At 38.6% G+C, this 61870-nt stretch overlaps 5 protein-coding genes across 5 annotated transcripts in view; all 5 read left to right on the top strand.

The window, feature by feature from the left end:
* The first annotated feature begins 17903 nt into the window (after window positions 1-17903).
* Window positions 17904-18830, top strand: LOC110133361 (olfactory receptor 12D1-like). Its single transcript, XM_020887231.2, has one exon. It carries the CDS (start codon window positions 17904-17906, stop codon window positions 18828-18830), a length of 927 nt encoding a protein of 308 aa, XP_020742890.2.
* A 10038-nt stretch (window positions 18831-28868) lies between these two features.
* Window positions 28869-29786, top strand: LOC110133358 (olfactory receptor 1f45-like). The gene has a single exon (XM_020887215.2). The coding sequence runs from the start codon at window positions 28869-28871 to the stop codon at window positions 29784-29786; it is 918 nt and encodes a 305-aa protein (XP_020742874.2).
* Window positions 29787-42356: 12570 nt separating this feature from the next.
* On the top strand, window positions 42357-43289 carry LOC110133353 (olfactory receptor 12D1-like). The gene has a single exon (XM_020887201.2). It carries the CDS (start codon window positions 42357-42359, stop codon window positions 43287-43289), a length of 933 nt encoding a protein of 310 aa, XP_020742860.2.
* Window positions 43290-55274: 11985 nt separating this feature from the next.
* Window positions 55275-56204, top strand: LOC110133247 (olfactory receptor 1M1-like). Its single transcript, XM_020887044.2, has one exon. The coding sequence runs from the start codon at window positions 55275-55277 to the stop codon at window positions 56202-56204; it is 930 nt and encodes a 309-aa protein (XP_020742703.2).
* A 4798-nt stretch (window positions 56205-61002) lies between these two features.
* The window catches only part of LOC139031547 (olfactory receptor 12D1-like), a 927-nt gene continuing 59 nt past the window's right edge, over window positions 61003-61870 (top strand). Inside the window, exon 1 of the mRNA XM_070456948.1 lies at window positions 61003-61870. This exon is cut by the window's right edge and continues 59 nt beyond it. Within this exon, the coding sequence (XP_070313049.1) occupies window positions 61003-61870 (868 nt within the window).

Raw genomic sequence — 61870 nt, 5'->3', positions numbered from 1 at the left:
GGAATTTTTAAGAGGTAGTCATGATTTCTTGTTATCCAAGCAAAGAAGCGAAATAATAATTAAAGAAAATGACATCGTAATCATGAGTTACAATGAAGCTGAAATTCCAATACTTTGGCTACCTGATGCCAAAAGCTGACTCATTTGAAAAGACCCTGATGCTGGGAAAGTGTGAAGGTGGGAAGAGAAAGGGATGACAGACAATGAGATGATTGGATGGTATCACCGACTCAATGGACATGAGTTTGGGTAAACTCCAGGAGTTGGTGATGGACAGGGAGGCCTGGTGTGCTGCAGTCCATGGGGTTGCAAAGAGTTGGACATGACAGAGTGACTGAACTGAACTGAATCAGGAATTAACAGAAAACAAACAATGGTTCATCTAAGGAGTTTGGGAACCACTATTTTCAGAGATTTTCAGAAGGCATTGGCCAAACAGTCAAGGATTATTGTGAAATATTATTAAAAAAGGAGGCAGGTTGAAAAAGCATCTCAAGAATATCTTTTCCTTATTTGTGGCTTATTTTTTCCCTCAACTTCTGGTCATGGAAAATGTTGACTTACAGAATTTTTCCCCTTTTTTTGTTTTGTTTTCCTACTCTATTTCAACAAACTGTAATGCAATATAATATAATGTAATACAGGAAAAATAGTAAGAATAAACAAAATTAGTTTTCTTTCCCTTGTACTCATGTTCAGTCATAACTCTTCGCTACTCCGTGGACTGTAGGCCACCAGGCTCCTCTGTCCATGGGATTTTCCAGGCAAAATACTAGAGTGGGTTTCCATTCCTCCTCCTTCTTCCCCTTACTTGGCAACAACTTTATACCAAGTAAATGCAATGAGGCCATAATTTCTGAGATGTTTCTGCAGCTAATAGTAAAGACGCAGTATGTTCCTTGGTGTCTCAGTACCTAGGAGTGGCTGTTGGCCCAACGATAGGGTATCAGCAATTATAACTATTTAGATACACACACGGGGCCTCCCAGTTCAGTGGGTAAACAACCTGCCTGCAATGCAGGAGATGCCAGAGACGTGGATTCAATTCCTGGGTCAGGAAGATGCCCCTGGAGGAGGGCACAGCAACCCACTCCAGTATTACCGCCTGGAGAATCCCATGGACAGAGGAGCTTGGCAGGCTATAGTCCATAGGTTGCAAAGAGTCATACAGGACTGAAGTGATTGAGCATAGATATACACAAAGGCAAGACTATAAACGTTATTTTAAACTGTTGGATTGACCATTCAAAGCTCCTGCTTTTACTTTTGCATACCCGAATTAACTTGGTTCTGATCTCGTGCTTGTACTACTTCTATCTTCCTGCTCAGTCTTCCTTAACCCATCAATTCAGGTCTATAGATGAGAGAAGGCATTTGTGGATAAGGTATATTCCAACTCGAACTATCTCAGACTAGCTTTTTGGTCAATTGTAATTTGTTCTATAATCCAGTCTGAATGGAGGTTATGTACTACAGAACAATAGAGCTCTGATTTTATATTGCTGCATAAAACAAGAGGAACTAAAGAGCCTCTTGATGAAAGTGAAAGAAGAGAGTGAAAAAGTTGGCTCAAAACTCAACATTCAAAAAACTAAGATCATGGCATCTAGTCCCCCCAGTGCATAGCAAATAGATGGGGAAACAATGGAAACAGTGAGACACTTTATTTTGGGGGGGCTCCAAAATCACTGCAGATGGTGACTGCACCCATGAAATTAAAAGACATTTGTTCCTTGGAAGATCAGCTATGACCAACCTAGACAGCATAATAAAAAACAGAGACATTACTCTGCCAACAAAGGTCTGTCTAGTCAAAGCTATGGTTTTTCTAGTAGTCATCTATGGATGTGAGAGTTGGACCATAAAGAAAGCTGAGTGCCAAAGGATTGATGCTTTTGAACTGTGGTGTTGGAGAAGACTCTTGAGAGTCCCTTGGACTGCAAGAGATCCAACCAGTCAGTCCTAAAGGAAATCAGTCCGAATATTCGTTGGAAGGACTGATGCTAAAGCTGAAGCTCCAATACTTTGGCCATCTGATACGAAGAACTGACTCACTGTAAAAGACCTGATGCTGGTAAAGATTGAAGGCAGGAAGAGAAGAGGCTGACAGAGGATGAGATGGTTGGATGACATCACTGACTCAATGGACATGAGTTTGAGTAGGCTCTGAGAGTTAGAGATGGACAGGGAAGCCTGGCATGTTGCAGTCCATGGGATAGCAAAGATTCAGACATGACCTAGCAACAGAACTGACTGATAACACACTAGCACTCTAAAATTTACTGGTTTAAAACCACTTGTTTCATTAAATTGCATTATTCCATGGGCCAGAAAACAGCAAGAGTTGACTCTGCTAAAGAAAGTCTGGGGCCTCTTGGTTAAGTTAACCTGAACAGTTGGTCATGGAATAGCTAGGACCTGATAAAATTTTTCCCTGTGTTTCTCCCTCCAGTTCCTCGTTGTAACAGGTGGACATGGAGTAGCTGGGAGCTGATAAAATCTTTCCCTTTTGTTTCTCTCTTCCTCCACTTGCTCCTTGTCACTACCCTGTACTTCCTCAGCAAGGATAATGCAGGGACACAGGGGGCCAACAGACTAAGGCAAAAGCTATTAGTCATAGAGAGAAAAAACCCATAACTAGAATTAAGATCACTTCTATCATATTCTATTAGTTTAAGAAGTCACAGACCAACCTCATATTTCTTCATAGAGAGAGGGAATAAATCCTACCTCTCAAGGGAAAGAGTGTCAAAGAATTGTGGCCATCAGTCCCATCTCTAACTGTTGTGGAAACCAGTACTCGAGAAACCAAGCACCACACTTGGAGAGTTGGAGAACTCAGGTTTATTTCACCGGTGGGCCCAGAGGAGTTAACACTCCAAGCTCTGAGCCCCAAACAAAGGGGTTACAGAGTTTTTTATACACTACAGGCATGATTAAGTGGGTTTGTGGGTTTGCAGGGGCTAGAGTGATTGCAAAGAGCAGGACAAGAGTGAGTGAGATAAACTCCTCTTGCTACTATTGTGAGTCCCCGCTTTCTGAGACCTATGTGACTAGACTTTGCAAGGAGCAAACTGGGTTACAGAGGCAGAAGGAGCAGGAGGCTATGTAAAATTTTAGCTTTTCCTCTTCATTCCCCCCTCTTGATGCTTCTGTCACTCGTAGAAAGCATCATCTCATGTTTTGGTAGGACATTCAGAGCTCCCCATCATTTAGGGGGCTATACTGAGAGATTACCATTTGTAACTTTATGGATTCAATCCGAGAGGTTATGAACTGGCAGTTACATTGAGAATACAAGGGCCAAACAAGAGCGCCGCAAAGAGCATGAAGAGAGGACCTGTTAAAGGGAGAAGCCACGATGCCCAGCTGCAGATATTGTTCTAACTACCCCAGGAATTAGCTAGTTTCTCTCTCCTTTTCATGATTTATTCCCTTAGCTGTTGGGCCATGTCCCTGACTATTTCTGATTGGTTTACATAAAAACAGCATTCTTCATTTCATTTAAAAAGAGACAGAGTCCTCTCTTTTCAGCTGTCAGTAGGTCTAGCCCTCTCCTGTTCTGTAAAACCACCTCAGCCAGGGAGTCTAGTTGGTCCTGTAATGAAGAGCACGGCAATAATACCGATTAAGGGTAGAGGCCAGGGTTGACAATGAAAATCCATTGATATCGATAGCTGGATCCTCAAGCATCCACCGTGCATTGACCAGCCAGCTGCTGGAGTGTGGCTGGAGCAAGGCTGAAGAATCCCTAGGCTTCTGCCTTGCATTGACTAGTCAGCTTCCAGAGTGACTAGAGCAGAGCTCAGTGTCCTTCGTGGGTGAGGGCTGTTGTCTTTGGAACTGGACCTTGAGGAGGTTTGCGGGGTCCTGGACTGCTTTCCAGGTGTCCTCATCACAGGAAGCTTCTGCCTTCTTGACTTTGGTGTGGTGGATCCAAGGGATGACACCTATAACTTTAACAGCAGTAGGGGTTGCCAGGACGACCATGTGAGGGCCTGTCCAAACTGGCTGAAGTGGTTCCTTTTTTCAACCTTTAACCCATATCTCATCTCCTGGCTGATAGGGATGAACCCAATTGTCCAAGGGAATGCTGTCCTTTCTAAGGTTTCTTGGGTGTTATGGTGGAAGACTTTTCCAGGGCCTGGAGGTATTGGGACATTTCCAGTTCAGCTAGTTGTTGATGGTCTCCCTTGAGCTTTTCTATTACTGGGGGTGGTCTCCTGTATAAGATCTCAAAGGGAGAACAGTCTGAGGACCTCGGGATGCATTTATAGAGGGAGAGGAGAGTCCACAGAATGATAAGGCAGCTTGTTCTAGCATTGTCTGGGTGTTGGTCAGGGGATATTCTTGTTGTACTACTACTTGGAGAAACAAACTTAACAAGAAAGTTAAAGATATATGGCCCAAAGATTAACAGAAGTAGGAAAGCTGTCGTGGGGCTAGCCAGGAAAACCAGGTCCAGACATTAGTGCTTCTCTAAGTATGAGAAGATGCAAGAATTTGGACTCATAAAAATCTTTACCTGAAAACATCTGACTAACTGGAGGCCTGTTTTCAGGGTTTTTCCCAGAGCACAGAGTGCCTTAATTTTTGTCTCCACCTTGAACTCCTTTTGAGGGGATGTTGAAGGTCAGAATCTTGTAGTGGCCATGATTTTAATCTTTGTAGAGGTGGCTGCCAAGGGCCAACTTCCAGTCAGCATGACCCCTTCATAGCCACATATTTGACTATGTTTTGGGGCTATTTCATGGTCATTGTGTCTCTTGGTGCTTGGAAGGCTCATTACTGGGTCTAACGAAGATTCCATTGACAGGCCACTCAATGTGTTTTCACTAGACCAGGCCTTGTAAGTAGCAAAAGTCTCTGGACCATACCTATCTTACTAGCCTCTTGGTCCAGGAAACTATTTCCTCTTGCTGCTTCTTCCCATTTCTAGAGTTACATTATTACAATTATTAATCTCATATGGAATTTCATATCAGCATTTTATCACAGGCTCAGTCACACATTTGGTAATGTAAGAAATAATATTCTGAAGCAAGCTACATAGAAAATAATATGGCTAGCAGTTATTAGTAAGGTCACCAGCAAGAAACTTAAGTGAAGAACTTTCCTTGGGTATAGCCCAGTATACCCCAGTTCATCTGACTCAGTTAAATGATTATATACAAGTGTTCATCTCCTGGTTGTACATCATGGAGCATCAGACCTTTATCCAAAGACTGGTTACTGATATAAGCTTTAGAAACAATCTTAGAGTGTCCTTTTTAATAACACAGTTAAAACTTTTAGCAATATAATGTAGCAAGGAACTATCTCAGAAGTGAGTCTTAGTAAGCACAGACTTTAATTAACAAAACTAGAACTTAATATTCAGTGAAACATAATTTTTTCTTTTTTTGGAGAACTCATCATGAAGGCATTAACACTGTAGCCAGGTAAGTCTTTAATCCATCAAAGAAAAATGAGGTCTGTCAGGGAGCTGGGAAAAGTCAAGTGGCCATCTTGGATTTCCCATAGCCCTGGCTCTTTGATTTTCAGCTGTTGTTTATCCATTTTTAATTTCCTTATTTAGGAGAAGACTATTGCCATGTTTTAAGGACACCAGGATAGCAAAAGTCTAACTGTGAGGGGTTATTTTTGTTGTTGTTGAAGCAGAATGAGCTTTGTCTACATGTACCATAATCTTAAATAATGTTTATTAACTTTATCAAAGTAACAAAAAGATTTTAAAAACAAATATAAATCACTTAAAAGCAAAGAAATTCATAATCTGTTTTCAAAAGCTGCATTCTAAGAATACTTTGTTCTCTAAATAGAGAGAAGACCAAATTCCTGTCTGGTACCAGCTTACTGTTAACAACAAAATTTTTTAATCTGCTTAATCTTAGAAAGTATTTTCTATAAATCTTGAAGAACTAGCACTATTTTTCTAAAGGCATGAGAGTAAAACCATAGAAGGCATGTTTAAAATCTGATTCTATTGCAATTGACAAAAAAAACTGGTTACAACACTTTAATATAACTAGAATTATAACTGACCATATTTTATCAGGGTATATCAGATCTATATGAACTTTACACAATTTTAGGATATCTATATTAGTAACATCAACCATCAGTATAATCTGAAAAGACTTATCACCCCTTCAACAGTACTTCCCATGTAATTTAACATGTCCAATGAACCCTGGTAGTTTAATAGCTCTTTGGGATGTCTCAGGGGCCCTCTGAAGCACCCCAAAGTTAGCTAGAAGTCAAGTTATTTAGGAAGTTTTGTCAATAAACATCAAAAGGATTTATAACACTCAGGTAGGATCATATAAGCCACTGTGAAGTAATAAGTTATTCACTTACCCAAAGTTAACAAAAGATTTTAAAGGTAAATATAGAACAGATCAATTAAGAGGTAAAGAAACTTAAATCTATTATTAAAAGCAGTTCAACATCTGGAGAAAGTATGTCCTCTTTTTTTTTTTTTTTTTTGGTTTTTTTTTTTCCATTTATTTTTATTAGTTGGAGGCTAATTACTTCACAACATTGCAGTGGGTTTTGTCATACATTGACATGAATCAGCCATGGAGTTACATGTATTCCCCATCCTGATCCCCCCTCCCACCTTTTGCACAACAAAGGAAACTATAAGTAAGGTGAAAAGGCAGCCCTCAGATTGGGAGAAAATAATAACAAATGAAGCAACAGACAAAGGATTAATCTCAAAAATATACAAGCAACTCCCGAAGCTCAATTCCAGAAAAATAAATGACCCAATCAAAAAATGGGCCAAAGAACTAAACAGACATTTCTCCAAAGAAGGCATACAGATGGCTAACAAACACATGAAAAGATGCTCAACATCACTCATTATCAGAGAAATGCAAATCAAAACCACAATGAGGTACCATTACATGCCAGTCATGATGGCTGCTATCCAAAAGTCTACAAGCAATAAATGCTGGAGAGGGTGTGGAGAAAAGGGAACCCTCTTACACTGTTGGTGGCAATGCAAACTAGTACAGCCACTATGGAGAACAGTGTGGAGATTTCTTTAAAAACCGGAAATAGAACTGCCATATGACGCAGCAATCCCACTTCTGGGCATACACACCGAGGAAACCAGATCTGAAAGAGACACATGCACCCCAATGTTCATTGCAGCACTGTTTATAATAGCCAGGACATGGAAGCAACCTAGATGCCCATCAGCAGACGAATGGATGAGGAAGCTGTGGTACATATACACCGTGGAATATTACTCAGCCATTAAAAAGAATTCACTTGAATCAGTTCTAATAAGATGGATGAAACTGGAGCCCATTATACAGAGTGAAGTAAGCCAGAAAGATAAAGAACATTACAGTATACTAACACATATATATGGAATTTAGAAAGATGGTAATGATAACCCTATATGCAAGACAGAAAAAGAGACACAGATGTACAGAAAGTATGTCCTCTTAACAGAGAGAAAGGCCAAATTCAAGTTTTGCACCAGCTTACTTTAAACTAGTTTAGGTAAACTTAATTAAATTTATTTTAAACTTAGTCAGTCCTAACCATGCACAAAAAATTTTAGGGTCCACTTTCCACAAACCATTTAATCACTTTCTGTAACAGCCACCTGTAAGTCAGACCTATTTTCTTTTCCTTTTATAAAATATAATTTTATTTTTTATATCTTCTTTATTAAAAACATACATCTTACTTTATTAGATTAGCAAACATTAACACTAGATATTTAATATTGAATATTTTCCAGTTTACATGAATCTGAAATTTATTTAAGTTGATTTTTCTTGCATTTAGAATTGTTTGATTTGTAAGCGCTTACTTTTCTTTAGGCCAATTAAATTAGAATGCATTTACAACTTCAACAATATTACCAGGGGGGGGCGGAAAAAAAGACATACATTGAAACATACATAAATCCAGACAGACAGACAGAGATCTTACAGTTTCCTGTTTGAGATTTAAAATATCTCTTTGACCTCTTTTTTTTCTTTGCTTGAAGTTCTAATTTGCCCAAGGCTGAGGTCTCAGGCAAAGTGGGCTGTGTATTTCAAGGATGTGGAAAGGGTTAACTTCAAGCTTTTCCCTAGGCAGGCCTTTCAACAAGCTAGTTTTTTTCATTTCATACACAAAAAGAATTGACTTCGCAGTTTCCAAAAAAAAAAAAAAAAATTTCTCTCACTCCGTTCAATCAGCAATCATGTATTCACAATCTTTCAGAGGCTGTCACAATGCCTCCCTTCTCCCGAGTCCCCAGTTCTCCCTATCTGATGCTCCCTTCCAGGGAGCCCAAGGAGGTGATCAGTCTCCTCTTCTACCTGTTGGGGTAGGTCCTGCCTGGGGACCAGCCCCAGAGCCTTACCTCAACCTGTGGCTGTTTCTGGTGAGTTTGTCCCTCCCTCCAATGAGTCCGGTCAGCTTGCCTGTCAGGAGAGTCAGAACACCGGTCCAAAACAGAAACCGGAATACCATCAGGTGGCGTACCTTCTTGTTCCTCTAGGGAGCCAGCGTGGTTGGAAATCTCGCTGGAGCCTCCAGATATGTAGAAACCAGAAATCAAGCACCACATTCGGAGAGATGGAGAACCCAGGTTTATTATGCCGGCGGGCCCAGAGGAGTGAACACTCCAACCTCTGAGCCCTAAACAAAGGGGTTACGGGGTTTTTTATACACAGACAAGCATGATTAAGCAGGTTTGCAGGGGCTATGGCGATTGCAAAGAGCAGGACAAGGGTGAGTGAAATAAACTCCTGTTCCTAGTATTGTGAGTCCCCACTCTCTGAGACCTGTGTGATCTAGACTTTGCAAGGAGCAAGCTGAGTTACAGAGGCAGAAGGAGCAGGAGGTTATGTAAATTTTAACTTTTCCTCTTCATAACTACAAATAACTTTCATAGTCCCCATGTACAAAGTACGCTTATGCCCTCTCCTAATTCTAAAATGTATCACATTACAACATCAGCTCAAAGTCCAGGTCTTTTCATCAAATCAAGGTACAAATGGGGCCTCTTGTGTAGATCTTTCAAGTATGATTTCTTGTAGTCTGAAGAACTTAGAATAAAGAGTCAGATTATCTGCCCAACACAAACTCAACAAATAATAATACAATAGGTATAGAATGACCAAAACAGAAAACTTTTATTGCAAAAGGGAAAAATGGGAGGCATGTAACAGCAACATAGCAGTAGTAAACTCCAACGGGGGGCATTTTTCTAAATTTGCCCCTAAAGCCCAATATGATGAAATTGAAAATGATGATGCCAATGAAATTCTTTTAAAAAATATTTTAGGGCTTACAATTATTATTAAGATATACTCAATTAGACAAATACCTTATTCACAAAGCTCTTTGATACAGATTTTTCTCTGAGTTGGGCTGAGGGTCAGGGTACTTTGGAACAATATTGTTAAGATTTCTAGGAACATTTTTGTCTGGTTGAAAAGGTGTATAAGTCATGTCCTTAAGATTCTTAGAGGTTTTTGTATCTAGCATAGAGGGTCTAGGAGACCTGACCTTAAGTCTTTTGGAATCTAATCTAGGCATCTTGTTTATTTTACTGAGGTCCCAACAAAGGATCTTACAGCTACATCCTTGAGATCTTAACCAAAGGCCACAGTTTACTCCCAGCACCTCAGAATTTGATCCTTGCCTTGACGCCATTTTTACTTTGATAACCTTCTACCATGTAGAGTATCTAGGACTTACATACAGTTAAACTTTTGAGTCTGAACTGTCCTGGCTTCTTTCATTTTCCTCTAAATTCTGCTTGAAAGCTGAACGGTTTGGTTTTTAGCTCATCTCATTCCTTATGTATTTTATAATTGTCAACTAAAAGAAATTGCTTGGAACTTTCACAATTCTTCCTGGTAGTCTCCTCAGCAAGATACATGGGCTCAGGGCGATGTCAGCATCATAGCTGAATGGCTCTCTTTGTCACTCCCCTTCCATCTAAAACCAGTAAAACGTCCATAACTCAACAAAGTGGCCTCTGCCCAACACCCCACGATGCCAGAGAATTCCACTCATCTGTGCATATAAGCGTTTGGACTGGAACATATAGAAAAGGCAGAACCAGGAGAAGAGGGAGGGTGGGGCTTATAATTCCCAATCTCCAGGAACAGCAGCTGAGCCTACGCTCCCAGAAAACACAATATCTTCAGGGGAGCCAGAACAGGACTCCAGCCTCTGAGCCTCAGCAGTCCCCATGGCCGCATGCAACCCAGTGGCAGAGACAGTGAGGCCTGGGACCCCCATCCCGCTAGTTGTGGAGACACAATTCCAGGCAGCTTGCACCCACAGCAGCAATGCCCATGAACCCAACAACCCCAGACAATACAGGGAACCTCCCAACTCTGGCTCCCCAGCCACCCCCACCCTTTTCCTGTGGTGGCCAGAGCCTGCTACACAGGAGACCCTGGGTGCAGTGAAGGTGCCGGCCTTTCCAGTGCCCTAGGTGGCAATGCCAGTGACACCGGCTGGGCAAGGCGCCAACAACCCCGGAGGCACAAGCAGTGACAACAGGGGCACTGGTGACACCTTGACAGAGGTGATAGGGGGCAGAAAGTGCCAATTCTCAAACGTAGTAGGGGCAGCTGGGGTAAGAGAAACCAAAAACTCATGCAGCAGAGCTACCTCTGGGAACCAAAAATAAGACCACTCCTTTCTAACGTTTGAGTCCTCAGAATCAAGCTAAAAATTAAGTCTTACCTACAGAAGAAAGTGAAAGTTGCACAGGTGTGTCGACTCTTTAAAGTTGCACAGTCATGTCTGAGTCTTAGCGACGCCCATGGACTATACAGTCGATGGAATTCTCTGGGTCAGAATATTGAAATGAGTAGCCTTTTCCTTCTCCAGGAGATCTCCCGACCAGGAATCAAACCCAGGTCTCACACTTTGCAGAGGATTCTTTACCAGCTGAGCCACAAAGGAAGTCCAAGAATACTGGAATGGGTAGCCTATCCCTTCTCCAGTGGATCTTCCTGACCCAGGAATCCACCCGGGGTCTCCTGCATTGCAGACAGATTCTTTACCAACTGAACTATCAGAGAAGTCCACCTACAGAAGAAAGGTGTTTGCAACTACAAATGCACTAAAAGGAACAACTCGTCAAACATCATTACGGACCACTGTAACACATTATCACAAAAGAAAATGACAGTTCTCCAGAAATCAAACTTAAAATATAATGTCCTCTAACAGGTAAAGAATTTAAAATAGCTGCCATAAAAAAAAAAAAAAAAAAACTGTAGCCAAAATCACATGCAATTAAGAACTTTAGAAATATCCTTTTAATATATGAAAGAAAAATAAAGGTTTTCCACTATTGCATCCCTGCTACTATAATAGATCTCAGCCAATGTGATTAAATAATAAAATAAATTAGAGATAAAAGAAGAGGAAGGGAAGAGAAAAAAATCTTAAATAATGCAGAGTATATTATTATTGACATTATAAAAACTGTAAATTTATCCAAAATGAGTTGAAAACTTCTCACACAAAAACCTGCACATGGATGTTTATAGCACCTTTGTTTATAACTGTTGAAATTTAGAAGTAAGCAAGATGTCCTTCAACAGGTGAATAGATACTGGTGCATCCATATACATGCATGCACGCACAGTCTCAGTTGAGTCCAACTCTTTGTGACCCCATGAACTGTAGCCCAGCAGGCTCCTCTGTCCTTGGAATTTTCCAGTCAAGGATACTGGAACAGGTTGCCATTTCCTCTTCCAGGGGATCTTCCCAACCCAGAGACTGAATCCACATCTCTTGCCTCTCTTGTGTTGGCAGGCAGATTCTTTACTAACTGTGCCACCTGGGAAGCCATATCCATACAATGGACAGGTTAAAAAAAAAAAAAGCACAGCTATCAAGCCCCCAGAAAGACATGAAGGCATCTTAAAGGCATATTTATCAGTGAAAGAAGATTCCAAGTACATGGCATTCTGGAAAAGGCAAAACTGAAGACAATAAAATGATCAGTGGTTGTCAGGAGTCTGGGAAGGGAGAGATAAAGAGATCTAACTCAGGGGATTTTTAGGGCAGGAAAACTATTCTGTGTGACACTGTAACTGTAGATACCTGACATTATCCATTTGTCCAAACCCATAGAATGTACAACACAAAAAATGAAACACGATGTAAACTGTGGGCTAGAGAAGGAAATGGTAACCCACTACAGTATACTTGTCTGGGAAATTCTATGGACAAAGGAGCCTGGTAGGCTACAGTTCATAGGGTCACAAGAGTCAGACATGACTTCACAAATAAACCACCACCATCACATGGGCTTAATCAGTAATAATGTGCCAGTGTTGATTCATTGATTGTAACAAAGGTATTACTCTGATAGAGATGTTGGTAGTGAGGAGGCTGTGTGGGAAACGAGGAGGGGTTATGTAGGAACTATGTATTTTCTGCTCAATTCTTCTGTGAAACTAAAAGTGCTCTGAAAGTCTGTTAATTTAAAACAGCAACAATTAAATCTATGTAAATAAGAAGCAAATTTAAAATGAATTTGAAGCTTAAGTAATACTGCCTAATACAAAACCAACATATATAAATCAAATATTCAGCTACAGCAATAATGATTATATAGAAAAGTTAGTAGGATATGAAATACAACTAAAAATAGAAATGAATTCACTTTTAAAAAATAAACAAAACTTGCAAAAACATTTTCTATCCAAAGATTTAAATTAAAACTGAACAAAAGTAGCAATGTATCACATTTAAATATGAGATAATTAAATACTGTAACACGTCACTTATACAAAAAAAACAAAAACAAAATGAATCCAATATACTTTAAAGAAAATTCTAGAATCAGTTCAAAGGGAATAATGAATGAGACCACACAGTTAATGAATAATGTTGCCACCCAGACCACTCACTCTAGAGTCTGAGCAGGTCAGTTCACTTCAGTTCAGTTCAGTCACTCAGTCATGTCCGACTCTTTGCAATCCCATTGGCTGCAGCATGCTAGGCCTCCCTGTCCATCACCAACTCCTGAAGTTTACTCAAACTCATGTCCATGAGTCAGTGATGCCATCCAACAATCTCATCCTCTGTCGATCCCTTCTCCTCCTGCCTTCAATCTTTCCCAGCATCAGGGTCTTTTCCAATGAGTCAGTTCTTCACATCAGGTGGCCAAAGTATTGCAATTTCAGCTTTAGCATCGGTACTTACAATGAATATTCAGAACTGATTTCCTTTAGGATGGACTGATTGGATCTCCTTGCAGTCCAAGGGACTCTTAAGAGTCTTCTCCAACACCACAGTTCATAAGCATCAATTCTTCAGCACTCAGCTTTCTTTATAGTCCATCTCTCACATCCATACAGGCTCCTGTGAAAACCATAGCTTTGACTAGACAGACCTTTGCTGGCAGAGTAATGTCTCTGTGTTTTAGTATGCTGTCTAGGTTGGTCATAACTTTTCTTCCAAGGAGCAAGTGTCTTTTAATTTCATGGTTGCAGTCACCATCTGCAGTGATTTTGGAGCCCCCCCCAAAATTAAGTCTCTCACTGTTTCCATTGTTTCCCCATCTATTTGCCATGAAGTGATGGGACCAGATTCCATGATCTTAATTTTCTGAATGTTGAGCTTTAAGTCAATTTTTTCACTCTCCTCTTTCACTTTCACCAAGAGGCTCTTTAGCTCTTCTTCACTTTCTGCCATAAGGGTGGTATCATCTGCATATCTGAGGTTATTGATATTTCTGCTGGAAATCTTGATTCCAGATTGTGCTTCATCCCGCCCAACATTTCTCATGATGTGCTCTGCATATAAGTTAAATAAGCACAGTGACAATATACAGCCTTGACATATTCCTTTCCTTACTTGGAACCAGTCTGTTGCTCCATGTCCAGTTCTAACTGTTCCTTCCTGACCTGCATACAGATTTCTCAAGAGGCAGGTCAGGTAGTCTGGTATTCCCATCTCTTTCAGAAGTTTCCACAGTTTGTTATGGTCCACACAGTCAAAGACTTTGGCATAGCCAATAATGCAGAAATAGATGTTTTTCTGGAACTCTGGCTTTTTTGATGATTCAACAGATGTTGGCAATTTGATCTCTGGTTCCTCTGCCTTTTCTAAATCCAGCTTGACCATCTGGAAGTTCATGGTTCGTGTACTGTTGAGCCTGACTTGGAGAATTTTGAGCCTTACCTTGCTAGCATGTGAGATGAGTACAATTGTGTGGTAGTTTGAGCATTCTTTGGCATTGCCTTTCTTTGGAATTGGAATGAAAACTGACCTTTTCCAGTCCTGTGTCCACTGCTGAGTTTTTCAAATTTGCTGGCATATTGAGCGCAGCACTTTCACAGCATCATCTTTTAGGATTTGAAATAGCTCAACTGGAATTCCATCACCACCACTACCTTTGTTCATAGTGACGCTTCCTAAGGCCCTCTTGACTTCACATTTCAGAATGTCTGGTTCTAGGTGAGTGATCATACTGTCGTGATTATCTGGGTCATGAAGATCTTTTTTGTATCGTTCTTCTGTGTATTCTTGCCACCTCTTCTTAGTATCTTCTGCTTCTGTTAGGTCCATACCATTTCTGTCCTTTATTGTGCCCATCTTTATATGAAATGTTCCCTTTGTACCTCTAATTTTCTTGAGGAACTCTCTAGTCCTTCCCATTCTATCGAATGGAAATATTGAATGATAAGCAGGTCAGGCTTATCAAAGGCGTGGAGCTACTGCAAAAGTGGCTAATTTGGTTGGGTCACAGAACTTCAGCTGGGCCCATCAGGGCCGCAGCCAATCTATTCACCATTAAGCCAGATAGACAGACTATGTCCACCAGCCCCAAGTACCATCTGGGAGTGGCAGAGTGGGTAACAATTACTAGTAGTGATTATATCCTTTGACAACCACCCAGAAGCATCTAGCTATCCTGGGAGAGTCAAAGATAAAGAACTGGATTAAGGAACCAGTCATAGAGATAAATGCCTCCTGCAGGAAGCCATCTAGCATTTTTGGCATCACTTTAAAGATGTAGGGGGAAAAAAAGATGTGGAGATTGTCAAGGAAGGACAGAAATACAAATATATGAACTCAGAACAATAATTTATGCAATTAAATTTACAATAATTCTGATTGATTTGTATTCTATTCAGAGCATATCCTACAAGAAATTATTTATGTGATGAATGTAATGAGTATCAGCAAAACAAGAAAAATAGACTGCAGTAGAAAGATACATAAAGTACATGACATTTATAACTGTAATTAGAAAACTTTGATAGATGTTAGATCACATACAGATACTCTTTGAATGAATCAAATAAAATATTTTTACCTAAAGGATATAGGAAGCAGTGAAGATACACATTGGAGAGACCAGCCTCATTCTCCCAGAGAGAAATGTGAGCTCGGGGAGCCCAAAGTTAAACAAAATATTTTAGTGTTAATACCAACAGTGAAGAATTAGAAGAAACAAAAGCAATACTACTTCTCCATATCCCTCTTTTTTTTTATTTTCCATAGAACCAATGTAATAAATGAGTAAAATATTTAAAAGACATTTAAATACAGATATCTTTCTGTATGGATCAATGGGATATCACTGGCCCTCATTCTTTAACTGTCCTTGCTCAATTTCCTTCCATTTCATACACAGTTTTTGAAGGAAAGTGCCCAAGATAAGATAGTGCATCCATACCTCTGGTCCCAGGAAATGAAAGGTAATTTAAGAAAACACAGTCATTGCAAATTGTCTCAAACTGTTTCCGGTTCTAAAACTAAGAAACAAACACAGTATGCAAAGAAAATAGGAACAACAACAAAAATGGAGCGCAAGAGAGGAATTCCCTAAGGAGAATTCTCTTATATTACAAGGAAAGAAAGGTAACCTGTTAATTTTTATAATAACCTTCACAAACCCAGGGGATACCCTCTCTCAGGGATGGTATGTTTAAAGATCCAAGGATCATAAAAATAGGCAGAATATCAGCAAGAAGAGGTTTCAGAAGATGAAGAGCTTACTCTGTAATCTCAATATAAACCATCACGTCACATGTTTTTCTACTCTTTATTTTTCAAGTATTTTTATACCATTTACTTTTCAGGAGTATCAACCTGATAAGCCTTCTTAGCTGTGAATTTGAACACTTAACCAGGTAGGAGAATGAACCAGGAGACAGGCTGGAGAGTTGTCCATATTCTCTGTCTTCTTGCCTGTACTAAATCTACAAGCCAAGGATTTAGACCTGTTTCTTATCTTATAATGAACCTTGTGTTTGCAGATTATGAAGGCTCTTTACTGCCTACAATTTTATTGCCATATTGCTATAAATTCTCCAAAGTAAATATGTAATCTCTAAACATTCACAATGCAATGAAATAAATCATTTAGTACAGGAATTCTCATTGCTATTTTTTTAATGTTAGGAAAAGGGTTTTTCTCCAAATAAATTTTTGGTAAGATTTTGTTTTTTGTAGAGAACCAAAAATAATATCTGGCATAACAATTATAGCTTAAGCAGGAGTGACAGAGTTTAACAATTTACAAAATACACTTGGCTATTAAGGAAAATTAATAATTAATTTCTCTGATGCTGGGAAAGATTGAAGGTGGAAGGAGAAGGGGACGACAGAAGATGAGATGGTTGGATGGTATCACCGACTCAATGGACATGAGTTTGAATAAACTCCGGGAGTTGGTGATGGACAGGGAGGCCTGGGGTGCTACAGTCCATGCACTCGCAAAGAGTCGGACATGACGGAGCGACTGAACTGAACTGATTAAGGAAAATTACTCTGAATTTCTTGAAGCCAGCCTTTCATAAAGGTGTGATAAAAATTAGATAATTTCTCAAATTTTTCTCTAGTTATGAAGCCTAGAATCCCACAGGATTCCTAGAAATGTCCCCTAATTCATTTTTTTATTCTAGCCACTTAAAATCTTTTGTCTCTCCTCTTAAGGATTTTCCCAACTCCAAATGATTTCCGTTTTATAGGGAGCACTTTAATGTTTGCATCTCTATTCAGATTCTTATAGCTCTTATGATTCTCTCATTGTCTATTTTTTTTTTAATGAAAACCCTTCAGGTGGTTTCCTGCTAAGTCAAGAGACAGCAGTGGGGAAGTGCTTAGAAGTTTACCCTCTGTTAGAGCTGACTTAGGATGACAAAAGGGAAGTTGTATCAGAATGTAGAAGCTCACAGCCAGATAAGATGGTAGGCTGGCAACATGCTCTGAATCTCTGGGTGAAGGAAAAAATAATAATGATAAATCTAATGAAGAAAAAGAGTGATTAGGTAACAGTCCATTACCAACATGTAAACTTAATATTTAAGAAGTTAATGGCCCAAATATTATACAACTTCTGGTGCTGTAAATGTTTAAAACAATTACACTCCCCCACTCCAGCACTCTTGCCTGGAGAATCCCATGGATGGAGGAGCCTGTGTGGGCTGCGGTCGGGCGGGGTCGCTAAGAGTCGGACACGACTGAGCGACTTCACTTTCACTTTTCACTTTCATGCATTGGAGAAGGAAATGGCAACCCACTCCAGTGTTCTTGCCTGGAGAATCCCAGGGACGGGGAGCCTGGTGGGCTGATGTCTGTGGGGTCGCACAGAGTCGGACACAACTGAAGTGACTTAGCAGTAGCAGCAGCTCAAAATACCGGTGTCTAGGTAGCCAAATTCTCAGCAGGAGGCCTTTGGTTCTGATGAAAGTGAAAGTGACTCAGTCTTGTCTGGCTGTATAAATTCTCCTGGCTAGAATACTGGAGTGGGTAGCTGTTCTCTTCTCCAGGGAATCTTCCCAACCCAGGGATCAAAGCCAGGTCTCCCACATTGCAGGTGGATTCTTTACCAGCTGAGCCACCAGGGAAGCCCATTGGATACAGCATTTCATTATTGTTCTGTCTTTTAAGTGATGCTGAATCAAACCTCAGTCACTGAATTTCTCCTGCTGGGAGTGACAGACACCGAAGTACTGCAGCCGGTTCTCTTCGTGGTTTTCCTTACAATTGACTTTCTCAATTTGGCTGGAAATGGAGCCATCCTGATAGTTGTCATCTGTGATCCAAGACTTCATTCCCCTATGTATTTTTTCCTGGGAAACCTGTCATGTCTAGATATCTGCTACTCCACGGTGACTCTGCCAAAGATGCTGGAGAACTTCCTCTCTGTACACAAAGCAATTTCCTTCTTGGGATGCATAAGCCAGCTTCATTTCTTCCACTTTCTGGGTAGTACAGAGGCCATGCTGGTGCCCGTGATGGCCTTTGACCGCTTTGTAGCTATCTGCAAACCACTTCGTTACACTGTTATCATGAATCATCAGGTCTGTATCCAGATGGCTGTCACTATCTGGATTATTGGTTTTTTCCATGCCCTGCTGCACTCAGTGATGACATCTCACTTAAACTTCTGTGGTTCCAACCACATCCACCACTTCTTCTGTGATGTTAAGCCATTGCTCAAGCTGGCCTGTGGGGACACTGAGCTCAACCAGTGGCTGCTCAATAATGTCACGGGGACCTTTGCCATGGGCTCATTCTTTCTAACGCTTCTCTCCTATTTCTACATTATTATTTATCTTTTCTTTAAGACCCATTCTTGCGGCATGCTTCATAAAGCACTGTCCACTTGTGCCTCTCACTTCATGGTAGTTGTTCTTTTATTTGGTCCTGTTTTTTTCATTTACATTCGTCCTGCCTCAGGTAGCTCCATGGACCAGGAACGGATCATTGCTATTATGTACAGTGTGGTCACTCCCGTACTAAATCCACTGATCTATACTTTGAGGAACAAGGAAGTGAAGGAGGCCTTGAGGAGGGTGATCAGAAGGAAGGTCTGACTTGAAGTCTATGAAATCCTCTGAAGCATAAACAGGCAATGGGACAGTTGAGATGTGAAATTATATTGCTTCTCAAATTGTTTATCAAATATATAAATACATATATATAGATAGATATAAATATATATATATATGTGTGTGTGTGTGTACATGCTAAATCACTTCTGTTATGTCTGACTCTTTGTGACTCTTTGTACTGTAGCCCTCCAGGCTCCTCTGTCCATGGGATTTTCCAGGCAAGAATCCTGGAGTGGATTGCCATTTCCTCTTCCAGTGTTCTTCCAGACCCACAAACTGAATCCATGTCTCTTACATCTCTTGCATTGCCAGGAGGGTTCTTTACCACTAGCACCACCTGGGAAGCCCATCTATACATGTGTACCTGGAAAAGGCTTGTCTAGTGTTCAACAATGCACTTAGGTAATAGAAATGAAATGTGAACAAATGAAACATCAGCCATGGAAGTCTAATGCTGAATTTGTTTTTGAGATACCAGTGATAAAACAGATTTGCTATATATCTCAACAAACTCCTCCGGATTTACTTATAGAAATTTGCCTCTACTGCCCATGTAGCATGTAGTTTTTTAAGCCTGTCTAAACGACCCCTCCAGGTTAGCACATTTTAATGTGAGAAGTAAAATTATTATGCTTTCAGATTTTGAGAATTTTAATTTAGGACATAATTACTCAGAAAATTAAATGTTAACTCACCATTTAACATATTATTTAAGGGGAATTTTTAAGAGGTATGTCATGATTTCTTGTTATCCAAGCAGGGAAGCAAAATAATAAATAAAATTATATTGTAATCACGAATGAACAGAAAATAGCTAGTAATTTCACTTCAAATAATTTCAATATTTTTAGAACTCAATGGTCAAACTCTCAATTACTATGAATTGTTATTTAAAATGGAGGCAGGTTGAAAAGACATCTCAAGAATATCTTCTATCTTATTTGCGGGTTTTTTTTTTCCCTCAACTTCTGGTCATGGAAAATGTTGATTTACAGAATTTTTTCTACTCTTGTTTTGCTTTTATATTCTACCCTTATTTCAACAAACTATAAAGCAATGTGACCTGATGTAATATAAGAGAAATATTAAGAATAAATAAATTGTTATATTCTTTCACTTCTCCATTGTTAGTCTTATACTTAGTGGCTTTAACTGGTAATATTTTCATTATCACTGCAACTACCATGGATGGCAGTCTCTATTTACCCATATATTTCTTCCTGAAACATCTCTCCTTCTTGAGCCTATGTTATATTTCTGTGACTGTACCAAGGTTCATTTGCAACTTGATTATACATAGTAGCAATATTCCCCTCTGGGAATACATATTGCAGTGCTGTGCTTTCACTCTCTGTGGTTCTGAGGAGATGGCCATGCTCACAGTGATGCCTTATGATCTCTATGTGGCCATCTGTCTGCCTCCCTCTGCACTCTGAAATCGTCGAGAATGTCAACATCTGTACTCATGAAATCTTAGCGATTTGGATCAGTGGGGTCATCTTTGAAGTTATGCGTACATCTGCTACTTTCTCCATCACTTCTATGGTGCCAATAGAATTCACAAACTCTTCTGTGATATCTCCTAGCTCCTAAAACCCACTTGTTCCAATGAGTATGTCAGTGAGCTTGGGGTTACTGGCTTCCTGTCCTTGATGGCCTTTCTTTGCTTCATTTCCATTTGATTCACACACACACACACACACACACACACACACACATCCTGTACAGTGTTGAAGATCCCATCTACTGAGGGCAGAGCAAAGGCCTTTTCCACCTGCCCCCTCCACCAGCTATCATCATATTGTTTGTCTCTACTGGTATCTTTTGAGTTTCTAAAGCCACCTACTGACTCTCAAACTGCATTAGAATTTACTTGAAAGTGAAAGTGAAAGCTGCTCAGTCCTGTCTGACTCTTTGCGACTTATGCAGTCATTGGAATTCTCTAGGCCCGAATACTGGAGCGGGTAACCTTTCCCTTCTCCAGGGGATCTTCCCAATCCAGGGATCGAACCCAGGTCTCCCATACTGCAGGTGAATTCTTAAGCAGCTGAGCCACAACTGAAACCTAAGAATATTGGAGACAGTAGCCTATCCCTTCTCCAACAGCTCTTCCTGACTCAGGAATTGAACCATTCTCCTGCATTGCAGGTGAATTCTTTACCAACTGAGCTATGAGGGAAGCCTACTATTTTTATATATATTTTTTATAATATTTTGCCTCCAACACTTAATCTGATGATCTAAAACTTGAGAAACAAAGCCATGAAGGCAGCTGTAATAAAGTTTTCAAGAAAAGAAAAGCCTACCTCTTTTGCTGAGTCACATCTATTCATTCCTCCCTGAGAAACCAATCAAAATATATTGGAAAAATATGACAGTCAATCAAGAACTTAAAGCTCAAGCACAACTCATTATAAGGAGAGTCATACCAATGGACTGTCTCTGAACAATGAAAACATCGACATAGTTATCCAAAAACTATTCTTGTAAATACAGTAGATTTAAATCTCACTGTACACTTTCACTTTTCACTTTTATGCATTGGAGAAGGAAATGGCAACCCACTCCAGCGTACTTGCCTGGAGAATCCCAGGGATGGGGTTGCACAGAGTCGGGCACGACTGAAGTGACTTAGCAGTAGCAGTAGCAGTAGTACAATGCCAAGTATGGTGAAAATATAAATATTTTTAACAGTGAAGACTCCAACTTAATTATCCTTTCTGACCCATTTCTTTTTTTAATCTCTTTTGGTTTTCCTGTTTAATTTTTTATTTTCACTTTGACTCATACTTTATCTCAGGTTATTATTGTCTCCTGTGCTTTCTTTGCTTAGTAGCTACCTGTCTTTTCTTTCACTTTTAATTTCTCCAGGTCCCTTTGCTTTAATCAAGACTCTTATTAGATAATGTACAGACAGGCTTCGGTTTTGTTTCAGTTCAAGGGTCCCTCCTCATTAATAAGGTAATTCCTTCAAAATTTATGTACCACATTTTGTCTAATTTTTATTTCATTGTTTACTGTGCTTCTAATCTCTTATTTTCTTTTTGTTGTCTTTGTCGTATGTCATTCATCTTTGTCATATTTCATCTTTGTCATATTTTTTTTCTTTGAGGACAGTGATTGTAAGGGCATCTGTACAATGCTATCTGGCTCATGTCTATCAAAGAAAAGAACAACTCATTTTTTTTTCTGAGTTACAATCAAGTTTGGAATATTATACAGTATGTAAACACATAAGAGAACCACCTGGCCCTCAATGTTTTCTGTCTGTGTAAGGGTCCAACTAATGTTCTATTAATCTTACACGGCTTCAGTTGGTAACACACATGGTCACCAGGGAAAAGTCTGATTATGTCATTTGTGTTGCATCCTTGTCTTTCATGTGAGTGAGAAGTTGAAAAAAACAAACAATAAATGACTCATAAAATGCTTATAGGAATAAATACAAACACAATTAAACTAATATGTTTTTTAAAGGCACATTTGACAAATAAGCAAAAAAATCATGTCAGTACAATATACAGTGACCAAAATGTACAAGAATGGATGATATGAGCAGCAGATAAAATGCAAGAAAAGGCAGGAGAAGGTAGCTGACAGATCCAAGTATTTCTCACAGAATGAGAAAAAAAAATTTAAAAATAAAGCATGAAAAAGAGCTTAGGTATCATAAAAGATAGGAAAAAAACTCAATATCAGTCTAATAATGGTTCCAGAAAGATCTACTTTTCATGCAATTGAGGGAATGTGTAACAGGCAGTATTCAGAGAAATAAATTTAAAGGCTTTTTTCCCAGAATTCTTAGAAATGTAGATCTTCAGGTATGAGAAGCACAACAAAAATTGGCCAGTATAAGTAAAATGAATATAAATGTAGTTATATCATTCTGAACCTATTAAATAATGAAAACAGAAATTTTTAAAATCTTAAAGCAGAAAAACTGTTTTAAAAATACCAATGTTATATCCTAGAAGCTTTATTATTTTATGTTTTCTATTTAGTTCCATAATCCATTGGAAAACAATTTTTGTAATGGCATAAAGAGGATGTCATTGTTCATTTTACTCATTGATATCCAATTAACTACAATAGTTAATTGGAAACAAACTTTTCCCCCCAAAGAATTTCAGTTGGTGCCTTTGTAATAAGTTTAGTAATTGTATATGTATGGAAGTCTCTCATCTGTTCAATTGATTTATGTATTTATGCTTATTCTATTAAATTTTATTAATTATTGTATCTATACAGTTTTTTATATTAAGTATCTAAGTTTTCTAACTCTGCTCCTTCAGATCTTATGGTCTACTCCAAGTCTTTTGCTTATCCATATGTTTCAGAAACAAGTTTTTAATTAAAAAAAAAAACTATTAAGATGTTGACTGAAGTACATTGAATCCATAGATCAAACTGAACAGTCTTCTTTAAAAGTTTGCATCTTCTAATTTTTATAAACAGGGTAATTTATGAACAGGGTACTTTTCAGTACTTTAAGTTCTTAAAAATTCTGTCAGAAATTATGTATAATTTTGAATGTAGTCATTTCAGACATCTTTTGTTTGATTTATCTCTATGTACTTGATGATATTTTAAGTTGTAATTTAAAAAATTTAATTGTCTAACTTTTGTGATCAGTATATAGAAATCCAGTAGATTTTTGTATACTAACCTTACATTCAATGATCTTCCATATGTACATATACTTTCTAATAGATCTTTATAGATTCTTTTACTTTCTATTATACATTGTTATCTGTGAATAAAGAGCTTTATTTCTTAATGTCCAAAATTGAAACCTTTCATTTATTTTCCTTGCTATTGGGCTGGCTAGGGTCAGATTAGGATCAAATTATGGTTCAGCTATTCCTAACAATGTAATCATGAGCAAATGGCTTATTTTTTCTGAAACTTTTGTTTTCTCTGCAGCACATGGATGTGATACCTACCTTGAGAAACAATTGAAATAATGTTTGTGATGTGTTGCACAGATCTTTGTGTTGCAAATGTGATGTGTTGCAAAGATCTACTATTTTGTCCCATAAATAGTAGACTCTAGTGGAAAAAATATACTCAAATTCTGAATAATATTGTTACCGTGATTAAGTCACTTTAATGCTAAAAGATAAAAGTATTTCAAATTACTATAGAAGAGTGATGTCACCAAGATGGCAACATAGATTGTTCCCAACTGTACTCCCTCTTGCAAAAAGAATAACTAACAAGTATTCATGGATAAGACATCACTGAGAGAATTATGGACCACAGAGTTGAGGTCAAAGCAGCACCGAGACCAAGACAAACTGCATTAGAGGGTAAGAGAAATGGCTGCCTGCTGACTGCATTGACCCTCCCCCAGGTCAGTGGAGAATCTCGCTGAGAGCCTAGGTTTGAGCAATGCTGAGAAAGAAGAACAAAGCTGGACATATTACTCTCCCTGATTTCAAACAGTATTACAAACCTATAGTAGTCAAAGCAATATCGTAGTGGCATAAAAATGGATTCATAGATCAATGAAACCAAGGAGAGTGTCCAGAAATAAGGGATTAAGTTCTAGACAATTAGATGTGGAAAATTTTCTCCAGGAAAATAGCATGATTACCAAAACTAATGCAGCTCCAGCAGTTGACCTTGAGGATAAAAATCAATGCTAAGGACAGAGAGCTTTAGTCTATAAGGACCCACCATATCCTCCCCAGACTACCTACTTGAACTTCACTGAGAGAAAAATGAACTTCTACTTGCTTATAACTCCATATTGATAGTCTTTAATGGCTGAATGTGATTCCTTTATGAATTCAAGAAATGATATACCACAAACCCTGTTATTAAAATGGTAAATATCAGACTAGAAATAAGGAAAAGTTAAGAGGTTGGGACAAAAGTTCTCATTTAGATAGAATTAAATTTGATATGCTTGTCAGATATCCAAGAGTAGTTGACATATGGACAGCCTGAATATTTCAATCTCTCACTATATTTATACAAAAGTCAGAAAAAGGATTGCTCAAAATGTGTGTGTGTATATATATAAATAAACATTAAGGGCTATGAAATGTTATGGTCACATGCTTACCACTCCAAAATAATCTGACTTAAGGAAGCAGAGCAGTAACCAGAGAGAAATTGTGAGTTTTAGGTACTCTTTCTGATTTTACTTCCAAGTTATTCTTAATAGCAGACCTCTGTTAATTATTGATTTTATTCCTCAATACCATTTATAGCCAACTTTTTCTATGGAAAATTCCTTAAGATTTGCCATTAATGAGTAACTCTGGGGACAGTCTCCAAGGACAAGAAAGATTCCTAATGCTAACCAACACTTTCCAATCCCAAGAGACACGAACACCAGTAATACTCAGCTCATGAGCTACATCTTTGCTAGCTATGAACATCATCTCATCAATGTAGGCAAAGGATTCTGGGATCTCTGGACTATCCCACTTGCTTAATAAGAGCACTGGATAGAATACATATATCAAAGGATAGAATACATAGATCAACTCATGGGGTAAAGATTATGAATGCTAGTAGGTAAGTATGGAAGGTAGCATTTGACAAATAGTGTAACGGGCTCAGACTTCACAGTGGAACAAAGTGGATGGAAGTTCTGTGCTTGAGGGCTACATCTGTATCTGTTTCTAAATCTGTATGTAAATCAATTGAGCTGTAAGAAATGTCTTGGACCATAAAACTTCTAACACCTTCATAAGGACATATCTAATAGGAAGTAAAATATATGTGTCTAGAGTTTAGAAAAGAAGATGGATTGGTAGATATAATTTAAAAGTTATCTGGTTATGTCAGAAATAGATTCACAAACAGAGAACAAACTTATGGTTGCTGGAGGAGAGGGATACTTAGGGAGTTTGGGATGGACATGTACACATTGCTACATTTAAAATGGATAATTAACAAGGACCTACTGTATAACACATAGTACTCTGCTCAATGTTATATGGCAACCTAGATGGGAGGTGAGTTTGGGGGAGAATGGATATATGAATATGTATGACCCTCTTCGGTTGGGCCATTACTCTTAACCTTCCGTTGAAATCACTTTCATCAATGTCAAAGTTCAATTTTCAGTCCTTAAGTTACTTGATCTCTCAACAAGACTTTTCACAGCTGACCCCTCTTACTTCAAATACTCTTTTTGCTGGCTTTCAGGACATCCTCACAGGCTCCTAGGTAGGCAGTGATCTCACTGATGGTTCCTTAGTCTCATTGTCTGGCTCCTCCTCTTTCTTATTATTCATTTTTGGACCTCTTTTTTATTTCTAGTTTCAGACTTCAAATATCTATAAACAGATAGCTTTTTAACTTTTAATTTTATTTTAGGGTATAGCCAATTAACAATGCTGTGATACTTTCAGGTGAAGAGCTTCACTGAAGAGGGTTTTTAAAAAGCATGGAAAGTAAAATAACACATTTGGAGAGTAATGGACAATGCATGATGGAGACAAGTAGCTTTTTGAAGGATCTGTCATAAAGAGTGGAGAAGTGGAGGAGTAGCTGAAGAAGGCTTAGGGGAATCAGTAGGATATTAGGGTGTTGTCCATCTGAGGTTGAGATTTTAGACAGTTGCTGCTGCTGCTGCTGCTAGGTCATTTCATTCGTGTCTGACTCTGTGCAACCCTGTAGACAGCAGCCCACCAGGCTCCGCCGTCCCTGGGATTTTCCAGGCAAGAGTACTGGAGTAGGGTGCCATCGCCTTCTCCTTTAGACAGTTAGGACCTCACAATTTTATATAGTTAGGACCTCGTATATTTTCGATGCTGAAATATGATTCTGATAATCTCAGTTTTCAACCACTCCTGATCTATCTGAGATCCAACACGAATGATTATTTTTCAGGTGAATTATCAGGAGGTGGATATAATAGCAGAAAGATTATTCAAGCAAAAGTATCAGGAAGATTCAACCTGAGAAAGGATGTAAAAATGTGAGAGATTTGGTCAGAGAGAACATGCACTCAACTTCTTGACTGTTGGTTTAAAGTAATTAAAAAAAAAATATGATTCTACTTTCAGTGTATTTATAGTATCATTGATAACAAGAAAATCTATATGTCATAAACATTAGAAAACATCTGAAGATAATATTCAATTAAGGACTAGATTATCCTGTGTATAGATCAGTGTGTGAAAGCACAAGTGAGAATATACATAGAGTTATGACATGATCAGATCAAAGAGAAAGGAGACTAAATAGTGATAAAAAGTAGAAAATCATGTTTATTGGTAAGTGGGTGCAAAGATAGAAGTTCTCGATAACCAGGCACAGATACATATAAGTGAAGCATTTTGTGTGCATGCTCATTCACTCAGTCTTGTCCTCCTCTTTGTGACCCCATGGACTGTAGCCTTCCAGGATCCTCCATCCATGGAATTTTCCAGGCAAGAATACCAGAGTGGGTTGCCATTTCCTTCTCCAGGGGACCTTTCCAACCCAGCGATGAAACTAGCATCTCCTATGTCTCTTGCATTGGCAGGTAGGTTATTTACCATTAGTACCACCTGGGAAGTGATGCATTAGAAAATAAGATATTAGAGATACTTGAGCAAGGGAGAGTCAAGCCAAAACCAAAAAGCTGTACATTTTCTGGAATCAATAAAGCCAGTAAAGCTGCTGATGAAGTAACTGGGAGCAAGTTGTTGAAAGTACAAAGACGGTAACTGTGAAAAAGTTGAGAAAAAGACAAAAATGAAGATCATTTTGTAGTTTAAAAAAAGTGTTATAGTACTAATATGGATTTTAGGGATGAAATAAAAAGATGAATCAGTGATTCCAGTCTTACTAGGAAAATATTTAGAGGAAAAAACTTTTATTCATAAAATGTTAAAATGGAAGGAAGAACATTTCAGCACTTGGGGAGGAAAACATATGACCCTCTCCTGTCCTCACTATCAATTAATTAATTTATTATTCATCTTGTGACAAATACTGCTTCATGGATGCTGACCCTGGGGACTCAAGGGAGAAGAAAACCAGATACAGTATTTGCCTTAATGCACTTTATGGCCCCATGAAAGAGTCCAACAAAACTAAATACCTTAAATAAATATTTTAACAAAATAAATATGAACAACATTGCCCATATGACAACTATAGGAATTCTATGAAGGTGCTATGTGTGGTAGCATATGAAAAGTAGGTTTGACTTAATTAAATAGACAAGGGAAAACTTTCCTAAGAAAGTCACTAATTGATCTGAGACTGTGAAAGGATGAACAGGAGCTGACTTAGAATGAAGCAAAGGAACATCGTGCACAGAAAGAAATGCAAGGCAGCCAGAGTGACTAGGGAACAGAGAATGAGGGGACTGTAGCGTAAGATGAAGCTGCTGAGACATCACGAGGTCAAGACAGATTGAGCTTTGTTAGATATGGTGGGGATTTTTGTTCCTTCACAAGCCCAGTGGTTCTCCGGACACCTGTTTTTAAGCAAGCAACAGACATGATCAGAGTTTGTTTTTTGAAAAGATCACTCTGGTGGCAGTGCGGACAATATATTGAATGAGGCAAGAGTGGGACTATTAAAGCAGTTCAGAAGTTAGCAGGACTCTAGTCATTAACAATAACTTAAACTAGACTAGTGACTGTGTAGATGGGTAGGAGTGTTCACCAAGTTCCTATGATGTGCCAAGCACTAAGCTAAGAACTGAGATGCAGTCTTTGCGTTAGTAGGCTCATGTTCTTGTAATAAAAACTGATTCATAAACAATTACTTATACCATCCAATAATACGAAGACTAAGAGAACTTTTTCACCCTTAAACTACTCCTGGTGTTCCCTTCATTCCCTCATCTTTGTGCTTCCTCACTTAGATCATCCTTCAGAAAGTGCAAATCCTGTCCCTCCCATTGCTGATTGAGTTTCTTTTCTTCATTCCTCATATTTGTGGTATAAGGAAACCAACTGATAAGAGAATCTTCGAGGTTAGCTACAATACACTTCAGTAGCTAACAGTGAATGAAACCTCTTTTTAAGGTGATTCTTTTCTTGTAACACATCAAGACCTGAAATGAACTGCAGCAAGAACCCTGACTTTGTCCTCTCGGGGCTCTCCCGTGACCCAGACAAACCGCAGCTCCTCTTTGGGCTCCTCCTGGCCCTCTACTTGCTGGGTCTCTCAGGAAATGCACTACTGCTGCTGGCTATCGGAGCTGACCTCCACCTCCACACCCCCATGTACTTCTTCCTCAGCCAGCTCTCCCTGGTCGACCTCTGCTTCACTACCACCACAGCCCCCAAGATGCTGGAGACTTTGTGGACCAGCAATGGATCGATCTCCTTCTCTGAGTGTCTGGCCCAGTTATATTTCTTTGCAGTTTTTGCTAACATGGACAACCTGCTTTTGACTGCCATGGCTATCGACCGCTACGCTGCCATCTGCCATCCTCTGCACTATCCACTCCTGATGACTCCTTGCAGATGTGGGCTGCTGGTGGGTGGGTCATGGGGAGTGGCCCACTCTGACTCTTTGATCCAAACCTTGATGCTAACCCGACTGTCATTCTATACTAATCAAGAAATTCCCCACTTTTTCTGTGATTTCGGACCACTCTTTAGACTTTCCTGCTCTGATACCCACCTCAATGAGGACCTGATGATGGTTCTGACAGGACTCTTAGGAATCAGCCCTCTCCTCTGCATCATAAGCTCTTATGTTCATATTTTCCTTGCTGTGGCTCGGGTCCCATCAGCACAGGGCAAAAAGAAAGCCCTGGTCACATGCAGCTCCCACCTCTCCATGGTCATCCTCTTCTACAGCTCGGTCTTTGCCACCTACCTGAAGTCCCCATCAGCTTCCCATGCCTCTGGGGAGCTGGGTGCTGCTATTATGTACACCCTGGTAACCCCCACTCTCAATCCTTTCATTTATAGTCTAAGAAATAAGGATGTGAAGAGATCCCTGAAAAGGATTCTGGGCATAGAATAATTCCCAGAAACAAGTGTTGGGAAAAAAATGCACCATTCACCACCACACTGACAAAGTGAGTCAGTTAACACCAAGGCTATCACATGTCACACAGCATGATATGGTATATTGAAAAGAACACTAAATAGAAATTTGGAGACCTTACTTCTAGGTTCCACTCTGGGTGCAAGCTTGTATATGTATTCCAGCTATAGGTGTGTATATATTATATATTAATCTGTATTATTATCTCAAAACATTATATCAGAAATATGTCAAAGGGAATATAATAGATATTACATTATAATATATAATTAAGTATATTATATAAATATAATATTCTTAAGAGTTGATTGGATGAGCTACTCTTTATATTGCCTTATAAAAATTATACTATTGAAACGTGATCAAACGTGATCTTTCTCTTCCCATCATTATGAACATTTTGATCACTATTGCCATTTCTATCACCAGTTTAATAATGAAGATCATCACCATCAGTTTTATTGTGGTCAACATCATCTTTCTGTCATCAGAGTCACCTTACAGATTACCATCTTCGGTTCTCTCTGCATCAGTAACACCAGTATAATCATCATGAGTAAGAGAATAGAAACTGATCCTATGCACTTTTCCCCCTTTTAATGTTTCATTTTTTCAGAATGTTCTATTAATTTGTTTAAATGACAATCCCAAGCTACCAATCTGTCCCTCCCCCTCACTTTTCCTCTCTGATAAACATAAATTCATTCTCTCTAAGTCTGTGAGTTTCTTTCTGTTTCGTAAATAAGTTCATTTATATCTTTTTTTAGACTGTATGAGATATTATATGATATTAGTCTTTTGCTGACTTACTTTGCTCAGTATGACAATCCCCAGATCCATCCATTTTGCTGCAAATGGCATTATTTAATTCTTGGCTGGGTAATATTCCACTGAATATATGTTCCACATCACCTTTATCTATTCATCAGTCAATGGACAGATGGGATTGATATGTACACACTGCTATATTTAAAAAAGATAACCAACCATGACCTACACTAAAAAGATAAAAATAAAGCAAAAAGTTAAAATGAATAAGTGAATTGCATTCAGCTTTAAATATTTTTAAAATATCCATATGCTTAGACATGGCAATCAAACCATGAAGAGTACATTAAAGTAAATTCTGGAAATAAACAATGCTTGTATAGTGAAAGAATGGAATACAACTAAAAATTCCCAGTGACGAAAGAATATTTAAGAACATTATAGTTAGCCGTACTATGAAGCCCAGAAGAATAAAGTATTCAATTGGCCACAAAGTTCACTCAGTTTTTTTAGCCAAACCCATAACCAATCCATCTACCATGAAGCCAAAGAGCCAGGCTATGCCCACCAGCCTAAGTACTGCCTGGGAGTAAGTGGCAGAGTGAGTAACAATTATTCAGTAGTGATTATATTCCTTGATAACCAATTGTCCCTGGAGAGCCAAAGATAAAGAACTGGATCAAGGAATCAGTCATAGAGATGAATGCCTTCTGCAGGAAGTCCTCTAACACTTTTGGCATCAATTTAACCATGTAGAGATTGTCAAAAAAGGATAAAAATACAAACAGTTAGGCTCAGAAACATAACTTACATGTTGGCGATTGCTCCACAGCCATGTCCAGGATCTGGGATCTCTTGTCACTGATATTTATCTCCGTTGCTGGACCATTGTCTAAAGGTGAAAATGCCCACATGGCTGGTATTGACTCTGAGGTGCTGAAATCGAGTAAGAATATTACTGACGAGAGTTTCTGCAAAGAAGGTCTGCATCTTGAGCACAAATTTTGTTGTCAGTCTTGTCCTTCTGAGATCAAGCTCTGAGCCTTTGGAGTGGGAGCACTGACTCCAAGGCCATAGACTATGAGAGAATTAACCCTAGGGATTATCAAATAATGAGAACTCACACAAAGGATGCCAAGACCTGGCATCACTCAACCACCAGGAGCACCTTGCACGGACGCCTCATCTAAACAACAAACAAAACAAAAATACAAACCCAATCATCAGTAGACAGGATTACCACCTCACTCAGCCTTGCCCATCAGAGGAAAAAAGACAAACAAATGAAAACTCAGCAGAAATCTCACCCTATACAACACAAAAGACCCCGAATAGCCAAAGCAGTCTTGGGAAAGAAGAATGCAGCTGGAGGAATCAACCTTCCTGACTTCAGATTATACTAGAAAGCTACAATCGTCAAGACAGTATGGTACTAGCACAGAAACAGAAACAGACCAATTGAAACAAGATAGAAAGCATAGAAATAAATCCATGCACCTATGGGTACCTTATTTTTGGCAAAGGAGGCAAGAATATACAATGGAGCAAAGGCAGCCTCTTCAATAAATGGTGCTGGGAAAATTGGACAGCTACATGTAAAAGAATGAAATTAAAACACTTCCTAACACCATACACAAAGATAAATTCAGTATGGATTAAAGACCTAAATGTAAGACCAAAAATATAAAACTCTTACAGGAAAACATAAGCAGAACACTCGATGACTTAAATTAAAGCCAGACTCTCTATGACCCACCTCCTACACTAATGGAAATTAAAAATAAAAGTAAACAAGTGGGACCTGATTAAACTCAAAAGCTTTTGCACAGCAAAGGAAACTATAAGCAAGGTGAAAAGACAACCCTCAGAGTGGGAGTAATAGCAGATGAAACAACTGACAAAGGATTAATTTCCAAAAGATACAAGCAACTCATACAACTCAACACCAGAAAAAAAACAAAACCAATCTTAAAGTGGGGAAAAAACCTAAGCAAACATTTCTCCAAAGAAGACATACAAATGGCTAACAACACATGAAAAGTTGCTCAGCATCACTCATTATTAGGGAAATGCAAATCAAAACTATAATGAGATATATACCTCACACCAGTCAGAATGGCCATTATCAAAAAGTCTACAAACAATAAATGCTGGAGAGGGTGTGGAGAAAAGGGAACACTCTTGCACTGTTGGTGGGAATGTAAATTGATGCAGCCACCATGGAAGAAGGTATGGAGATGCCTTAAAGAACTAAGAATAAAACTACTGTCAGTTCTGTTCAGTCATGTCTGACTCTTTGCAACCCCATGGACTGCAGCATGCCAGGCCTCCCTGTCCATCACCAACTCCCAGAGTTTACTCAAACTCATGTCTGTTGATTCAATGATGCCATCCAACCATCTCATCCTCTCTCATCCCCTTCTCCTCCTGCCCTCAATCTTTCCCAGCATCAGGGTCTTTTCAAATGAGTCAGTTCTTTCCATCAGGTGGCCAAAATATTGGAGTTTCAGCTTCAACATCAGTCCTTCCAATGAACACCCAGGACTGATCTCCTTTAGGATGGACTGGCTGGGTCTCCTTGCAGTCCAAGGGACTCCCAAGAGTCTTCTCCAACACCACAGTTCAAAAGCATCAATTCTTTGGTGCTCAGCTTTCTTTACAGTCCAACTCTCACATCCATACATGACTACTGGAAAAACCATAGCCTTGACTAGACATACCTTTGTTGGCAAAGTAATGTCTCTGCTTTTTGATATGCTGTCTAGGTTGGTCATAACTTTCCTCCCAAGGAGTAAGCATCTTTTAATTTCATGGCTGTGGTCACCATCTGCAGTGATTTTGGAGCCCCCCAAAATAGTCAGCCACTGTTTCCACTGAAAAACTACCATATGACCCAGCAACCCCACTCCTAGGCATATACCCTGAGGAAACCAAATTGAAAAAGACACATGTATGCCATTATTCATTGCAGCACTGTTTACAATAGCTAGAACATGGAAGCAACATAGACGTCCATCAACAGGTGAATGGATAAAGAAGTTGTGATTCATATACGTATGGAATATTACTCAGCCACAAAAAGGAATACCTTTGATTCAGTTCTAATGAGGTGGATGAACCTAGAACCTATTATACAGAGTGAACTAAGTCAGAAAGAGAGAGATAAATATCATTTTCTAATGTATATATATGTAACCTAGAAAAATGGTTATGAAGAATTTATTTACTAGGCAGCATTGGAGAAACAGGCATAAAGAATAGACTTGTGGACATAGGGAGAGGGGAAGAGAGGGTCAGATATATGGAAAGAGTAACATGGAAACTTACATTAGCACATGTAAAATTGATAACCAATGGGAATTTGCCGTATGGCTAAGAAACTCAAACAGGGGCTCTGTTTCACCCTAGAGAGGTGGGATAGGGACAGAGATGGGAGGGAAGTTCAAAAGGGAGGGGATATATGTATACCTATGGCTGATTCAGGCTGAGGTTTGACAGATAACAACAAAATTCTGCAAAGCAATTATCCTTCAATAAAAAAATAAAAAAGAATGACTTCTTGGCTTTTTGTAACCTGCTAACCACCTTCTATTTGTCTTACGAATTGAAATCTTTACTCATATTTTTAAACCCTAAAATGCAAATTCAAATAAATATAATATGCTTTGCAAAAAAGAAACATAACTTACACAATGAGCACACAATAATTGCTATTTATTTGTATTATAGTCATAGTATATACTAGAATAAGAAATTATTAATGTGATGAACATATAATGAACTTCTAAATAGCAAAAATGTGACTTGCAATAGGAAGATGGACAAAGGATATGCCATTTATAATTGGAATTAAAAAGCCTGGATAGATGTCAGAACACATATAAATATCCTTTGGATAAGGCATATAGAGTACTTTTACCTAAAGGATATAGCAAGAAGTGAAGATACACATTGGAGAGACCAACTTTATTCTCCTAGGGGGAAATGTGAGCTTGGGAATTCCAAAATTAAAGGAAATAGCTTAGTGTTAATACCAACAGTCAATCCTAAAGGAAATCAGTCTTGAATACTCATTGGAAGGGCTGATGCTGAAGCTGAAGCTCCAACACTTTGGCCGTCTGATGGAAAGAACTGACTCATTGGAAAAGACCCTGATGCTGAGAAAGATTGAAGGCAGGAGAAGGGGCCGACAGAGGATGTGATAGTTGGATGCCATCATCAACTTGATAGACATGAATTTGAGCAGGCTCTGGGAGTTGGTGATGAACAGGGAAACCTGGCATGTTGTAGTCCATGGGGTCGCAAAGATGCGGACACAACCTAGCAACTGAACTGACAGATAACACACTAGTACTCCAAAATTTACTGGCTTCAAACCACTTGCTTCATTAAATTGCATTATTCCATGGGTCAGAAATTAGGGCAGGAGGAAACAGCAATAGTTGACTCTGCTAAAGAAAGTCTGGGGCCTCTCGATTAGGTTAACCTGAACAATTGGACATGGAATAGCTGGGACCTGATAAAGTCTTTCCCTGTGTTTCTCTCTTTATCTGGTTTCTCCTCATAACAGTTGGACATGGAATAGCTGGGAACTGATAAAATCTTTCCCTTTTTTTTCTCTCTTTCTCCACTTTCTCCTTGTGACTACCCTGTGCTTCTTCAGCAAGGATAATGCAGGGCAAACTTTCAACTTTGGGGGCTAACAAACCAAGGCAAAAGCTGTTAGTCATTGAAAGAAAAAACCCATAACCAGAATTAACATCACTTTCTATCATATTCTATTAGTTTAAGAAGTCACAGGCCAATCTCATAATTCTTCATAGAGAGAGGAAATAAATCCTATCTCTCAATAGAAAGAGTGTCAAAACATTGTGGCTATCAGTCCCACCACTAACTACAAATAACGTTCATTGTCCCCATATACAAAGTACACTTACTCCCTCTCATAGTTCTAAAATGTATCTCATTACATCAGCTCAAAGTCCAGGTCTTTTCATCAAATCAAGGTACAAATGTGGCTTCTTGTGTAGATCCTTCACGTATGATTTCTTGTATTCTGAAGAACTTAGAACTAAAGAGTCAGATTATCTGCCCATCACAAACTCAAAATAATGATACAATAGACATAGAATGACCAAAGTAGAAAACTTTTATTGCAAAAGGGACGAATGGGAGGCACATAACAGCAACATAGCAGTACTGAACTCTAGCTGGGGGCATTTTTCTAAATTTGCCCCCTAAAGCCCAATATGATGAAATTGAAAATGATGATGCCAATGAAATTCTTTTATTTTAGGGCCTTACAATTATTATTAAGATATACTCAATTAGACAAATGCCATATTTACAAAGCTCTTTGATACAGGCTTTTCTCTGAGTTGGGCTGAGGGTCAGGATACTTTGGAACAATATTATTAAGATTTCTAGGAACATTTTTGTCTGGTTGAAAGGGTGTATAAGTCATGTCCTTAAGATTCTTAGAGGATTTCAAATCTAGCACAGAGAGTCTAGGAGATCTGACCTTAAGTTTTTTAAGAATCTAAACTAGGTTTCCTCTTTATTTTACTGAGGTCCCAACAAAGGATCTTACAGCCACATCCTTGAAATCTCTAACCAAAGGCCACAACTTACTCCCAGCACCTCAGAATTTGATCCTTGCCTTGACGCCATTTTTACTTAGATAACCTTCTACTTTGTACAGTATCTAGGACTTACATACAGTTAAACTTTTGAGTCTGAACTGTCCTGGCTTCTTTCATTTTTCTCTAAATTCTGCTTGAAAGCTGAACGGTTTGGTTTTTAGCTCATCTCATTCCTTATGTATTTTATAATTGTCAACTAAAAGAAATTGCTTGGAACTTCCACAGTTCTTCCTGGTAGTCTCCTCAGCAAGATACACGGGCTCAGCGTGATGTCAGCATCATAGCTGTATGGCTCCCTTTGTCACTCCCCTTCCATCTAAAACCAGTAAAACGTCCATAACTCAACAAAGTGGCCTCTGCCCAACACCCCACGATGCCAAAGAATTCCACTCATCTGTGCATATAAGCGTTTGGACTGGAACATATAGAAAAGGCACAACCAGGAGCAGAGGAGGGGTGGGGATAATAATTTCCAACCTCCAGGGACAGTGGCTGAGCCTACGGCCCCAGAAAACATGATACCTTCAGGGGAGGGAGCATGCAACTCCAGCCTCTGAGCCTCAGCAGTCCCCGTGGCCACAAGGATCCAAGTGGTAGAGACAGTGAGGCCTGGGACCCCATTGCTCTAGTTGTGGAGACACTCCAACTCCAGGCAACTTCCACTCACAGCAGCAATGCCCATGAACCCAACAACCCCGGACAACACGGGAACCCTCCCAATCCAGGCTCCCCAGCCACCCCCACCCTTTTCCTGTGGTGGCTGGAGCCTGCTACACAGGAGACCCTGGGTGCAGTAGAAGTGCCAGCCTTTCCAGTGCCCTAGGTGGCAATGCCAGTGACACTGGCTGGGCAAGGCGCCAACAACCCCGGAGGCACAAGCAGTGACAACAGGGGCACTGGTGACACCTTGACAGAGGTGCTAGAGGGCAGAAAGTGCCAATTCTCAAACGTAACCAGAGGTAGCTCGGGTAAGAGGAACCAAAAACTTGTCCAACAGTGCTACCTGCTAGGAACTGAAAAGTTGTTGCTGAACCACAAAAGACTCTGGGATTCTTGGCCTCTGGAGGAGAAGAATTCAATCAGAGGCCAGTGACAAGGCTTGATCACTCAGAGCTTTTGTGTAATAAAGTTTTACTAAAGTATAAAAGAGATAGAGAAAGCTTCTGACATAGACATCAGAAGAGGGCAGAAAGAGTGCCCCCTGCTAGTCTTCAGCTGGATGTGATATAGCTACTAGCAAGCTGTTAATTATAGAAAGGAGATGTCTCAAAACTCAGAGTGGCACCAGGCCCCTCACCCACAACTTGCATCTTGAGATAACATTGGCACCAGGTGAGTCATCCCGGGCCATAAAATGATTGACATGAATCTTGAAGAAAGGCAGGTTTCCAAGTAAATATATAGTTTCATTAACTTAGATTAAGAGAACAGAGTATGAGTAAAACATACAGGTTTGTCAAGTGGATTCTGAGTTTTAGGCAAATGAACTTGAAGAAAGAGTCTAGGGTAAATACATAGTTCATTAACATAGCTTAAGACAAACATTTCCGTAAGAAAAACACATTGGTTAACTCAAGGTTTGAGAAAAGTTAAGTTCAGGTGGAGCCAGGTGCTGTCATGGCAACAAAGAATTTTAAGAGAAACCTCCTTTTAGATTTGTATAGAGAAGAGGAAAATAATCTAACACTTGTCTGTTTCCTCCTGCGCTTAAAAGAGGAATAAAAAATGTCTGACACTTGTACCCCATTACCTCCATTTGGAGACCCCTGGCCTACCTGCCTGTTACCCTCTTAGAACTAGAGGAAAGACCTCTACTTTCTTACTGGTTGAGTCCTCAGGATCAAGTTAAAGAAGAAAAAGTTTTACCTACAGAAGAAAGTGAAAGTCATTCAGTAGTGTCCGACTCTGTTACTCCAAGATCTATACAGCCCATGAAATTCTCCAGGCCAGAATACTGGAATGGATAACCTTCCCCTTCTCCAGGGGATCTTCCCAGCAGAGGGATCAAACCTTGGTCTCCCACATTGAGGGCAGATTCTTCACCAGCTGCACCAACAGGGAATCAATCCCAAGAATACTGGAACGGGTAGCATATCCCTTCTCCAGGGGATCTTTCTGACCAAGGAATTGAACTGGGGTCTCCTCGGATTTTTTACCAACTGAGTTATCAGGGAAGCCCATGTACAAAGCCCACCACTTGAAACTTAGAAGTGAACAAGATGTTCTTCAACAGGTGAGCAGATACACTGGAGCATCCATAGACGTGCATGTCTCCTCAGTCTCAGTTGTGTCCAGCTCTTTGTGACCCAACGGATTGTAGCCCATCATGCTCCCCTGTCCATGGGATTTTCCAGGCAAGAATACAGGAACAGGTTGCCATTTCCTCTTCCAGGGGATCTTTCCAACCCACAGACTGAATCCACATCTCTTGCCTATCTGGCATTGGCAGGCAGATGCTTTACTAACTGTGCCACCTGGGAAGCCATAGCCATACAATGAACAGGTTAAAAAAAAAAAAGCACAGCTATCAAGCCACAAAAAGACATGAAGTCATCTTAAAGGCATATTACTAAGTGGAAGAAGCCAATCTGAAAGGCTTCATTCTGTATGATTCCAAGTACATGGCATTCTGAAAAAGATCAGTGGTTGCCAGGAGTCTGGGGAGGGAGAGATATAGAGATTTTTAGGGCAGGAAAACTATTCTGTGTGATACTGTAAGAGTACATACCTGACATTATACATTAGTCCAAACCCATAGAATGAACAACATAAAGAATGAGACACAATGCAAATGGTGAGCTAGAGAAGCAAATGGCAACCGATTCCAGTATACTTGTCTGGGTAATTCTATGGACAAAAGAGCCTGGAGGGCTACAGTCCATGGGGTCACAAGAGTTGGACATGACTTCACAAATAAACCATGACCACCACGTGGGCTTAATCAGTAATGATGTGCCAGTGTTAGTTCATTGATTGTAACAAAGGTATTACTCTGGTACAAATGCTGGTAGTGAGGAGACTGTGTGGGAATCGAGAAGGGGTTATGGAGAAACTTTGTACTTTCTGCTCAATTCTTCTGTGAACCTAAAAGTGCTCTGAAAGTCTGTTAATTTAAAATAACAACAATAAAATCTATGTAACTAAGAAGCAAATTTAAAATGAATTAGAATCTTAAGTAATTGCTGCCTGAGACAAAACCAAAATATACAAATCAGTTATTACCTACAGCAATAATGATTTTATAGAAAAGTTAGTAAGATTTAAAATGCAACCATAATGGGAATGAATTCACTTTTTAAAATGAACAAAACTTGCAAAAAAAAAAGAGTTTAATTCTATCCAAAGAGTTAAATTAAAACTAAATAAAAGTAGCAATATATCACATTTAAATATGAGACAATTAAACTGTAAACAGATCATTTGTACAAAAAAGTAAAAGCAAAATGAATCCAATATGCTTTAAAGAAAATTCCAGAATGAGTTCAAAGGGAATAATGAGGTAGACCACACAATTAATGAATAATGTTGTCACCTAGACCACTCACTCTAGAGTCTGAGCAGGTCAGGCTTATCAAAGGCATGCAGTCACAGGGAAAGTGGCCAATTTGGTTGGGTCACAGAACTTCAGCTGGGCCCATCAGGGCCACAACCAATCCATCCACCATTAAGCCAGATAGACAGGCTATGTCCACCAGCCCCAAGTACCATCTGGGAGTGGCAGAGTGGGTAACAATTACTAGTAGTGATTATATCCTTTGACAACCACCCAGAAGCATCCAGTTATCCCTGGAGAGTCAAAGATAAAGAACTGGATTAAGGAACCAGTCATAGAGATAAATGCCTCCTGCAGGAAGCCCTCCAGCATTTTTGGCATCACTTTAAAGATGTAGGGAAAAAGAAAAAAGATCTGGAGATTGTCAAGAAAGAACAAATACAAATACATGGACTCAGAACAATAATTTACACAATGAGTATAAAATAATTCTTATTGATTTGTATTCTATTCATAGCATATCCAAGAACAAGAAATTATTAATGTGATGAATATGTAATGAGTTTCAGCAAAGCAAGAAAAATAAACTGCAGTAGAAAGATACATAAAGTACATGGCATTTATAACTGTGATTAGAAAACGTTGATAGATGTTAGATCACTCCTTGAAAGAATCAGATAAAATAGTTTTACCTAAAGGATATAAGATGAAGTGAAGATACACATTGGAGAGACCAGCCTCATTCTCCCAGAGAGAAATGTGAGCTCAGGGATCTCAAAATTAAAGAAAATATTTTAATGTTAATACTTACAGTGAAGAATGAGATTTAAAAGAAACAAAAACAATACTACTTCTCCGTAGTCCTCTTTTTTTTTTTTGTTTTCCATAGAACCACAATAATAAATGAGTAAAATATTTTAAAGATATTTAAATACAGATATCTTTCTGTATGAATCAATGGGCTATCACTGGCCCTCATTCATTAACTGTCCTTGCTCAATTTCCTTCCATTTCACACAGAGTTTTTGAAGGAAAGTGCCCAAGATAAGAAAGTGCATCCATACCTCTGGTCCCCGGAAATGAAAGATAAGTTAAGAAAACACAAGGTCATTGTGAATTGTCTCAAATTGTTTGTGTTACTAAAACTAAGAAAGAAACACAGTAAGCAAAGAAAATAGGAACAACAAAAAAATGGAGCTCAAGATAGGAATTCCCCAGGGAGAATTCTCTTACATTGCAAGTAAAGAAAGGTAATGTGTTAATTCTTAAAATAATCATCACAAACCCAGGGGACACCCTCTCTCAAGGTTTATATATCTAAAGCTCTGTGGATCATAAAAGACATGCAGAATTTCAGAAAGAAGAGGTTTCAGAAGATGAAGAGCTTATTCTATAATTCCAATATAAACTATCACATCAAATATTTTTCTACTCTTTATTTATCAATAATTTTTCTACTATTTATTTTTCAGGAGTGTCAACCTGATAAGCCTTCTTAGCTGTGAATTTGAATACGCAACCAGGTAGGATAATGCACCAGGAGACAGGCTTGACAGTTGTACATATTCTCTGTCTTCTTGCCTGTACTAAATTTACAAGCCAAGGATTTAGACCTGTTTTCTATCTTATGATGAACCTTGTGTTTGTGGATTATGAAGGCTCTTTACTGCCTACAATTTTATTGCCATATCGCTATAAATTCTCCAAAGTAAATATGTAATCTCTAAATAGTCACGATGCAGTGAAATAGATCATTTAATACAGAAGGCCCAATTGCTTTTTTTTAATGTTAGTAAAAGGTTTTTTCTCCAAATGAATTTTTCATACAATTTTGTTTTGTGAGTAGAGAACCAAAGATTGTATTGGGCATATAATTTTTATCTTAAGCAAGAGTGACAAAGTTTAACAATATACAAAATATACATGGCTATTAAGAAAAGTTAATCTGAATTCCTTGAGGCCAGCCTTTCACAAAGGTGTAATAAAAGTTAGATAATTTTTCAAATTTTTCTATAACTATGAAGCCTAGAATCCTACAGGACCCCTAGAAATGTCCCCTAATTCACTTTTTTATTCTAGTCACATAAGATGTTTTGTCTCTCTTCTCAGGGATTTTCCAAACTTCAAGTGATTTCCTTTTTGTTGGGAGCACTCCAAAGTGTGCCTCTCTATTCAGATTTCCTTATAGCTCTTATTATTGTGTCATTGTCTATTTTTTATAAGTAAAAACCCTTCAGATGGTTTCCTACTACATCAAGAGATAGCAGTGATGGAATGTTTAAAAATTCACCCTCTCTTAGAGCTGACTTAGGATGATAAAGGGAAGTTGTATCAGAATGTAGAAGTTCACAGCCAGATAAGGTAGTAGGCTGGCAACATGCTCTGAATCTCTGGGTGAAAGAAAAATAATAATGATAAATCTGATAAAGAAAAAAGTCATTGAGTAACAGTTCAAAACCAATATGTAACTTTAATATTTAAGAAGTTAATGGTCCAAATATCATACAACTTCTGGTGCTGTGACTATTTAAAATAACAATGCTCTCCCTCAAGATATTATTGTCTAAATAGGAAAATCCTCAGCAGGAGGACTCTGGTTCTCAAAGGAGATAACATTTTGTATATTGCTTTGTCTTTTAAGTGATGCTGAATCAAACCTCAGTCACTGAATTTCTTCTCTTGGGAGTGACAGACATCCAAGTACTGCAGCCTGTTCTCTTTGTGGTTTTCCTTGCAATTTACTCTCTCAGTTTGGCTGGGAATGGAGCCATCCTGATGGTTGTCATCTCTGATCCAAGACTCCATTCTCCTATGTATTTTTTTCTGGGAAACCTGTCATGTCTAGATATCTGCTACTCTACGGTGACACTGCCAAAGATGCTGGAGAACCTCCTCTCTACACACAGAGCAATATCCTTCTTGGGATGCATGAGCCAACTTCATTTCTTCCACTTTCTGGGTAGTACAGAGGCCATGCTGGTGCCCGTGATGGCCTTTGACCGCTTTGTGGCTATCTGCAAACCACTTCATTACAGTCTTATCATGAATCATCAGGTCTGTATCCAGATGTCTGTCACTGTCTGGATCTTTGGTTTTTTCCATGCCCTGCTGCACTCAGTGATGACATCTCGCTTAAACTTCTGTGGTTCCAACCACATCCACCACTTCTTCTGTGATGTTAAGCCATTGCTCAAGCTGGCCTGTGGGGACACTGAGCTCAACCAGTGGCTGCTCAATACTGTCACGGGGACCTTTGCCATGGGCTCATTCTTCCTAATACTTCTGTCCTATTTCTACATTATTATTTATCTTTTCTTCAAGACCCATTCTTGTAGCATGCTTCATAAAGCACTGTCCACTTGTGCCTCTCACTTCATAGTAGTTATTCTTTTATTTGGTCCTGTTGTTTTCATTTACATTCGCCCTGCCTCAGGCAGCTCCATGGACCAAGACTGGATTGTTGCCATTATGTACAGCGTGGTCACTCCTGCACTAAATCCACTGATCTATACTTTAAGGAACAAGGAAGTGAACGGGGGCCTTGAGGAGGGTGATCAGAAGGAGGCTCTGACTTGAAGAAGTCTAGAGAACTCTTCTGAGGCATAAATAAACAGGCAATGAGACAGCTGAGATGTAAAATAATACTCTTTCTCAAATTGTTTATTATATACATATATATAACAGACGGGATTGCTGCTGCTGTGGCTAAGTCGCTTCAGTCGTGTCCGACTCTGTGTGACCCCATAGACGGCAGCCCACCAGGCTCCCCCGTTCCTGGGATTCTCCAGGCAAGAACACTGGAGTGGGTTGCCATTTCCTTCTCAAATGCGTGAAAGTGAAAAGTGAAAGTGACGTCGCTCAGTCGTGTCCGACTCTTAGTGACCCCATGGACTGCAGCCTACCAGGCTCCTCCGTCCATGGAATTTTCTAGGCAAGAGTACTGGAGTGGGTTGCCATTGTCTTCTCCAGACGGGATTGTAAAGGAAAAATACCTGGGAGTATCTTGTGTAGTGTTCAACAATGCGTTCTTAGATAATAGAAATCAAATGTGAACAAACGAAATACCAGCCATGGAAGTCTAATGCTGAATTTGCTTTTGAGTTACAAGTGATACAGTTGATTTGTTATATATTGTAATAAGCTCTTCCCTGAATTTAGTTATAGGAATATGTCTCTATTGCCCATGTAGTGTGTAGACAATTTGTAAGCCTATGTATATGATCCCTCCAGGTTAGTACCTTTTAATGTGAGAAGTAAAATTATGATGCTTTCAGATCTTGAGGATTTTAATTTAGGACCATAATTACTCAAGTATAAATGTAAGTATTAACTCACAATTTAACATGATTTAAGGGGACTTTTTAAGAGGTACAGCATGATTTCTTATCTAAGCAGGGAGGCAAAATGATAATTAAAGAAAATGACACTGTAATCATGAAACGGAAAATAACCAATGGTCCATCTAAAGAGTTTTGGAACCACTGTTTTCAGAGATTTTTAAAAGTCAATGGCAAAACTCAAATTTCAGATTACTATGAAACATTATTAAAAGTTGAGGCGGGTTGAAAAGACATCTCAAGAATATCTTCTATCTTACTTGTGGTTTTTTTCCTGGGTTTCTGGTCATGGAAAATGTTGACTTACAGAAGTTTTTCTTTTTTTGTTTCGTTTTCCTATTCTACCCTCATTTCAACAAACTGTAAAACAATGTAAGATGGTATAATATAGAAGAGATATTAAGAATAAACAAACATTTGTTTTCTTTCCATTCTCTGTTCTCAGTCTTACACTTAGTGGCTTTAACTGGTAATATTCTCATTATCATTGCAACTCCCATGAATGACAGTCTCTATTCAGCTATGTGTTTCTTCTGTAAACATCTCTCTTTCTTAGACCTGTTATTTCTGTCATTGTACCAAGGCTCGTTTGCAATTCATTCATGCATACTGGCAATATTTCCCTCTGGGAATGCATATTGCAGTCTTTTGCTTTCAGTTTCTGTGGTTTTGTGGAGATGGCCATGCTCAGTGGTGTCTTAGGATCGCTATGTGGCTGCCTGCCTTCCATAGTGCTCTGAAATCATCATGAATGTCAACACTTGTATTCATGAAATCTTAGCCATCTGGATCAGTGGGGTCCTCTCTGGAGTTATGCATACATCTGCTATTTTCCCCAACCCCTTCTATGGTGCCAACATCATTTACCATCTCTTCTGTTATGTCCTCCAGCTCCTGAAATTCACTTGTTCTGATGAGTATGTCAGTGAGCTTGAGGTTACTGGCTTCCTGTCCTTGGTGACATTTCTTTGTTTTGTCCCTGTTGGATTCTCCCACACACACACACATGTGTTGAGGATCCCATCTGCTGAGGGCACAGCCATGGCCTTTTCCATTTGTCTCCCAACCTGGCTGTCATCATATTGCTTATCTCTACTGGTGTCTTGGAGTTTCTAAAGCCACATTCTGATGCTTCAGCAGCATTAGACTTTTTGCTTACTGTTTTCTATACTGTTTTGTCTCCAACACTTAATCCAATGATCTAAAGCCTGAGAAACAAAACCATGAAGCCAGCTCTAACAAAGTTTGCAAAAGAAGAAAAGCCTACCTCTTTTGATGAGTCACATCTATTCATTCCTCACTGAGAAACAAATCAAAATATATTGGGAAAACATGAGTCAATCAAGAAATTAAAGTTCAAGTATAACTCATTATAAGGAAAGTTATATGACTGGACTATCTCTGGGCAATAAAAACATTTACATAGAGTTATCTAAAAATTATTGTTGTAAATACAGTAGATTTAAATCTCACTGCACAATGCCACGTATTGTGAAAATGTTAGTTTCTTTAACTCAAAAGACTCCAAGTTAATTTTCCTTTCTATTTCTTTTTTTTTTTTTTTTTTCCTTTCTTGGTTTTCCTGTTTAATTTTTTTTGTTTTCTCTTTGACTCATATTTTATCTTAGGTTATTATTGTCTCCTGTGCTTTCTTTGCTTGGTACATATCTATCTTTTCCTTCATTTTTAATTTTTCCAGGTCCCTTTGCTTTAATCAAGACTCAATAGATAATGTATAGACAAACCTTGGTTTTGTTTCAGTTCAAGGGTCCCTCTTCAGTAATAAGGTAATTCCTTTAAAATTTCTGTACCACATTTTGTCTGATTTTTATTCCACTGTTTTCTGTGCTTCTAATGCTTTTGAACTGTGGTGTTGGAGAAGACTCGTGAGAGTCCCTTGGACTGCAAGGAGATCCAACCAGTCCATCCTAAAGGAGATCAGTCCTGTGTGTTCATTGGAAGGACTGATGTTGAAGCTGAAACTCCAGTACTTTGGCCACTTCATGCGAAGAACTGACTCATTTGAAAAGACCCTGATACTGGGAATGATTGAAGGTGGGAGGAGAAGGGGACAACAGAAGATGAAATGGTTGGATGGCATCACTGACTCAATGGACATGAGTTTGAGTAAACTCTAGGGAGTTGGTGATGGACAGAGAGGCCTGGTGTGCTGCAGTCCATGGGATCACAAAGAGTTGGACACAACTGAGCAACTAAACTGAACTGAACTGAATCTCTTGCTTTCTTATTGTTGTCTTTGTCATATGTCATTCATCTTTGTCATATTTTATCTTTGCTATATGTTCTTTCTCTTTAATGACAGTGATTGTAAGGGCATCTGAACATTGCTTTCTGGCTCATTTCTATCAAAGCAAAGAAAAACCCATTTTTTTCTGAGTTACAATCAAGTTTGGAATGTTATATCCTAGGTAAGCACGTAAGAGAACCACTTGTACCTCAATGTTTTCTGTCTGTTTAGGAGTCCAACTAATGTTCTATTATTCTTACAGGATTTCAGTTGGTAATACATATGGTCACCATAGAAAAGTCTTATTATGTCATCTGGGTTGCATCCTTGTCTTTCATGTGAGCAAGAAGTTTAAAAAATACAACAATTGGTGACTTATAAAATATATATAGGAATAAATACAAACACAGTTAAATTAATATGCTTTTAAAAGGCACATTTGAAAAATAAACAAAAAGTATCATGTAAATATAATATACAGTGACTAAAATGTAAAACTTAATGCATGGTATAAGGAGCAGATAAAATGCAAGAAAAAGCAGAATGAATTAGCTGACAGATTCAAGAATTTCCCATAAAAATGAGAATAAAAGGATATGAACAAGAACTTAGGAGTCATAAAGATAGGAAAAATATTTAATATTTGTGTAATAATAGTTTCAGAAAGAACTACTTTCCATGCAGTGGAGGGAATATGTAACAGGCAGTATTCAGAGAAATAACTTTAAAGGTTTTTATCCCAGAACTCATAGAAATAAATGTAGACCCTCAGGTTTGAGAAGCACTACAAAAATTGGCCAGTATAAGTAAAATGAACACAAATGCAGTTATATCATTCTGAAACTATAAAATAATGAAACTATAAATTTTAAAAACCTTAAAACAGAAAAACTGATTTAAAAATACCAGTTATATCCTAGAAGTTTCATTATTTTACCTTTTTTTTTTTTAGTTCCATAATCCATTGGGAAACAGTTTTTGAGATGGCATAAGTAGATGTCATTCTTCATTTTATTCATTGATATCCAATTAACTACAATAATTAATTGAAAAAAATTTCCCCCTAAAGAATTGCACTTGGTGCTTTTATAATAAGTTTAATAACTGTATACGTATGGGAGTCTCATATGTATACAAAGCAGAGACATTACTTTGCCAATAAAGGTCCTTCTAGTCAAAGCCATGGTTTTTTCAGTAGTCATGTATGGATGTGAGACTTGGACTATAAAGGAAACTGAGCACTGAAGAATTGATGCTTTTGAACTGTGGTGTTGGAGAAGACTCTTGAGAGTCCGTTGGACTGCAAGGAGATCCAACCAGTCCATCCTAAAGGAAATCAGTGCTGAATATTCATTGGAAGGACTGATGGCTGACACTGAAACTCCAATACTTTGGCCACCTGATGCGAAGAACTGACTCCTTAGAAAATATCCTGATGCTGGGAAAGATTGAAGGCAGGAGGAGAAGGGGCCGACAGAGGATGAGATGGTTGGATGGCATCACTAACTTAATGGACATGAGTTTGAGCAAGCTCTGGGAGCTGGTGATGGACGGGGAGGTCTGGTGTGCTGCAGTCCATGGGATTGCAAAGAGTCTGACACAACAGAACGACTGAACTGAACTGATGGGAGTCTCTCATCTGTTCAATTGTTTTATGTGTTTATGCTTATTCTATCAAGCTCTATTAATTACTGTAGCTATACAGTAGTTTCTTATATTCAGTTATCTAAGTTTTCTAACTCTGCTCCTTCAGATCTTACAGTCTACACTGAGTCTTTTGCTTACACATATATTTTAGAAACAGGTTTTTAATTTAAAAAAAAACAACCTTCCAAGATGTTGACTGAAGTACCTTCAATCCATAGATTAAACTGAACAATCTTCTTTACAAGGCTGCATCTTCTAATTTATAAACAGGGTAATTTATGAACAGGGCACTTTTCTGAATTTCTTTAGGTTTTAAAAAATTCTGTCAGAAATATGTATAATTTTGAATGCAGTGATTTCAGACATCTTTAATTTGATTTATCTCTATGTATTTGATGTTATTTTAAGTTGTAGTTTTAAAAATTTAATTGTATAATTTTTGTGATCAGTATATAGAAATCCAGTAGGTTTTGTACAATAACCTTATAACTATAAAACTCCTAGAGGAGAACATAGGCAAAACACTCTCCGACATAAATCACAGCAGGATCCTCTATGACCCACCTCCCAGAATATTGGAAATAAAAGAAAAAATACACAAATGGGGCCTAATGAAACTTAAAAGCTTTTGCACAACAAAGGAAACTATAAGTAAGGTGAAAAGACAGCCCTCAGATTGGGAGAAAATAATAGCAAATGAAGCAACAGGCAAAGGATTAATCTCAAAACTATACAAGCAACTCCTGAAGCTCAATTCCAGAAAAATAAATGACCCAATCAAAAAATGGGCCAAAGAACTAAACAGACATTTCTCCAAAGAAGACATACAGATGGCTAACAAACACATGAAAAGATGCTCAACATCACTTATTATCAGAGAAATGCAAATCAAAACCACAATGAGGTACCATTACAAGCCAGTCAGGATGGCTGCTATCCAAAAGTCTACAAGCAATAAATGCTGGAGAGGGTGTGGAGAAAAGGGAACCCTCTTACACTGTTGGTGGGAATGCAAACTAGTACAGCCACTATGGAGAACAGTGTAGAGATTTCTTAAAAAGCTGAAAATAGAACTGCCATATGACCCAGCAATCCCACTTCCGGGCATACACACCGAGGAAACCAGATCTGAAAGAGACACGTGCACCCCAATGTTCATTGCAGCACTGTTTATAATAGCCAGGACATGGAAGCAACCTAGATGCCCATCAGCAGACGAATGGATGAGGAAGCTGTGGTACATATACACCATGGAATATTACTCAGCCATTAAAAAGAATTCATTTGAATCAGTTCTAATGAGATGGATGAAACTGGAGCCCATTATACAGAGTGAAGTAAGCCAGAAAGATAAAGAACATTATAGCATACTAGCACATATATATGGAATTTAGGATGATGGTAACAATAACCCTATATGCAAAACAGAAAAAGAGACACAGATGTACAGAACAGACTTTTGGACTCTGTGGGAGAAGGCGAGGGTGGGATGTTTCAAGAGAACAGCATGTATATTATCTATAGTGAAACAGATCACCAGCCCAGGTAGGATGCATGAGACAAGTGCTCGGGCCTGGTGCACTGGGAAGACCCAGAGGGATCGGGTGGAGAGGGAGGTGGGAGGGGGGACCGGGATGGGGAATACATGTAAATCCATGGCTAATTCATTTCAATGTATGACAAAAACCACTGCAATGTTGTAAAGTAATTAGCCTCCAACTAATAAAAATAAATGGAAAAAATAAATAAATAAAAAATAAAATAAAATAAAAATAAGTGAAAAAAAAATAAATAAAAATTTAATTGTCTAATTTTTGTGATGAGTATATAGAAATCCAGTAGGTTTTGTACATTAACCTTATATTCATTGCTCTTCTCTATATACATATACTTTCTAATAGATCTTTATAGATTCTTTTCAATTTCTATTATACATTATTATCTGAAAATAAAGAGTTTTACTTCTTAGCTGCTGCTGCTGCTGCTAAGTCGCTTCAGTCGCGTCCGACTCTGTGCCACCCCATAGATGGCAGCCCACCAGGCTCCCTCGTCCCTGGAATTCTCCAGGCAAGAACACTGGAGTGGGTTGCCATTTCCTTCTCCAATGCATGAAAGTGAAAAGTGAAAGTGAAGTTGCTCAGTTGTGTCCAACTCTTCGCGACCCCATGGACTGCAGCCCACCAGGCTCCTCTGCCCACGGGATTTTCCAGGCAAGAGTACTGGAGTGGGTTGCCACTGCCTTCTCCGATTTCTTAGCTACTAAAATTTAAAACTCATTTATTTTCCTTGCTATTGGGCTGGCTAGGGTCAGATTAGGATCAAATTATGGTTCAGTTAATCCTAGCAACATAATCATGTTTAGTAAATGGCTTATTTTCCCTGAAATGTTTATTTTCTCTGTAACACATGGATGTGATACCTACCTTGAGAATTGAGATAATGTTTGTGATGTGTTGCACAGACCTTTGCAAATTGTCCCATAAATACTAGTGGAAAAAATACAATCAAATTCTTAATACTCTAATATTATAATGGTGGTGATTAAGTCACTTTAATATAAGTGATAAAAGATAAAAGTATGTCAAATTACTATAGAAGAGTGATGTCGCCAAGATGGCCACATAGATTGTTCCCAACTTCACTCACTCTCACAAGAACAACTAACAAATATTCATGGATAAGACATTACTGAGAAAATTACAGATCACAGAGATGAGGCCAAAGCAATGCCCTGCATCACAGAGACCAAGACAAACTGCAATAGAGGGTAAGAGGAACGGCTACGTGCTGACCGCACTGACCCTCACCAGGTCAGTGGAGCATCAAGCTGAGAGCCGAGGTTGAAAGAATCTTGAGAAAGAAGAGCAAAGCTGGACATATCACTCTCCTTTATTTCAAACAATATTACAAAGCTATAGTAGTCAAAGCAATCTGGTAGTGGCATAAAAATAGATGCGTAGATCAGTGAAACAGAATAGAGAGCCAAGAAGTAAGGGATTAAGTTCTAGACAATTAGATGTGGAAAATTTTCTCCTGGAAAACAGCGTGATTAGCAAAAAACTAACACAGCTCCAGCAGTTGACCTTAAGGATAAAAACCATGTGCTAAGGACAGAGGGAGCTTTAGCCTATGATGACCCACCACATCCTCACCAGACTGCCAACCTCTGGACTTCATTTACATGAGAGAAAAATGAACTTCTACTTATTTATAACTCCATATTGACAGTCTTTTTTGGCTAAATGTGATTCCTTTATGAATTCAGGAAATGATGTAGCAGATACCATGTTATTAAAATGGTAATATTAGGCTAGAAACAAGGGAAAGTTAAGAGATTGGGACAAAAGTTCTCATTTGGATAGAAATAAATTTGAGGTGCTTGCCAGATATCCAAGGGTAGATGACATATGGACAACCTGAATATTTCAATTTTTCAATCTGTGTTTATACAAAAAAAGGGGGAAAGGACTATTCAAAATGTATGTGTATATATGCATATATATATATATATATATAACAATTAAGTGTTATGAAATTTTTTGCTATGGTCACATGGTCACCTCTTCAAAATAATCTGACTTAAGGAATCAGAACAGTAACTGGAGAGAAATTGTGAGTTTTAGATAATTTTCTGATTTTACTTCAAAGTTATTCTTAATAGCAGACCTCTGTTAATTATTGATTTTATTTCTCAACTCCATTTATAGCCAACTTTTTCTGTGGAAAATTCCTTAAGATTTGCAATTAATGAGTAACTATGGGGAGAGTCTCCAAGGACAATAAAGAGTCCTAACGCTAGCCAACACTTTCCAATCCCAAGAGACACAAATATCATTAATACTCAGCTCCTGAGCTACATCTTTGTTAGCTATGAAAATCATCTCCACCAATGTAGGCAAAGGATTTTGTGTTCTCTGGACTGTCCCACTTGCTTAATAAGAGCACTGGATAGAATACATGTATCAAAGGCCATCACTCATGGGTTGAAGATTAGGAAAGCAAGTAGGTAAGTGTGGAAGGTAACATTTGACAAATATGTTAACAGGCTCAGACTTCAGAGTGGAACATAGTGGATGGAAGTTCTGTGCTTGAGGGCTACATCTGTATCTGTTTCTAAACCCCTAAGTAAATCAGTCAAGCTGTAAGGAATATCTTTGATGGTAAAACTTCTAACAGACATTCAAAAGGACATATCTAATATGAAATTAAATTTATGAGTCTAGAGTTTAAAAAAAAGATGAAATGGAACATATAACTTAAAAGTTACCTAGTTATTGCAGAAATAGTCTCACAAACTTAGAGAACAAACTTACGGTTGCCAAAGGGGAGGGACAGTTAGAGAGTTTGGGATGGACAGGTACACACTGCTACATTTAAAATGGATAAGCAACAAGGACCACATACTTTATAGCACATGGAACTCTGCTCAATGTTGTTATGTGGCAGCCTAGATAGGAGGGGAGTTTGGGGGAGAACGGATATATTTATATGTATGATCCTCTCCGGTAAAGCTTTTGCTCTTAACATTCCATTAAAATCACTCTCATCAATGTCAAAGTTCAATTTTCAGTCCTTAATTTACTTGACCTCTCAGTAAGACTTATCACAGTTAACTCCCCTTTTCTTCCTTCAAATTCTCTTTTTTGCTGTCTTTCAAGACATCCTCACAGTCTCCTAGGTATGCAGTGATCTCACTGATGACTCCTTAGTCTCCTTAGCTAGCTCCTCCTCTTTCTTATTAATCATTTTTGGATCTCTTCTTTAGTTTCAGACTTCAAATACTTATAAACAGATAACTTTTTAACTTTTAATTTTGTTTTAGGGTATAGCCAATTAACAGTGTTGTGATAGTTTCAGGAGAACAGTTTGACTGAAGAGGGTTTTAAAAAAGCATGGAAGGTAAAATAACAAATTTGGAGAGTAATGGACAATGTGTGACAGAGACAAGTAGATTTTGAAGGATCTGTCATAAAGAACCGAGAAATGGAGAAGTAGCTGAAGAAGGAGGGGAAATAGTAGGATATTAGGGTATTGTCCATCTGAGGCTGAGATCTTAGACAGTTAAGACCTCACAACTTGAGATAGTTAAGATCTCGTATATGTTCAATGCTGAAATATGATTCTGTCAGTTTTCAACCACACCTGATCTGAGATCCAAAATCAGTAATTATTTTTCAGGTGAATTATCAGGAGATGGATATAATAGCAGAAAGTTTGTTAAGCAAAAGTATCAGGAAGATTCAACCTGGGAAAGGATGTAAAAATGTGAGAGTTATGGTTGGAGGGAACATGTGCTCAACTTCTTGACTGTTGGCTTAAAGAACTTCTTTTTAAAAAATATGATTCTACTCTCAGTGTATTTATAATATAATTGATACAAGAATATTTATATGTCATAAACATTAGAAAACATCTGAAGATAATATTCAATTAAGGACTAGATTATCCTTTATATATATCAGTGTGCAAAAGCATAAATGAGAATATTCATGGAGTTATGACATGATCAGATCAAAGAGAAAGGAGACTAAATAGTGACAAAAAGTAGAAAACCATGTTTATTGGTAAATGGGTACAAAGATAGAAGTTCTCGATAACCAGGCACAGATATATAAGTGATGCATTTTGTGTGCATGCTCAGTCGTTCAGTCTTGTCCTACTCTTTGAGATCCCATACACTGTAGCCTTCCAGGCTCCTCCATCCATGGAATTTTCCAGGCAAGAATACCAGAGCAGGTTGTCATTTCCTTCTCCAGAGGATCTTCCCAACCCAGGGATGGAACCAGCGTCTCTATGTCTCCTGCGTTGACAGGTGGATTCTTTACCATTAGCACCACCTGGGAAGTGATGCATTAGAAAATAGATATCAGAGATATTTGAGCAAGGGAGAGTCGGGCCAAAACCAGAAAGCTGTACATTTTCTGGAATCAATAAATCTGCTTAAGCTGCTGATGAAGAAACTGGGAGTGAGCTGAAGAAAGAAAGTCCAAAGACAATAACTGTGAAAAAGTTGAGAAAAAGACAAAAATGAGGATCATTTTGTAGTTAAAAAAATATGCTATAATACTAATATGGACTTTAGGGATGAAATGAAAAGATGAATCAGTGATTCCAGTCTTACTAGGAGAATATTTAGAGGAAAAAACTTTTATTCATAAAATGTTGAGATGGAAGAGGACATTTCAGCACTTGGAGAGGACATCATACAACCCTCTCCAGTCCTCACTATCAATTAGTTAATTTATTTATTCATCTTGTGACAAATACTGCTTATGTGTGCCGACAATGAGGACACAAGAGAGAAGAAAGCCAGGTGCAATATTTGCCCTAATGCACTTTATGGTTCCGTGAGGGAGTCCAACACTAAATATCTTAAATAAATATTTTAACAAAATAAATATCAATAACATTGTCTATGTGACACCTGTAGTAAATCTATGAAGGTGCTATGTGTGGTAGCATATGAAAAGTAGGTTTGACTTAATCAAATAGACAAGGGAAAACTTTCCTAAGAAAGTCACTAATTGATCGAGACTGTGAAAGGATGAACAGGAGTTGACTCAGGATGAAGCAAGGAACACAGTGCCCAAGAGGAAATGCAAGGCAGCCAGAGTGGCTAGGGAACAGAAAATGAGTGGACTGTAGTGCAAGATGAAGCTGCTGAGACATCACGAGGTCAAGATAGATTGATATTTGTTAGATATGGTGGGGATTTTTGTTCCTTCACAAGCCCAATGTTTCTCCAGACACCTCTTTTTAAGCAAGTAACAGACATGATCAGAGTTTCTTTTTTGAAAAGATCACTCTGGTGGCAGTGTGGAGAATATATTGAATGAGGCAAGAGTGGGGCTATTAAAGTAGTTCAGAGGTTAGCAGGACTCTAGTCATTAACAATAGCTTAAATTAGAGTAGTGACTGGATAATTGGGTGGGAGTGTTCACCAAGTTCCTATGATGTGCCAAGCACTAACCTAAGAACTGAGATGCAGTCTTTGCGTTAGTAGGCTCATGTTCTTGTAATAAAAACTGATTCATAAACAATTAATTATACCATCCGATAATACAAAGACTAAGAGAACTTTGTTACCCTTAAAGAACTCTAAGAAGCTCCTGGTGTTCCCTTCATTCCCTCATTTTTGACCCCTCCTCATTTAGATTGTCCTTCAGAAAGTCCAAATCCTGTCCCTCCCTTTGCTGATTAAATTTCTTTTCTTCGTTCCTCATATTTATGGTATAAGGAAACCAACTGAAACGAGAACCTTCAGTAGCTAACAGTGAGTGAATCCTCTTTTTAAGGTGATTCTTTTCTTGTAGCCCATCAAGACCAGAAATGAACTGCAGCAAGAACCCTGACTTTGTCCTCTCGGGGCTCTCCAGTGACCCAGACAAACCGCAGCTCCTCTTTGGGCTCCTCCTGGCCCTCTACTTGCTGGGTCTCTCAGGAAACTCGCTACTGCTGCTGGCTATCGGAGCTGACCTCCACCTCCACACCCCCATGTACTTCTTCCTCAGCCAGCTCTCCCTGGTCGACCTCTGCTTCACTACCACCACAGCCCCCAAGATGCTGGAGACTTTGTGGACTAGCAATGGATCTATCTCCTTCTCTGAGTGCCTGACCCAGTTATATTTCTTCGCAGTTTTTGCTGATATGGACAACCTGCTTTTGACTGCCATGGCTATCGACCGCTACGCTGCCATCTGCCATCCTCTGCACTACCCACTCCTGATGACTCCTTGCAGATGTGGGCTGCTGGTGGGTGGGTCATGGGGCGTGGCCCACTCTATCTCTCTTGTCCATGCCCTGTTGCTATCCCAGCTCTCATTCTACACTAATCAAGAAATTCCCCACTTTTTCTGTGATTTCGGACCACTCTTAAGGTTTTCCTGCTCTGATACCCACCTCAATGAGGAGCTGGTGATGGTTCTGACAGGACTCTTAGGAATCAGCCCTCTCCTCTGCATCATAAGCTCCTATGCCCATATTTTCCTTGCTGTGGCTCGGGTCCCATCAGCACAGGGCAAAAAGAAAGCCCTGGCCACATGCAGCTCCCATCTCTCCATGGTCATCCTCTTCTACAGCTCGGTCTTTGCCACCTACCTGAAGTCCCCGTCAGCTTCCCATGCCTCTGGGGAGCTGGGTGCTGCTATCATGTACACCCTGGTAACCCCCACTCTCAATCCTTTCATTTATAGTCTAAGAAATAAGGAAGTGAAGAGATCCCTGCAAAGGATTCTGGGCATAGAGAGTCCATGGCATTAGGAATAATTCCAAGAAACAAATGTTTTGGGGGAAAAAAAATTATACTCTTCACCACCACACTGATAAAGTGAGTCAGTTAACACCAAGGCTTTCACATGTCACACAGTATGATACAGTATATTGGATATAACACTACATAGAAATTTGGAGAACTAGCTTCTAGGTCCCACTTTAGGTGCAAGCTTGTATACGTATTCCAGCTATAGGTATATATATTATTTATTATCTATATTATTATCTCAAAACATTATATCAGTGATATATCAAAGGGAGTATAATATACATTACATTATAATATAGAATTAAGTATATTATATATATAATATTCTTAAGAGTTGATTGGATGAGCTGCTCTTTAAATTACCTTGTAAAGATAATGATATTGAGACATGATCATCTATTCCCAACATTAAAAACATTTTGATCACTATTGCCATTTCTATCACCAGTTTAATAATGAAGATCATCACCATCAGCTTTAGTCAATATCATCTTTTTGTCATCAGAGTCACCTTACAAATTACCATCTTTAGTTCTCTCCCCATCAGTAACACCTGTATCATCATCATAAGTAAGAGAATAGAAACTGGTCCTATGCACTTTTTCCCCTTTTAATGCCTTATTTTTCAGAATGTTCTATTAATTTGTGTTTTTCTGCTATCTTAATAATTGTGGGAAATATCATCATGGCATGGTGGACAAAAATGTCTTCATAAATTTGAAAGCATAATAAATATTTTCCCTGGGAATACAAGATTACATAATTTATACAGCACAATATATATGGGCTCCCTAGGTGGCACAGCAGTAAAGAATCTGCCTTTACAATATACACACAATGTCTAAAATTTTCTTTACAATTTTCCAGGAAAAAAAAAAGGAATGGTAATAGTAGGCACAATATTAGCAAAACATTGACGTCAAAGCTAGATGATAGGTACATAAGGGTCTATTACACTACCAACTCTACTTCTCTGAATATTTGACATTTTCTACAATAAAAAGTTAAAATGACAATCCCAAGCTCCCCATCTGTTCCTCCCCCTTTCTTTTCCCCTCTGATAACCATAAATTACATTCTCTAAGTCTGTGAGTTTCTTTCTGTTTTGTAAATAAGTTCATTTGTATCTTTTTTAGGCTGTATGATATATTATATGATATTTGTCTTTGCTGACTTACTTCACTCAGTATGACAATCCCCAGATCCATCCATTTTGCTGCAAATGGCATTATTTCATTCTTTAGAATGGCTGGGTAATATTCCATTGAATGTGTGTTCCACATCACCTTTATCCATTCATCAGTCAATGGACAGATGGGATTGACATGTACACACTGCTATATTTAAAATAGATAGCCAACAAAGACCTACAGTAAAAAGATAAAAATAAAGCAAAAGTTAAAATGAATAAGTGAAGTGAATTCAGCTTTAAATATTTTTAAAATATCTGTATACTTAGACATCGCCATCAAACCATGAAGAATACATTATAGTAAATTCTGGAAATAAACAATGCTTGTGAAAGAATGGAATACAACTAAAAATTCCCAATGATAAAAGAATATTTAAGAACGTCATGTTTAGCCATATTATAAAACCCAAAAGAATAAAACGTTGAATTGGCCACAAAGTTCATTCCGTTTTTTTCCACCAAACCAGTATGTATTTGTTGATCTTGAAAAAGAATTGCCCTAACAGTTTTCACTGGAAAATCTGATTATAAACTTAATGATCCAGCTTCTGTTATTTATACATTTGCATAGAATGCAATTCTGATGTCATAAAACAATGCTATAAATAAACAGTGTTTCTAGGTTTCTTTTAGTGATACTATTTGTCTTTGTTTTTCTATATAAAATATTCATGACCTATTTGATAGAGAAATAATAGAATTTAAAATAAAAAAATTTAATCTAACACTTAAAAATTGCCATACTTGCCTCACTTTTAGAGGAACCATAGAAAGATTAGAGAGGAACAAGAGAATAGACAAAGATATGCTTTTCCAAACATTCTTGGAAGACTTCTCAGTGGAGAAATCTGCACTCCCAAAAGAAAATATCAACACCCTTCTTCGTTAAGTCAAGTGAGTCAGTTTCCTTATGAGAGCTGCCTCCTCACTGCTTAATGAGCCAACTTGCTCCGAAGAAGGTAGATTAGAGGATTGAAGATGGTAGTGACCATCAAATAGAGCAGGGTAATAACTTGAATGGGGACTGAGCAGCAGAGACTGTAATGTAAAAGACCATGAGAATTTCACAGCATGTGAACATTATAGCTAAGTAGGAGGACCATGTGGGTGAGTCTTTCTCTTGCTGACCACAGCAAGAACTGCCAATACAACCACTACAATCCAGGCATAAGATATCAGAGTCAGTCCAAAACGAATAGTGAGGTAACCACACAATGAATGAATGAATGTTTTTACCTGGACCACTCATTCTAGGATCTGAGCAGGCAAGTCTTAACAAAGGCGTGAAGTCACAGTAAAATTGGCTAATGTGGTTGGGCCACTGAACCTCTGCTGGGCCATCAGGGCCACAACCGGCCATCAGGGCCACAACCAATCCATCTATCATGAAGCCAAAGAGCCAGGCTATGCCCACCAGCCCCAAGTACTGTCTGGGAGTGCGTGGCAGTGAGGGTAACAATTATTCAGTAGTGATTATATTCCTTGACCACCAATCAGGAGCATCCAGTTGTCCCTAGAGAGCCAAAGATAAAGAATTGGGTCAAGGAACCAGTCATAAAGATGAATGCCTTCTGCAGGAAGTCCTCCAGCACTTTTGGCATCACTTTAAACATATAGAAGGAAGGATGGAAATACAAATACATAGACTCAGAAACATCACTTACACAATGAGCACACAATAATTGCTACTTACTTGTATTTTATTCATCACATATACTAGAACAAGAAATTATTAATGTGGTGAATATACAATGAACTTCTGTGTAGCAAAAAAACAGTTATATGCAATAGAAAGATGAACAAAGGACATGGCATTTACAACTGGAATTAAAGCTTGGATAGATGTCAGAACACATATATATATCCTTTGAATAAGGCAGATAGAATATTTTTACCTAAAGGGTATAGCAAGAAGTAAAGATACACAATGAGAGACCAGCTTCCTTCTCCTAGAGCTCTCTCATGTGAGCTTGGGAATTCCAAAATTAAAGGAAATAATTTAGTGTTAATACCAACAGTGAAAAGTCAGATTGAGAAGAAACAAAGCCCTACTACTTTTCCCTATTCCTCTATTTTCCACAGAGCCACAGTAATAAATGAGGGGAATATTTAAAGATAATCATCTTTCTGTATGGATAAGAAATATGACTGATCCTCATGCCTTAAATGTCGTAGCCCAATTTCCTTCCATTTTATGGTTTTTCCAAGGAAGTTCTCAAGATGAGAAAGTTGTATCCATACCTCTGTCCCAGGAAATGAAAGATAATTTAAGAAAAGTTGAGGCCACTGAGAATTGTACTGCCTATGGTTCTGAAACTAAGAAATAGACAGCAAAGAAAAGAGGAAAAATGAAAAAAATGGAACTCAAGATAGGAATTCCCCAAGGAGAATTCTCTTATATTGCAGGTATAGAAAGGTATCTTGTTTACCCTTACAATACTCCTCTCAAACCCAGGGGACACCCTCTCTCAGAGTTTATATATCTGAAGAACCATGGATCATAAACAAAAGGAAGAATTTCAGACAGAAGAGGTTTTGGAATATGAAGAGTTTATAATCCCAATATAAACTATCACTTCAAACATTTTTCTACTCTTTATTTTTCATAGTTTTCTACTGTTTATTTTTCAGAAGTGTAAACCTGGTCAACTTTCTTAACTATAAATTTGAACACTGAATCAGGTAGGAGAATGAAACAGGCTCAAAGTTGCCCAAATTCTCTGATTTCTTGATAGTGCTAAATTTACATACGAAGGACTTAAAGTTGGTTTCCTGTTTAATGATGGACATTGTATTTATGGATTGTGAAGGCTCTCTACTGCCTACATTTTAGTGCCATAACTTAGATATTCATCAAAATAAATGAGTAAACTCTAAAGATGCAGTGAAATAAATTATTTAGTACAGAAAGTCTGATTGCTGTTTTCTTTAAATATTAGGAAAAGGTTTTTCCCCCCAAATGAATTTTTGATACAATTTTGTTTTGAGGGTAGAGAACCAAAAATAACATTTGGCATATCATGTGTATCTTAAGCAAGAGTGATAAAGTTTAACAATATACAAAATGCACATGGTTATTAAGGAAAGCTCCTCCGAATTCCTCAGTGCCAGCCTTCAGTAAAGATATAATAAGGGTTAGATAATTACTCAAAATATTCTCTAGCTATAAATGTGAATGTCCCATGGGATCCCTATAAATGTTTCCTAGTTAATTCACTTTTTTATTGATTTGATTCACATCAAATCTTTTTCTTCTCCACTCACGGGTTTCCCAGACTTTGTATATGTTCTCAGTTGTGTCCAACTCTTTGCAACCCCCATAGACTGTAGCCCTCTAGACTCCCCTGTTCACAGAATTTTCCAAGCAAAAATACTGGAGAGAGTTGCCATTTCCTCCTCCAGGGGATCTTCCTGAACCAGGAGTTGAATCCATGTCTCTTGCATTTATAGGTTGCTTCTTTACCACTGAGCCACCAGGTAAGCCCCCAAAACAACAATGCTCTCCCTCAAAATATTATTGTCTAGATGGGAAACCCTCAGCTGCAGGACTCTGGTTCCCATGAGAGAAATCATTTCATATCTTATTTTGTCTTTTCTTTCAAGTGATGCTGAATCAGTCTTCAGTCACTGAATTTCTCCTCCTGGGAGTGACAGACATCCAAGTACTGAAGCCTGTTCTCTTCGTGATTTTCCTTGCAATTTACATTGTCAATGTGGCTGTGAATGGAGTCATCCTGATGGTTGTCATCTCTGATTCAAGACTCCATTCTCCTATGTATTTTTTCCTGGGAAACTTGTCATGTCTAGATATCTGCTTCTCCACAGTGACTCTGCCAAAGATGCTGGAGAACTTCCTCTCTACACACAAAGCAATTTCTTTCTTGGGATGCATAAGTCAGCTTCATTTCTTCCACTTCCTGGGCAGCACAGAGGCCATGTTGTTGGCTGTGATGGCCTTTGACCACTTTGTGGCTATCTGCAAACCACTTCATTACACTGTTATCATGAATCATCAGGTCTGTACCCAGGTGGCTGTCACTGTCTGGATCATTGGTTTTTTCCATGCCCTGCTGCACTCAGTAATGACCTCTCGCATAAACTTCTGTGGTTCTAACCGTATCCATCACTTCTTCTGTGATGTTAAGCCATTACTGGAGCTGGCCTGTGGGAACACTGACCTCAGTGAGTGGCTACTTCATTCTGTGACAGGGACCATTGCCATGGGCCCATTCTCTCTAACCCTTCTCTCCTATTTCTATATTATTATCTGTCTTTTCTTCAAGACCCATTCTTGCAGCATGCTTCATAAAGCACTGTCCACGTGTGCCTCCCACTTCATGGTAGTTGTTCTTTTCTATGCTCCTGTTGTTTTCATTTACATTCGTCCTGCCTCAGGTAGCTCCGTGGACCAAGAACGGATCATCGCCATTATGTACAGTGTGGTCACTCCTGCCCTAAATCCACTGATCTATA

The sequence above is a fragment of the Odocoileus virginianus genome, chromosome 27, assembly GCF_023699985.2.
Source record: "Odocoileus virginianus isolate 20LAN1187 ecotype Illinois chromosome 27, Ovbor_1.2, whole genome shotgun sequence".
NCBI lineage: Eukaryota > Metazoa > Chordata > Mammalia > Artiodactyla > Cervidae > Odocoileus > Odocoileus virginianus.
The sequence above is the reverse complement of the archived record's forward strand: the minus strand, read 5'-3'. Positions and strand labels throughout refer to the sequence as shown.

What these genes read in the sequence shown, in the direction of transcription:
- LOC110133361 (XM_020887231.2), top strand. Translation starts at nt 17,904, where the DNA reads ATGCTGAATCAAACCTCAGTCACTGAATTTCTCCTGCTGGGAGTGACA.
- LOC110133358 (XM_020887215.2), top strand. Translation starts at nt 28,869, where the DNA reads ATGAACTGCAGCAAGAACCCTGACTTTGTCCTCTCGGGGCTCTCCCGT.
- LOC110133353 (XM_020887201.2), top strand. Translation starts at nt 42,357, where the DNA reads ATGCTGAATCAAACCTCAGTCACTGAATTTCTTCTCTTGGGAGTGACA.
- LOC110133247 (XM_020887044.2), top strand. Translation starts at nt 55,275, where the DNA reads ATGAACTGCAGCAAGAACCCTGACTTTGTCCTCTCGGGGCTCTCCAGT.